Source organism: Heloderma suspectum, chromosome 6, assembly GCF_057233095.1.
Source record: "Heloderma suspectum isolate Gila_16-S chromosome 6, 16-S_ref, whole genome shotgun sequence".
Taxonomy (NCBI): domain Eukaryota; kingdom Metazoa; phylum Chordata; class Lepidosauria; order Squamata; family Helodermatidae; genus Heloderma; species Heloderma suspectum.
Window position 1 is genome coordinate 7,368,261 of NC_139463.1, and position 71,239 is coordinate 7,439,499.

Below are 71,239 nucleotides of genomic sequence, written 5' to 3' on the forward strand. Positions count from 1 at the left end.
GCGCTGGGTTTCAGCCAGAACCGGTCAGAACTCTAAAAGATCTATCCAAAATAGGTCCAGCACCTTGGATAGCTCCATTAGAGTTCTGACTGAAACCCAGAGCACATTCAAAGCCCCAGTGACACTGAAGCCACCAGCCTCCACTTTACAAAGGTGTCAGTGGCTTTGAGGATGGACTCAGGGTGAGGTTGAACAAAGGAATTAATAGTTTGACTCTGGAGAATGAAAGGAGGCGTAGTGGAAGTTCCTGGTTACTTGAGCTGTGTTAAAGCTACCTGAGTATTACAAAAGCCATGCATCTGGGGGCTAAAACAGACATTACTTTAAATCTATATCTAGTAGCCATGTCTTTGCCTCATTTTTATCTAGAGTAGGCAAAGGGAGCAGCTTATATTGGAACCCTAGAATGGGGGGTAGATTTTTTTTTTAAAGTTCTGATCAGGCCCTCTGTGCCTACTCTAGAGTAAAGAAAAAAGATGCAGCTGCTAGATATGGATTTAAAGTAATGTCTGCTTTGGCCCTGAGAGACATTTAGGTGGAGGTATACAGAACAAAAGGCATCACAAGGGTGGCTAGGTGGTACTTTAACCAGCTGTTCTATCTTGTGGTGTGGATGCTTCAGGATCAGGCCATGTTTCCCACCAAGGCTTTGGACTGGTAATTTTAAATGATAGCCTCGTGTGTAGCCTGACTGGGGTAGTGACTTGGAAGTCAGGTGAGCATTTGCTATGGGAGCAACTCCTTTTAATTTAATATGTGGAGGACACACAGAGACTGTTAGGTACTGACTACCTGCCCTCTGCTACCACCTGGGCCCTTACAGCTCCTGGCAGCCTTCAAGCCTCTGGTTTTTGCTGCCTTTTCTGGAACAAAATGGATCCTTAAGCCTGGGTGATGCCAATAAAAATAAGACACAAACTACGCACGTACAGAAAGCCACCACAGGTAAGCTTGCCTGTAACACCTCCCACAAAAAGGCTAAAATGGGCCACAAACAACGATTCCTAAGAGGTAGCCAGATACAAAGGAGGTTCGGTGTGGGAAGCTGGGCCTTCTAAGGTCAGAGTGTGACACTTATTTCGGAGTGTTCCTCCCACTGCAACATGCTCCAAAGACACTCCAGGCAGACTCCACAGGTTGGCTGGATTTCCACAAACTCTGGACGATGGAAAGAATGAGCCTCACAACTGACGTCATTTGGAAACTCTCGCCTCTGCCCACAACACAGCCTGAGGGCCACCTGCTCCTTCCTCGCACAGGCCATGTAGCAACCAACCATGCCTTGCCTTGCCTTACAGCAACTCCCAATTCCCTCAGCGTTAGCTCCATGCTCAACACAACACCCTCGAAAATGTGGGCTTCGGGGTTTTAAAAAAATGAAATAAAAATGTGAGCACAAGTGAGGAAAAAACTGGCAGGAAAAAAAGGAAGTTGTGATCAGTGTGCTTCAGGGTAGGGTATGAACTGTCTGTGTGATCTCTTGGAATCCTGTCCCTTAACCAATAACAGTCGGAGAGGTGTGAATGTGGAAGCTTGGTCTAGAGCAGCCTTCCCCAACCTGGTGCTCTCCAGATGTGTGGGACTACAACTCCCATAATCCCAGCCAGCTGATGGGGGTTGCAGTCCAACACATCTGGAGGGCACCAGGTTGGGGAAGTCTGCTCTAGATATACCAGGTAATCTGCTCCCTTTCTGTTCTGTCTGATGAAGCATTCTGCAAAACCTTAAATCTTGCTTATTCCCACAACCACCCATGCTGCTCCAAAATAATTTGTTTTTAAAAAGTGTGACCCACTTTGCATTGATTAACAACCTTGGCATTAAGTAAGTGGTGTGCTGGAAACCAAAAGGACATTGCAAGCATGATTTGGGGAAATCAACGCCTAACCCTCCCACCCTCTTGCCATGAAGTTTCTCAGGCTGGGAAGAAATCCCCTTTAAACTCGTAGAGTCGCTCAGAACCCACCTGGTCCTTTTTAAGCAACCCCACACACCTCCGTCTGGTTTGTACCCACCTGTGCACGGAACGACAGGCCTAAAGAGTAGTGGCATAAGGGCTGGTGCTCAGGATGCACGGAGGGGCTCAGTTAAGTCTCAGCAAGTTGCTTTTTCTATGGCAGAAGCAGGGAGAAGCGGGGTTGGGGGGGAGAAGGAAGGTAAATCATAAAAGTTCCAGAAGGTACTAACCTGTTTGTAAGACAGATATATATGTATATATATTAGGGTGGTTGGGAGGGGAAAGATCTACCGCAGCACAACTTCCCCAGCACAGAATGAACTCGAAGGCTGGAAGGAGCCCGATGGTGGTGTAATCCACAGCAGAAATTCACAGCTCAGGTTACCAGCCAGATAAATATAGTATCTTATCTGACCTCACAGGACAGCTAGAGCACTCTCACATTCCAGCACTGGGGAGACTTAAAGGGGAAGCATATGAGGGGCTTAGGTAGGCATTAACTCTGATAGAAAACAGGGTGGGTGGGTCGGAGCAGGACCAGCAACCCAAACTGGAACAAGAGGAGAAAGAAGGATGTTTTGAATGGGAACTAAGGAAGGTGCAATGGGAACAGGAGCTAAGGTGAACAGAAGGATATCCTGGAGAGAAACAGCTGAGGATTCTTTGAGTCTGAAGTCAAGCTAATTCATAAGGACTAGAAGACTTAGAAAAAAATTAAATCAGACCATCATAGGTTACTGAGCACTGCACCCAGGATCTATTTTTAGACTGGCTCTTGTTTTTTTATGTCATGTTTTACATTGTATTTCGCCTCATGTTTTTTTTAAAGGCACTTAAGAAATAAAAATAGCAATAATAATATTATTATACCAAATGCTACGCTCATGAAGAATGAGGAAATGAGAAATGCACTGCCTAGATTAACTCACATGATCCTGAGGCACAGATAATACCTCTCAGTCTGCCATCTGTAAAATGGGAACATTAGCAACCTGTCTGCCTCACCACACTGTTGTGATGACAAATGGAGAAAGGCAACCTCCCTCAACCTGATGCCCTGAAAATGTGTTGAACTACAACTCCCATCACTCAGTGGCCATGCTGGATGGGAATGATGGGGGTGTTCAGCACATCTGGTAGGCCTTGATTTGAGGAAGGCAGGCATCTAGAAACAGTGTTAGCTGCCCTGACTGATCTTCAGGGGCAAGGGTAAACCAGAAATCTAGGCCAAACACCCAAAAGTAATTCCCTTCAGTCTTTTATCCAGCAGCCAAAATGAGTCAGAGATGAAAGAAAGAGGGATAACTTTTCTTTTTAAAACAAGGGAGACAGAAATGAGATGGTTTTAACCCCTTCGGAACATTTCCAGAAGGGTTGCAAGGGTTCCCCATGGACATACACACCAGGAAGGCCTTTTTCCGAGAACACAAATAAGCACATAGCAACATAACAGAGAGTTGCACCATGGGGTGCTGAGGCATGGAAGGAGATCAGTTGCTTCTGTCGTCGTCTGCTGCAGGGCATATTCTCAGCAGTGACTCAGCCTGCAATAATAGGGGAGGATTCAACAATGCCTAGATCATCCTTCCCGGCTAACAACAGTTCCAACTTCTGATCACCAGCACAGCCAGGTTGCTTGTCTCCAGCTCAGAAACAGGGCCTGCTCACACATCAGAACAAGCCACTGTGGGTTAATTAACCTGTGGGGTGGGGTGGCATGTGCTGGCTGCCATTTTGTATATGCAAGCCATAGCGCACACTGTGGCTTATCGTGTTGTGTGAACCCTGGTGTTGTAGATTATGTGAGGGTTAAACAACCCTCAGATAACCTAGAACAACCCAGAGTTAGATCGCCCAGTCAGTCACAGGTTTTAGCGAATAGGTTTGGGCAAAACTGGTTTCTCTTTTCTTCCCCTGATCTGTAAAATGAGGATATAGAAAAAAAGAAAGAAAGAAAAGGGCTGCATAGGTTTGGCTTGATTTCTAATTTGTTTCAGTATCTTTCTGATTGGGTTTTTAAAAAGAAAAAAAATCTGTCCATACACTCAATATGATTATTTTAAAACTGTAGTAGATTAAGGGTGCAACCCTGTTCATGTTTAGACAGAAAAAAATCCTACAATTCGCACCATTCCCCAGCCAATTGTGCATAGGATTGTGCCATATATATATATATATATATATATATAAATAAATAAATATATATAATCTGAAAACTCTGAAAACTGTTTGGACAATACTTGAAAATGTGTGACAAAATCATAGAAATAAAATGCATGCGTGAGTGTGCTGGGGGGAGAACAGCACCCAATATTTACTTCTTTAAAAATTCATATAAGAAGCTGCTATTTTATTTATGTTTTGTTTCTAAAAACTCCTTCCAACAGAGGACAAGTCACATCCAAATCTAACATACATTCAACTGACTTGAAAAGCAGGCGAACTACTCTCTCTCTCTCTCTCTCTACAACACATGCTCCCCTATCTTGAAGAGACGGCCTGTGTCATCCGTTGCTTAATTTGTTCCAGGGCTCCCCCACAGCATTTGTTTTCACTGTCAACACGGAAGACCGGAACATATGATGAAAGGACTCCTGAGGGGGCACAGAGTGCACTTCTCTCACTACTAAGTATGGCTATGCACTTGGTGAAATATCGTCAAATAATGATTTATTTTTTTATTTTAAAATAAAGCATTGGCTTTACTAGGCCAACCCACAAAAGACAGCTTAAACATCAAAAGGTTAGAGACCTATGCTAATCACAGCTTCAGAACCCTGTCCCCCCCAGAATACTGCTACCCACCCTAGCACTATCCTCAGTGCTGTAATGATAGCCACATTACCAATGCAGCCAGCTTTTAAAAGACGTGAGGTGTACTTAGGATGCGTTCATCCTGAGAGAAAGGCTGGCCTCGGGGGCCAGTTCACATGAGCTGCAGTTTTCATGGAATGATGACCAATTGGTTATCCCACCTCCACCCGCCCCACCTGGGAGTTTGGAAGGTTAACTGGGTCTTGCGGAGGCTTACTTCCACAAGATGTTTGTTTGTTTGTTTGTTTATTGCATTTATATCCTTTTTATTTATATCCTATTTATATCCCTCTTGCAAGGAACCCAAGGCGGCTTACATTATCCTCCTCCTCTCCATTTTATCCTCACAACAACGCTGTGAGGCAGGTTGGGCTGAGAGTCTGTGACTGGCCCAAAGTCACCCAGGGAGCTTCCATGGACGAGTGGGGACTAGAACCCGGATCTCCCAGCTCCCAGTCCAGCACTCTCACCACCGAGATGTAGTGATGGCTATCAATTTGGGTGGCTTTAAAAGGGGATTGGACAAATTCCTGGAGGAGAAGGCAATCAGTGGCTTCTAGTCCTGATGGCTATGTGCTGCCTCCAGTATCAGAGGCAATATGCCTATGTACATCACGTGCTGGGGAACATGGGCAGGAGGGTGCTGTTGCACTTGTGTCCGGCTCGTGGATTTCCCATGGGCAGCTGGTTGTCCACTGTGTGAACAGAATGCTAGATTAGATGAACCCTTGGTCTGATCCAGCAGGGCTCTTCTTATGTTCTGTAATGCAGGGGAAGGTAACCTGTTTCTCCCCAGATATTTTGGACTACAACTCCCAAAAGCCCCAGCCAGGATGGCCGATGGTCAGACATTATGAGCAAAACATCTGGAGGGCACCGGGTTGTCTACACCTGCCCTAACATTCCAGACCCCGGGGGTGGGGGTGGTCAGGGGGGTGCGTCTACATCATGATAGGGTGTGTGTGTCTTTGTGTGTGGGGGGTCTTGTTTTCTTAAGGAAAGGATAACAAGCCCTATTTTTCTATCCCCAGAATCACTTCAGCATTTGTCAAAATGTGCGGGGACGCTTTGAGAGGCCATTTGGAAAAATAGCAAGGGGTATACATTCTCTACCCCCACGCACTTTTAATAACCTTCAAGTGTTCATGGAGAAATTCTTCACAATCCACAGGACGGTGTTTTTTGGGGAAAGAAAGAACCTGGGACGGGGGGGGGGGGGTTAAACCAGAGGTGTATGTAACTCCCCTCCCCTTCTCCTATAAATATGCTCCATTTGGCAGCACCCCGTACCAGATTTGGCTGTGCCCTTTTTTTAAGAACGGAGAGCGAGAAAAAAAAGAAAAGTAGTATTCTGTAATAAAGTACCACTGAGCACATGCAGAGTGCCTTTATGTCCCCCCTCCCTCCTGCAACTGCAGCCTGTCCCCAAACAGAATCAAGAAGCAGGATGATGGCAAAGACCCTCCTGTACATTTGAGCCCCGGCACTGCCCTTCTAGAGAAATTAAACACCTCCCTTGACAACAGAGAGCCAGTTATAATAATAATAATAGTAATAATAATAATAATAATAGTAATAATAATAATAGTAATAATAGTAGTAGTAGTAATAATAATAATAATAATAGTAGTAGTAATAATAATAGTAATAATAGTAATGATATAAAAAATGGAACCTCTTTGTGCCAGTTCTCCGCATTTAGTTACCCCGCTTGCTTTTACCACTCTGCATTTAACTCGCAAGTGTGCAGCCGCGTAGAGACCCCCGGGGTGAGGAGGAGGGGTAGTCGCTTGTGGAAGTGTGTGTGTGTGTGGGAGAGGGAGAGGGAGAGGGAGAGAGCGAGCGCGCCCCACTGCCCCCCGCGGCACAGCACAGATGCACACCCAGGCGCGAGAAACCGAGGGAAGCCTCGGGACTCCCCCGCGCCCAGGGGGAAGGAGGCGCTGACTCCGGAGCCGGCTCCCGCGGCGGGTGGGCGGCTCTACCCCGGGGAAAGGGGGGCGCCTCCCCGCCCCGCCTGCCCGTACTTCGGGGTGGGGATCGGGGCGCGCCCCGCACTCACCTGGCTCTCGCCGGGGGGGACGAGCCGAACCCGGCCGGCTCCATGGAGCCGCTTTGCCCGCCGCCGGCCCCTGATGTCACAATCCGGGCGCAGCTGACGCGGAGCAGGCGAGCGACCGCCCGGGATCGCGTGGCAAGGACGGCCCCGGCTGCGCGCGTGGAAGGCGAGGGCGGGGAGGCAGCCGCGGCGTGGTGGGGCGTGAAGATGGGGAGTGCGGGGGGGCAGGAAGAAGCGCTGCTGGGGCAAGGCTCAAGCCTTCTCCCCCCCCCGCGCCCCAGATATTCGAGAGCGGATGGGGGTCGCTCAGTGTGGGATAGCAATGCAGTCTGCACACGCCCAGGGGCACTCCTGTCATGATCATTTATTGTTCTTGTCCAGTCGGTTCGGCCGTGTCCGACCCATGGCGACGTAAAGCCTGGCCTGATCCTTGTAGTGGAGTATGTGGTGTGCCTTGAAAATGCAGTTGGCGCTGTCAGAAGGATCTTGAAGAAAAGCTCAAACTCAAAAGTTCAGGGTTACCTGGCACAGGGGGGTGGACTTTTCAAGTTGCCAGTGGGGTGGGGGTAGACTGAGCCAAACCCAAAGCTGTAGCGGGGCCCCCTGGGGCAGAGCAGTTTTGGGGCCCTCTTCCCAATGCGCTCAGAAAACACAGCATACTGATAGTATATCTTGACAGAATGGGATATAGACAGAATGGGTTGGTTCCGGATTTATTAGACATACTTCGAGTATACACACTGAAATCAACGGGACAGAGAATAGTGGATTGCAGGAAAAGAGACAAAGTTGCCTTGGAGGTAGAATTTAGGTCAAAAGATGACCTATAAATAATCTTATTTATTTATAAATGTATTATCCCTGGTTTGACCGAGTTGTTCTGGCCCCCTGAATTAGATTATACAGGCCCAACCACGCATTCAAGCTTCTGCTGCAAAAGTGATCCCCGTTCCGCTTCACTCACATGGCTTGCCTCTTAAAAGAGTCCAGATACAACAGGTGCAACCTTATTTGTCCACTAACCTTAGCACTGTGAACCAATACATGGGGTGGGGTGAGCACTGTGGGACTTGCCCACCCTTGCCCACAGTCTCTGCATCCACAGCAAAAGCTGGGAAAAGCTGGGTGTGGGCTTCCTAAAATGTTCAGAAAACCATAATGGTCCATACAGAGGCAAACATGACAAGACTCAATGGGGGAACCTCCCCCCACTTGCAAAACCTCCCCCCCCCCCAACCCTTGTTTTGAGCAGGAACAGAAGCCTGTAATCTTATGTACCCTAACCTGGCAGTAAATCAATTGAACGTAGTGGGACTTCCACCCTGACACAAACCTGCCTTCCAAAGTAATTTTCCCCCCTGTGTCCCTTGACGGACTAACACATTTTAATCAAGGTGGAAGTTTTGCTCAGACTTTTGCTTCAAAAGCAAAAGGAAACATATTCAAGTCAGAGGAGATGGAGATAGACCACTGCAAATCTCGTTTATTAGTCAAAATAATCCAAGAGCCATTTCTTGGGACCTCCAGCAACAGAGCTGTGGGGGCATACAGGGGACCCAAGGAGGCCTGTGTACAAAAGGGATAACTTGGAGTATGGTGACTTAGTGGCAGGGACACAACCAAGCCAGACAGTGGCAGAAGAATGAAGTACAGAAAGATTAAGAATTTAATACAGATACCATATCAAGGCACACAACAGTGGTTTTAATGTTCTGCATATTTTAAATTGTTTTATTGTGTGCTGTTTGGTTTTAATTTTTGTGAACCGCCCAGAGAGCTTCGGCTATTGGGCGGTATAGAAATGAAATAAACAAACAAACAAACAGACTGTTCTTCAGGGAGAGAATTACTTGGATTGAGATGCCTTCTGCTTTGATGTTGAAGCACTGTATACCAAGGTGATTAACGAAGGTGTGTGATCTACTTTGACAGAATACGTAAGACAGAATTATCACTCAGTTAATTATTATGGCTTCCTGACTGAGGACACTGATAGATTGATAGCTGCATATTTACAGGGCAATATTTTCTGCTGTAATGGTGAATACTTTTCACAGAATTGTGGCAATAGGAAATTGGCTGGTACCATTACTGGCCACTGGCTATATGTAAACTCTCTTGAAAGATGCTGTATTGATCGTGACATCATTTTGTACTGGTATATTGATAATATAATTATAACACATACAGCAATAGAAGCAGATAAAGAGTTTGATGCAATGAATTGGCTGAGCAGTATAAAGTTGACATGGGAGTAGCCAAATGTAGAAAGCCGCATTTCTTTTTGGGATGTTGAATTAAGGATCTGTAATGGGTTGTTCAAAACAAGGTGGTATAGGAAACCTATGAAAAGGGACAAGTGTAGCACGTATATATACTGTTTTAGCTGCTCAGATCTTTTAATGAATTACCATGAGCTTTCATGTGTTACAGCCCACTTCATCAGATGCTCTAAGTGGAACCAGAGGCTTTGAGGCTGAAAAGACAGTTAAACAGGTAGATCTGCAGAAAGCATTCCATTCTCTTAAAGCAACAGTTACAAACCACAAAGTGACTAAGGACGCAATCCTATGCATGTTTACACAGAAAAAAGTCCTACAACTCCCAGCACCCCCAGCCAGCCAGACTTTTGTCTGTCTAAACATGCATAGGATATCACCCTAGAAGTCTTTTATAATGTGCATAGAAATCATAGTCCATATTGAGTCCTTGATTAATACAATAAAATTTCTCTGTCTCTTGTTCTGCAATCTCACATTCCAGACAAGCCCCTGATTTCAATTTCTTTAGAACTGTTGCCCCAAGGTCCTTGATGTGATCCAGGTGTGACATTTGTTACCAAACCCAAAGTGTTCACTGACAGGCTTATTGATGTCCTCATACCTGATGTCTGATTTATGCCCCTTTCATCTTTGTCTTAAAGAAAGTCCTGTCTGGCTGATGTAAAGTCGCTTTTGGGTACTTGATGCAGGAGATCATTCGATGATGCACAGGTATACTTGCCCTGGATAGCCCCATTGGGTCCACTTACACTTTTTATGAAGAGGGACATGCCATTGAGTGGTAGTTCTGCACACTCTGTGCTGGTGAAAAGACAGGTGGTAAAGAATATGATTCAGAAACAGCAAAATGGTTAGCTAGTACCAAACAGCTGCACCGATATGAGAAATATTTGTCAGTTTCTATGAAAATGGAATATCCGAAAGCTTTTACATGTCTAAGATATGAACAAATGGATACTATGATGAAATGGGGGAGATTGCATGGTATACCAGTAGAAGATAGGTTGTATGTTTGTGGAGAACCAGTCCTTGAAGACTTGGGTCATTATGTACTTGACTGTCGATTATATAGAGACATAAGAGAAAGTTATTTAGTGCCTCTTTTTAAGAAAGTGTAAAGGGGTGTAAAGGAGAAATTGAGTTATTTATTACAATCACCCAATCCATATGTGATACAGAGGGTCACCATATTTGCGGTGAAAGCCACTAGATGTAGAGAAAAGTTTTTGGATGCCATCGGTGTGAACTGTTATAAAGATTCAGAGATATAACTGTAAGGTGATTGATATGATATTAAAGTTTCCTTTATGCTGTATTATTGTTGCATATCCACCCTGTTTTAAATTTCAGTAAAGACTTGATAAGTATTTTATAGTTCAGTTGTTTTAACTTATGTGTAAATTTTGACATTGTATAATAGCATTTTAAATTTCTATCTTTTGCAATGATTTTTGGATTGAGCAATAAAATTTTTACTTAATGAATATGATTCCAAAAACTGTTGGGGTAGCCACGAGTAATTACTCTGAGGAATCCAAACAAAAGGCAGTAAAACTGGCAGAGGTTAATGGTTATAGGTTACCAGTTCCAGCTGTTAGGAGTGTGCTGTATATCAAAGGTCAGCCTGTTTTGAAAATCCCATTTATGACCAGTAGATTAGTATGGGAAGCCCCTCCAAGCCCTTAATTATTGTCATATCAAGGCTAAAGTGGCTTGTAGTGGGTACTAAAAGTACTAAAGTGGCTTGTACTGCCCCGGTAACACTGAAACAATATCTTGTGAAGTCCCAGTTGTATGATAATACATGCTGGACCTGGGAATGTCTGATTTGTGTTGAAGGCAAGGGGGAGTGTGCAGTTAAGGGTGTTACATTCTTAACACACCATTTTATAGGTAACTCTTTTACACTGGTGAAACTGGAAGACCTCTCCTGAAAAGGTATAAGGAGCACCTGGCTGGTATTCAGCTTAATGAAACACAGATGCTCCTTATACCTTAGGTGTGTTACTCTGCACGCTGTGGATACAGTTAGTGAGCAAGAGGCGGCCCGTGGCAAACTGGTTTTGTGGGATTGGTTCCAGCTTCTTCCTTCTGATGAAGTGGACAAGATGCTTTCATCTGTAAGGCTGACCACCTGCTTACTTGATCCTTGCCCATCCTGGGTCATTATGAGCTGCAGAGAGAGACTGGGTGAGGGGATCAGGGCGGTGGTGAATGCCTCCCTTGAGGAGGGAGTGATGCCATCAGCCCTCAAGGAGGCAGTGATAAGACCGCTCTTAAAGAAGCCCTCCTTGGATCCTCAAGTTCTGAACAACTTTTGCCCAGTCTCAGATCTGCCATTTTTGGGCAAGGTGATTGAACGGGTGGTGGCGATGCAGTTGAAGGCACACTTGGAAGAAACTGATTATCTAGACCCATTTCAGTCGGGCTTCAGGCTTGGGCATGGGACAGAAATGGCCTTGGTCGCCTTGGTAGATGATATCAGGAGGGCTCTGGATAGGGGTGAATGCTCCTTCCTTGTTCTCCTTGACCTCTCAGCAGCTTTTGATACCGTTGACCACGGTATCCTCCTGGACCGCCTGGAGGGGTTGGGCATTGGAGACACTGTAGTGCGGTGGTTCCGGTCCTTCCTCTCCGGCAGGTACCAGAGGGTAGCACTGGGAGAGGAGGTTTCGGACCCGTGGCCACCCACTTGTGGGGTGCCACAGGGTTCCATCCTCTCCCCGATGCTATTTAATATCTATGTGAAGCCGCTGGGGGCTATCATCAGGAGGTTTGGGGTGCGGTGTCATCAATATGCGGATGACACGCAGCTCTACCTCTCGTTCAAATCTTCACCAAGGTTGGCCATAGAATCCCTGTCCAAATGTCTGGAGACGGTGAGTGGCTGGATGGGGAGGAATAAGCTGAAGCTGAACCCTGACAAGACCGAGGTACTTTTGGTGGGAGACAAGAGGAGGCTGGGGGATGTTGACCTGGTGTTGAATGGGGTATGGCTACCCTTGAAAGACCAGGTCCGCAGCCTGGGAGTCATTTTGGACTCCCAGCTGTCCATGGAGGCTCAGGTGTCAGCTGTGAGCCGGACAGCGCTGTATCAACTCCATCTGATACGGCGGCTGTGCCCCTTCCTTCCCGACCATCTGCTCCCATCGGTAGTACATGCCCTGGTCTCCTCTCGTTTAGACTACTGTAATGCGCTCTGCATGGGGTTACCCTTGAAGACGGTTCGGAAGCTGCAGCTGGTACAGAACGCAGCGGCTCGCCTGATTAAAGGCAGCTGCTGGCGAGATCACATCACTCCGGTGCTGAAGGAGTTGCACTGGTTACCAGTTGTTTTCCGGGCCAAATTCAAGGTGTTGGTTTTGACCTTTAAAACCCTATATGGTTCCGGCCCAGCCTATCTCAAGGAGCACCTCCAGCAACACCAGTCAGGCCACTCAACAAGATCAGCCTCGGATGGCCTTCTCTCTGCCCAACAGCCAGGACAGCTAGACTGGTGGGGACTAGGGAGAGGGCCTTCTCTGTGGTGGCCCCCACTCTGTGGAACTCCCTCCCTTGGGAACTCCGCCATGCCCCTCTTTAATGAGCTTCCATCATGCACTGAAAACTTGGTTATTCAGGCAGGCATTTGCAGTGGGCTAGGGTATTTTTAAATAATGTTTAATGTGTAATTTTACTGTTTTAAATTGTACTGTTGTACATTGCCCAGAGTGGCCGGGTGACCGGCCAGATGGGCGATTAAGAAATGTAATAAATCAATAAAATAAATAAATAAATTAATAAAATCTTAGAAGGATGAACTGTACTGTGCTGGGGTGGAAGGGAAGGACAGCGGATGTTCAAATGCAATTTGTAGACAGAGCGGTTCTGGAGCTCAGGGTGTGGCTGATAGTCTTTGTCCCCCATTTGATTTTTGGCTTAAAGAGAGCTCTTGAAATAAAAACTTGCCTAAACATTGCAAATGCCAATCATTACAGATTTTGTAGGGTTGCCAGCATTTTAACTGGACCTGCACCTCTGCCTTTAATGGCAGCCCAACATACAGAAATCAGTCAACTGAAGCTTTTCCCACACAGGAGGTAAAATGATGGGAGAAGAGTCACCTTCTTCATCCTGCCTTTCAGACAATTATTGCTTCTCAAAGCAGCTCACATCAATCAAAAAGAGAGCCAGGCCCTATCAATGGGCTTACAAACTAGAAATGGCCAGGCACATGGAGGAAGTGGAGCAGAGGGAAAAGGAAGAGGAGGGGGATCAGTTTTTCGAGGCCAGAACAAGGTGGCGAGCGACAAGCGGGCGCTGAGATGTGCATTGGGCCGGGCTGCTCTTCCCTCATGGGTGACCTTGCTAGGATGAGGCGCTTGCCCCTTTGCCCTGTGGCTGGGGCCAGGGTGCTCCTTCCCCATCCTTCTGCATGCCCAGCAAGGCCAGGGAAGCAGCGGGTGAAACTCCCAGGGGCCCCAGCTCCCCTGGCTGAGGGCAGAAGCCTACAGCTCTGTCAATTGCGCCAAAGGTAAGATAGTTTTTGTTTTTTTAACCCCTTTTAATATGGTGTTTTATTATTTTGATCTTCAATCGTTCACCACCCTGGAATCTGTTTAGATGTGGAGTGGTATATAAGCGTAAACAAATAAAGGGTGCAATTATGATTCTGATACGGTGCCAACTGACCAGGAACATCTTGGTTCATTCCAGTGCTTTTAACAGCAGTTTGTTCTGCAGATGTCAGCGGGTGAAACTTTACAGCTGGCTGTGGGAAGTGGTGCCCACTCCATCAGCTCTGGGAGACCAGCTCCAGTTTTGGGTCCCCTTCAACTGTTCCCATGCAAGCTGGTTTTAAGAAATTTGTAATTGCAAGAACTGGTGCCTTAACTTCCTTGTTTTCCTTCCCCTCACTCCCTACTCTTCCTTTTCTGTGTCTTTTAGATTGTATGCCAGAGGGCAGGGGGATGTCTTTTTTGTACACTGCTCTGTGAACTTTTTCAGTTGAAGATAAAGCATCATAAAAATGCAAGCTTTAAATAAATAAGATAAGCAGAATCATGTACTAACGCCTATGGACTGTGCTGCTGTTCCAGGCATAGGATGGCCTAGGAAAAAAGTTGGCCACCCAAGCTTCTGCCCACTTGAAGATAGCAGCAGCTCAACATCTGTGAAGTCAGGCTTCTTCTGAAAGACAAACATCTGGATCCAAATTATCTTCTCCAACTGGGTACCCTCCATGTAGGTAGATTACGACACCCATCATTCCCAGCCAGCATGGGTATTCTGGCTGGGAATGATGCAACACATTTGGAGAGGGCCCAGTTTGGGAAAGCTGATGTAAACCATCCAAGAAAGACAATTCAGAGGGGGATTTCAACAATTTAAAGATTTATTTTGTGCAGACATTTTTTTTTTTTTTTGGTCTTTTAACAGAATTTTCTTTGACCATAAGCTGTGGAAAACATTCTACAAATGTTCACAAAACAAGACTAGGACGAAGAGCAGCGTTTGGCTCTGCCCCCCCCGCCCCCCCCCCCCGGGTCAGCTGGTGAATTTGCAGTAAAATCAAGTTGGGCTGGGCAAGAGATGGACGTTGAGAGGTTAGCAATACCTGAGCAGTAAAAACTGGGAGACAGTAAAATATGCAAAAGGCATTGTCTCAGAAGGAACAGCAAAGGCGCTACAGCGGGCTTATGCTGCGTATCTATCGACACAATTGTGGTGTTGACCTAGAGAGCTCAGCGAGGCAGGAAAGGCGCAGGGAAGAGGGAGCGCCCAAAGCATTCTTGAGGGAAACTTGTTTCTGCTTGCTGGTGCCATTTTTTCCCTTTGACCTGGTGCCTATTTGTCAACAGACCATCCTGTTCTTCTACTGTGGTACTGCGAGGTCCCACGAGTCCTTTCCTTATCCCCAAATGAGATCCTTTGACATGCCAGCTGCCTATCATCAAGAGGATCCACCCGTGGAATCTGTTTTTGTGGAGAACCCCCTGGCAATCCTAACTTCTCACGAAGAAAACACAAGCTGCCGCAGTCTCCATCAGCATCTGTGGCTGGCGGCCTGTGGATCTTTCATGATGGGTCTATTCACAGGTGCAAGTTTTTAAATTCTCCAGGATCTTTTGCCCTTTTCTTCTCCTGCCTACACCTACAACATAAAACGTGCTGCTTATACGTCTCCCTGCTCTCCGTTTGTATCCCTCACACACTCTTGACAAAGCCTGGTAAGAATGGCATTTCCCCAACTTTATTTCCATCATTTGCAATCTTAAAGAAAAACAACTTTTTTCTGCCTTCCTTCAGCTGCCACAGATGACCAGGAAGAGGGGCCCTTTATAAACCAGTGCTCCAGGAATCCAGGCTGCAATTTCTTTTAGAAAAGCGCAAAGCGGACACTTTCTCTTTAAGGAGCTTTTGCTGGGATGACAGAAGGAAATGCAGTGAATCTGCTAGGCCAAGCTACAACACAGCAACGGAGAGTGAAGATCAACTGTGCATTACCCAGTGATGGCGCCACTTGCAAGACAAGCCTTGATTTCTGGAGGACATGAGTAAAAGCTCACACTACCTGCTGTTTGGAAAGACTCTGCATCTAATCTGTCCAAATCTTTGCTGATTGAACTGTTTTAGTTATTGTCGCCCACCCTGGAAATGTTTTAATTGAAGGGTAGTAGAGAAGTTTTTAAAATGAAAGAAGCCATGAAGCACCCTGTGGTAGAGCTTGCTCATCAGTGTGGGGCAGAAGGATTCTGCACTCTTGTGTCTTGGCAAATTAGGGACAAACCTAGTGTAGTATAGTGGCTAGAGTGTTGGACTAGAACTCGGGAGATCTGGGTTCTAGTCCCCACTTGGCCATGAAGCTCACTGGGTGATTTTGGGCCAGTCACGGACTCCCAGCGAAACCTACCTCACCGGGTTGTTGCGAGGATAAAATGGAGAGGATTACGTACACCGCCTTGGGTTTCTTAAAGAGGAAAAACGTGGGATATAAATGTAATAATACAGTGGTGAGAAAGTTTGTGAACCCTAATGCCAATTATGGAAATTCCATAGTTTTCCCATGATAGCCTTTGTGAATCAAAACCAGTCCTTTTCTAAATATCCAGTAGGGTTTATATCAACCAATTCTGTGTCTTGTGAAATAAAACAATGTATAAATTGGGCAAACAATGACTACTTAAGAGTCAGGGTATGTGCAAAAGTAGGTGAACCCCTGGTTGCATCAGCTCAATTAAAGGGAATAATTAGAATCAGGTGTTTAAGTAGTTAGGTAGATCTTCAGGGGTGAGTTTGAGTTTGGTCTTCACCATACAGTTGTGTGGAAACATGTCGTGCCATGCTCAAAAGACATCTCTGGGCACCTCAGAAAAATTCTTTTCTGCTATTGCTGCTTATCAGTCTAGAAAGGGTTACAAAGCCATTTATAAGGATTTGGGGCTCCACCAATCCACCATCAGACAGACAGTCTACAAACGGAGGAGGTTCAAGACCACAGTCACTCTACACAAGAGCAGTCGTCCTACCAAAATGTCTCCAAGAACAAACCGGTGCATCAGCCAGGAGGTCAAAAAGAACCCCAGGATCCAAGGATCTGCAGGCTACTCTCACCTTGGCTAATGTGAGTCTTCGTGACTCAATGATCAGAAAAAGACTGAACAAGAATGGTGTTCATGGGAGGATAGCCAGGAGGAAATCACTGCTCTCTAAAAAGAACACTGCTGCTTGTCTGAAGTTCAGTAAAGATCACACAGGTGATCCCCAAGGTTTCTAGAACAATGTTCTCTGGACAGATGAGTCAAAAGTAGAACCTTTTGGCCTCAACGAGAAACACTGTTTGGCGAAAAACAAACACTGAATTTGAACAGTCCCAACCATCAAGTATGGTGGTGGGAATGTGATGGTTTGAGCTTGCTTTGCTGCCTCAAGATCTGGACGGCTTGCCATCATGGACACAACCACGAATTCTGCAGTGTATCAGAAGATTCTAGAGGAGAAAGTCAGGCCATCCGTCTGTGAACTGAAAATGGGTCATGTAACAAGACGATGATCCTAACCATACAAGCAGATCTACAAAAGAATGGCTGCGGAAGAAGGAATTCCATGATTTAGAATGGCCTAGTCAAAGTCCGGACCTAAACCCCATTGAAATATTGTGGCAGGACCTGAAGCAAAATATTGTGGCCGGACCCATTTATGCAAGGAAGCTCTTGAGTGTTACGATGTTGAAGCAGTTCTATGCAAGCCAAAATTCCTCAAAACTGATGCGAGAGACTGATCAATAGTTACAGGAAACACTTACTTGAAGTCATTGCTGCTCAAGGGGGTGCCACCAGGTACTAAATCTAAAGGTTCACATGCATTTTCACACATGGATCTTGAATGCTGAATCAGTTGTGGATAAATAAGTGTTGAAAAGGGATCATGTCTGTCATTTGATTAATCGGGTTATCTGTTGTTGTTTATCTAGGATTATGGGGTTACATTAAGATCTAATAATATGTGACAGTCCTAAGGGGTTCACAAGCTTTTTCTTGCCACCGTACATAAATAATCTTTGTGCCAAGCCCTTTTCTCTCCAGCCTGTTTCACTTCAGCTGTGGGCTGGCCGAAAACTGTTGGGAGTGAAAAAATAAGGGGTGGAGAAGCTCTTTCAGTTCAAGGGTCAAACTGAATTTTGGAGAAGCTCTCAGGGGACCACATTCCAGCATATTTTAGCTTAAAGCTCTTCCTTCCTCCCAGTAACTAAGCCTTAGGAGAGGAATTTCGACCTTTTCCAGTGGGGAAAAAAACTGGCGCAGAAGCTGGGAAACCACTAAAATGCTTGAGATGCATGGGGGAAAGGGAGCACAGCCAGAGGGAGGGTATGTGGCCACTTGGGGAATGTTGGATGGCCGGACTGGGATCCAGTCCGCAGGTGTAAATGCACAGGGCTGCCCCATCGCGTCTAGCTTCACGCCTTCAGTTCCAATAGTGTTGAGCCCAGGGTGGCCTCCTCACTCAAGACCATGCCAAAGCCAGGGTGCAGCAGGGACTGGAGTCACATGTGAGTAGTGAATGGGTCATCGTGCTCTTACAGCACAATCCAGTGCATCTTTACTCAGATGCAAGTCCCACTGGGTTCAGTGGGGTTTACTCCCAGTGCTTTTGCAGCTCACGTAAGAACTGCACTATAGGAGAAATGTATAAAGCTGCCTTCTTTTTCCTTAGGAATTTATTTCATCTATTACATTTCATACGCACTCAGATCACTGGCCCATCTAGCCTACTGCTGTCTGCTGTGAGGACTTGCAGCAGCTGTCAAGGCTTTTCCCCTGTCCTGCTCAAGGAGGTCTTTTAAACTGGAGATGGCAGGGAGTGGCCCCAGGCCCCCTTGCCTGCAAAACCTGTGTTATCTCCTGATGAGCTATACCCCCTTTCTAATTACATTGGGTGAACAAAGCTCTGTGCTCCGAAATAGAAGCATTCTGACAGGATATTGCGTTTAATCTTCCTCTCCAGCTGAGCACCACCAACTGAACACAAGGCCTGCAGCCAGAAATGTTGCCCCTGGGGGAGGCCTAAGAGTACATCGGTGGTGGTGGGAGAGAACGCAGGTATCAGAAGTCAACGTGAAACAGCAGCAGCCTACATGCAAGTTAGGAAAATCAGAAGCTGCCTTGTACTGAGTCAGACCCTGGGTCCATCTAGCCCAGTATTGTCACTGACTGGCGCAGCTCTCCAGGGTTGCAGGAAGGATTCTTTCGTAGCCCTACCTGGAGATGCTACTGGGGATTGAACCTGGGACCTTCTGCATGCAAGACAGGGGTTTTACCACTGAGCTACAGGACTAGCATTCATCTAATACCTTTAGATGCATTTACTGGGTTAAATTCCAACTTTGATTTTGAAAAAAAAAACACACCCCACCTTGCTTGTCAAGTCATCCCAATGCCTTGGCGTTATTTGGCCAGAATATTGGGAGCAGAATACTGCGCTGAGCATTTGGGTGAATACTGCCTGCCTGGGGTTCCCTCCTTCCTTTTCTTATATCTCTATAAAGAAAAGAAAAAAGCTAAAGAGATACGGAGGAGGAGGAGGAGGAGAAGAAACTTGAATGTTTAAGGAAGGGCTTGGGATTTCCCTGTGTGGGCTGAGTCACAACAGGGTCCCTTCTTGCCTCTATGGCTGTAGCACACCAGAGAACGTTCATTTCATCATGGATCTCCTTGGCAAGAAACTGGCTTCTTTCAGAAATGAAGATATTCCAGAGTGGTTTAGCCACCTGCCCATCATCCTACATTTGACATTTGTGGCTGAAACTGAAAGAGAAAAAGAACCAGCTTAAAATGAAGCTTTCCAGCCTGGCTGCTTAGAAGCAATACTTCCTGGCCACCAGCGACTGGCGACTTACCAGCCTGCACGAGGAGAAGGCACCCTTCTCTCTGCCTGGGGGATGCGGAAAGGAGAGGGTTGGCCCCTTTTCACGCTCTGTGTGTCGTGCGGTGAGTTGTTCAGCTGCACTCAAAGATGATTCAGAGAAAGCACTGCTGGCTCTTTTGCAGGCACACTGAGAAATAGGTCACCTCTGGACTGAGTGAGATTATCTGGAACACTTTGGCTGGAGAGTTGCTCCATACTGAGAATGTACCTTCTAAAAAAATATTAGTTTTTGTGCTTTTATGAAATCCAGGAGTGACCTTCCCCCCCGCCCTTCTTATTCAGATCCTGGCTGACCCCAAGGTTCTACCATTCCATGTGCAAACTGGATGATGGGCAAAACCCTAGTCTCCCTCATCCATCAGAAGCATCCCAATTCACACGCGGACCAACCAAAGGCCTTTGAGAAGCCCACAAGCAGGACATGAAGGCAAGAGCTCTCTCTGGCACTGGTGCTCCCAGCAAAGTGCACTGAGTGGGCATATTCAGATGCAAAGGGCTGAACCCGGGACCTTCTGCATGCAAAAGCATTTATCCTGTCACCCCTCGCAATAAACCTGCAAGCCAGTTCGATTTCCTTCTGTAATCCTCCTGGCTTGAAAACGATTTCTCAACCCCATGCAGAGGATGTGCAGCAGATGGAGAAGGCTGCACTAAAGCTAAAGGCCACCATGGATTCCACCAGACCTGTCTTCTTGTAAACCAATAAAGCAGGATAGGGCATTAAGGGAGCAGCTGAGACCGTAGGCCAGGGGTGCTGAACCTCTTTTAGGCTGAATTCAGTCCGAGAGAAACTCTCTGGGCTTCCAGTTGTGGGTGGTCCTGAAGGCAAAAGGGGCAGGGCCAAATGCAAAAGGGGTGGGGCCACAATGAAAAAATACCAGCGAATTTTAGATTAAAGCTCTTACTGCCGGGGAACTAAGCCTTAGGAGAGGCAGTTCAACTTTTCAGAATGGTGAAAGACACATAAACAAAACCCAGGGAACTACCAAGTGACTGGCAGTCAGGGGAAAGGGGGTGGGGCCAGTTGAAGGGGCTGTGGCCTTCTGGGGAACCCCAGGGGGTCAGAATGGAACCCCGAGAAGGGCAGATTGGGCCCGCAGGCTTGAGGTTCAACATCCCTGCTGTAGGCCAAACCAGCCACTTCCTCCACTGGTAAAAGACTCCTTTTTTATCCAGGTGGGACTGAACTTCTTTCCCTCCATCTCTGTGCTGTCACTTTGGCCAATGCCTTTTTGGTTGAAATAAACAATTAGAACAAAAGCAGCAGCAGCACACCAAAAGTCTTCTGAATCATTTCCCTCCCTGGAGTCTCTATTCCAGCAACTCATCTAATTTGGAAGACAAAACTGGACAAGACACACGATGCCCTGCAAAAAAGCTTCCTCCACCCTGGTTTGGGGGAGGCAGGGTGGGGCGGGGGAATGGATAAAAGGGACAAAGTGGGTCAGCATGGAGAAAAGCGGCGCCACGGGAAATGCTGTCATGCTTGCATCAGATTTCCTGTCTTGGTGCCCAGGGTCCCCCCCCTACGAACACCCCCCCCCATGATGTGTTGCTTGCATGTGACGGTGTGATGGCTGCTGTTAGCGCAAATCAGTCACTTCCATGAGCTATGAGGCTATATAGATATAGATATATATATAGAGAAAGAGATAATATTGAGAGATACAATCTGGATTTGCTGTCAAATTGTCATCCTTCTTGGCTGCCTCCCCCCCCCCCCCCCCCGCAAAGGGGGCCCACGTTCCTGTGGTGGATTTAGGTTCACTTGCTAGTCGGCACTTTCTCCCTCCCCGTCTCCTCTTCCCTGGTTTCTTTTCTTTCTCTTGTTCTTCACAGGGACACGAAATCCACAGCTTGCAGGAGAGGCAGGGAGAGGAGGAGGAGGAGGAGCCAGGAGGTGTTTTGGATCAAGAGGCTGATGCCAGCACATTTCTCCAGCCGGTCTGTAAGAAACAAGGGGAGGGGAGAGGACAGGGCTGCTCGTCAGACCCAAAGGCCTCTCTCGCCCAGCATTCCGCTCCCACGGCGGCCAACCAGACGCCCCAGGCGGGGCGCCTGCAAGCGGGACACGAATGCAGGAGCACCGTCCTGCTCTTATTCCCCAGCAAGTGGTGTAAAGATGCCTCTGATGCTGGAGGAAATGCATAGTCAGGGCTGGTGTGAAGAATAGGCCTGGTCGGGCACCTGCCGAGGGCCCACGCCCCAGCAGGGGCCCACCGACAAGAGCCCCCTGGCCTTGCTCCTCCCCTTCGCCATCGCAGCCTGCTTGTTCCCCTGCCTCTCGCTCTGGCCCAGACAGCAGACCTGGTGAGAAGGAGATGCCGCTGCCGGCTGGCTCCCTGGCTCTCTGCCTGACAGGCAAGCAAGTAGCAGCAGTGACAAGAGAGAGGCGGAGGAGCAAGGCAGCTGGTGACCGTGCTGGCGAAAAGGTAAGGCTCACGGAGGGGGCGGGGGATCCACTGAGGGTGTGTTGCCCAAGGACCTTCCGAAATCTGGTAGCGCCGTCACCATTATTAGCCACTGGTAGCCTTGTCCTCCATGAATCTGCCCCATCCCCTTTTAAAGCCCCCCCCAAATTGGCACCCATCACTTCATCTTGTGATAACAAATTCCCTAGTTTTACCTATGTGTTGTGTGAAGTCCTTGCATATATCTGCCCTGACTCTCCCACCTTGCGGCTTTGTGGGATGACCTCGTTGGGTTTTAATATTAGGAGAGAAGATGAAACTGCTCTCCTAATCCACTTCCTCCACACACTGCATACTTTTGTACACCTCTATCCTGTCCAGCCCCCTAACCCCTGTCCTCATTTGCCATTTTTCTGAGCTAAACCACCCCAAACATTGTAACCTTTCCACATATGGGAGTTGCTCCAGACCCTTGATCATTTTGGTAGCCTTTTTCTGCACTGTTTCCAGCTTGAGGATGTTCTTTTTGAAACAGAAGAGAACAGATGTGCTAAGGCTGCAGAGAAGAAGAAAAGTATTTATTTAATTCATTTCTATACTGCCCAATAGCTGAAGCTTTCTGGGTGGTTTATACTGGCTGGGGCATGCTGGGAGTTGTAGTCCAACACACCTGCAGGGCCCCAGACTGGGGAAACCTGCTGTAATGGAAAGGGAATGGGATGGGGTTCTCGCCATAACGTTTCCTGAAGTTGCTCACATTTTAGAACAAGGGTTCCACACCTCTCCCCGAAATATGACAGACGTTCCTAAAAACCATTAACAATCTGAAGAGGGAAGAACAGAAAAAGGAGGAACTATTCAGTTTTCCCTTTCAACACTGCTAGTCCAGCCCTGGTAATTTCCATGACCCAGCAAGCCCTGTCCCCCACAACTGCTGGTGCAGCCAGTTTGTAGAGGTGTTTTGGTTACCTGAAATAGGGGAGGGAATGGGGCGGGAAGAGTTGGAAGCCGAAATGCTCTGGAGCGCTTACCATTGTGGTTGCGATGGCTTCCTCTCTTTCCCCCACTCTTATTTATTTAACCCTTTAATAAAAGGAAAAAGAGGGCAGGGGAGAGAACAAAATGGGGGAAGCCATTGTCAAGCCCTCTTCCCCTGAAGCAGTTTGGGTGTCCCAAAATCATGCCTGCAAATTGGGGTGGTGAGTTTGGGGGTGGCACTTTAAGATCAAGAAAACAGAAGGAGGTGAGCATCCAAAGTAGATCACAAAAAAGAGAAACAGGTTCTCAGGATGCAAGATAAATTTATTGTAAGAAACCCAATGCGTTTTGACCTTTTTTCTTATTTTAGGCCTTCTTCAGGGGGTAAAGAAAAAAGTCTGCAAAATTTTGCAGCAAAAGATTGTTTCCTGTGTCAATCTACTGGCAACTTTAAGATCAGCAAGAGAGGCCCTTCTCATCTGACCACCTGTGAAGGCAGTTAGGTGGGTGACTACACGAGAGAGGGCCTTTTCCGCAGTGGCCCCACACCTCTGGAATAAGTTCCCATTGGGGCTCCACTAGGCCCCATCACTGAAGTCTTTTATGAAGTCCTTGAAACCTCACTATTTTATTCTGGCCTTCCTCTGATTAGGTTTTATCAGACTGGGTTGTAACTCCAGGTTTCTGTTGTAAGGTTTATTTTATGCTGGTGTTTGCTGTTTTTTAGAATGTTTGCTGCCGTTGCTGTTTTTGCTGTGTTTTTACAGTGCTTTGACTGACCTTTTGCTGTTTTTACTACTGTATCCGTTTTTATTTTGTGTTTTATTGTTGTACGCCACCTTGGGAGGGCTCCTGCCCTGAAAGGCATCCAAGCAATATTTAATAATAACAACAACAACAACAACAACAACAATTTTGCTTCAGCCTTAAATTGACCTAAGAATCTCCTTGCCCCTATTCACAAGGACAAGGGCATGGCTTAGCAGCCTGCCCTTCCCTCATGCTCTTGGCTCAGCCCATGGTGAGGATCCTTGCTCACCTTTGATAACGGAGATGTTCCTGGACTGAGGGCCTTCATAATCGTCGGTGATCTTCAGCTTGCACACGTAAACACCCTCGTCGGCAGTGGTGAAGCCGTTGAGGTGGAGGCATACCAGGTTATTGTTGAAGGTGGCGTTGGTGCGGGCCTTGTAGATGGTATTGGCGACCTTGAAGTTGCCGGCAACAATAACGCCCTCTCCATGGTCCTTGCTCAGGCGGAATTCATAGGTCAGGGGGTGATCGGTCTTCCTGTCATAGTAACAGTCCAAGCGTAGGCTTTGTCCGCTCAAGCAAGCTTTCAGGTCTCTGATCCTCTGGCACCAGGCAACTTGGAGCACTGAGGGAAGGCAAAGAGTTTCATAAAGACAGGAGGAAGAGCTGTTGATCTGTCAAGCTGAACAGCAAGGCCTATGAAGGCTGCAATGCTTAACTGACTTCTCAGCTGGATTAATCAACTCTCATTGGTTGGATTAATTGGTTAAAATACCTTTTCAAAACCATATTTAAAAACCTAGAGGCATCCCTGATTAAATCAATTCATGAGAAAGCTAGAAGCGCAAAAGCAGGAGAGCATCCAAAATAGACCCACGAATGGAAGAGAAGCATCTCAAGATGCTAAAATACAAATAAAATCTCTGTTTCAGTGCCTTGAGACATTTCTCTTCCATTCGTGGGCTGGATTAAGCCAGGCAACACATTTTAAAAAAAGTTGTATTAAAAACTATTAAGCGCTCACGCAGACAGCAGAGAGATAGTGGGCGCTACCTTTGAAGAGGCATTTCCCCTTCCGCTCACACAGGGAAGGCCACTTCTGAGGTTAGGCCTGCTACAGCATAGACAGGTACCACCTAAAAGCAATCTAAGCATCCCCCCCACTCTTCAGAACTCTTGTTTCAGTCATACACAAGATTTAACTGATCAATCAATGGATCTTCATGAATTGACTTAACCTCTGTTCAACCCAGGCATAGAGAACCTGTTTCCGCCAAGGGCCAATTTCCATTTTGGAGAAGTTCTGAGGAGCCGCATTCCAGTGGCGGACAGGGAAAAATACTTAAAATGCTAGCATATTTTACCTTAAAACTCTTCCTGCCAGTCAGTAAGCCATAGGGGAGGCATTTCACCCTTTTAGAATGGGGGGAAAAACTGCACAATAGCCAGGAAAACACCAAACAATTGGCAGTCAGGGTGGGTGGGAGGGAGTGGAGCTAGGAGGAGGTGCATGGCCCTCTGGGGAACCCCAGGGTCAGGGCTCCAACCCTGATTTAACCAGACAGCACCCCTCATTCCTCTCAATGGGTCAACGTTTACAGGCCTTTGCAACACAAATGTAAATCTGAGACTTAACCTAGGCAGCTCCCTTAGTTCAGTGAGCCTTTTTCAAGCCCCAAAGGAAACTGGGTACACACAACAGGACCCCAGCTCAGGGGCTGAGCACTGGCTTTGCATGTGGAAGGGCCCAGGCGCAAGCCCTGCCATCTTCACCCAAAAGGAGCAGGCAGCAGGTGATGGGAAACCCCCTTCTCTGCCTGAGACTCTGGTAAGCCATTACTGGTCTAAGTGCTGGGCAAAATGGGCAAATAGCTAGACCTGGTCCTCTATGATGCCTTCCTAATATCAGTCCGGGTAACTGGAATACAGTAGGATGCCTCTGGATTGGCCTGAAAAACAGACAGAGTTGCTATCTCAAGTTTTGGCTTCTTTATTTTTGGTAATGGCTCTTAACAGCCTCGTGCATGGAAATCTAGCAGGCAACGTTTCCCCCATGCAGTCCAGGAATAGCGTCAGCTGATAAATTTTTGCGTAGCAGGCTGCTGTTAAATGCTTGGAGGCAGTGACAGAGAAAGCAAGCAAGCTTAGTGAGAGATGTTTACTTTATAGCAAACACTTATAGCAAACAGTTCGGAAGTACGGATGCTAAATCCTCTTTAACCGCATCAGGGTTAAAGCATCTTTCAAGGCACCTTTTGCATGAACACAGGCCCAGAGATATCAGCCACAAAAGTCACTTTGTGATACCCTGTACAGTTCTGGTTTGGTCCAGGGAGTTGCCTCCTCGGACCACTAGATGGCAGCACAGGGCTTCTTGCAGGGTTGTTTTACCTGTCACAAGCATTGCTATGCCTATGGTAGACTTCATCTTCCCGTTGGAGTCTCTCCCCTGGAACACAGCGCAGGCGAGGAAAAAATCTAGGGGTAGAAAAGACATCTGGTTAGCAGAGAGAGGCTGAAGGTGAAAGGGGAATGGTGCATCTAAAGCATGCACCCTTGCAGTTGCTAGGGGTACATCTGCAAGCACCATGCACTTGCAAACAAGGCCAAGATGCATGGGATTTCTCGCACGTAAGTTAATGCAGGCACACCTATACAGGCCCATGTGGGCTCTCTCTCTCTCCCCCTCTCGTGTTCACAGCCCACACCTAGTCAACGGCTACATGACTATCAAACAGGCACACGGCAGAGTTGCAACAGATCAAAATGCCCCCCAGCCTGGTGTGTTCCTGCATCTTTGAGAGTGACTTGATCTGCAAAAATCAGCAGGGGAAGCTTTCCATGGCCTTTCAATGTGCAGGGCCTGGACAGGGCATGAAAATGAAGTGCCAGAGCTTGATTACGAAGGCAGACCTAAATGGTTGGAAGAGGACACCGGAGGGGAACGGGACAGAGGTTTACAAAACTGTTAGCAATCTGTAAAGGGAGGGAGAAAGGAGGGGAGAATTAATTATTCCATTTTTTCAAAATACAAACACTCAGCATTGTCCAACTGCAATGTAACTGGAGTCTCCGCATAGTACCAGGGAGCAGGTGTAAGCCAGAGAAGCCCGTGTTGGTAGACAGTCACATACCTGTGGCTCTGTGAAGCATGTGTGCACAAAAGATTTCTTTTCACAACGCACAACTGTCAAAGTCATTGCCACTAGAACTAGTCATGCTGGGGCGGGGGGCTCTCAAAGGGCCTTTTCAGAATTCTCCCTGGATAATCTTATTAGGATGCAATCCTATGCATGTTTGGACAGAAAAAGCCCTACAGCTCCCACCATTCATAGCTGGCTGGGGAATGCTGGGGGTCATGGGACTTCTTTCTGTCTAAACATGCATAGGACCGCACCTTTAGTGGCTTTGATCCATGAGTCAGAAATACCTCCGCTTTGCTCGGGGACACGGAATACGGTCTGTGTCTTGGGTGCAGGATACTGGGGAATTCCAGTCAGGGGAATGTCCAGGAAGTTGCTCACAGAACTGTGTCAGGGAGCTGAACAAAAACATCCCAGTTTTCTGAGGCAGTGCAAATGGCAAATCCCAGGTTAGGAATGAATGAGAAACAAAACTGCCAGTAGTACAATGCTGTAAAACCAATCTGTGGTGCAACCCCATTTGGAAGTCTGCATACAGGCCTGGTTGCTCCATTTCAAAAAGGATATTGCAGAACTGGAAAAGGGCAACCAAAATGATCAAAGGGTGAGAGCACCTTCCGTACAAGAAAAAGGGGAAGGCATTTGGAGGTTTTTAGTGGCAAAGAGCCCCTTCATGGATCACTGCCTTGTTGTGGTGAAGGGGCTTGCGTAACTCAATGAAACCATAAGCTATGCCGTGCAGGGCCACCCAAGACGGACAGGTCATGATGGAGAGTTCTGACAAAATGTGGTCCACTGGAGAAGGAAATGGCAACCCACTCCAGTATTCTTGCCAAGAAAACCCCACGGAACGTATCACAAGGCTAAAAGATATGACGCTGGAAGATGAGCCCCTCAGGTCAGAAGGTGTCCAATATACTACTGGGGAAGAGCAGAGGGTATTTCCAAGTAGCGCCAGAAAGAGTGAAGCGGCTGGGCCAAAGCCGAAAGGACACTCAGCTGTGGATGTGTCTGGTGGTGAAAAGAAAGTCCGATGCTGTAAAGAACAATATTGTTTAGGAACCTGGAATGAAAGATCAATGAATCAAGGTGAACTGGAGGTGGTCAAACATGAGATGGCAAGATTGAACATCGACATCTTGGGAATCAGCGAACTAAAATGGACAGGCATGGGTGAATTTAATTCAGGTGACCATCATATCTACTACTGTGGGCAAGAATCCCTTAGAAGAAATGGAACTCATGGCACTCATAGTCAACAAAAGGGTGGGAAAAGCAGTACTGGGGTACAATCTCAAAAACAACAGAATGATCTCAGTACGAATCCAAGGCAAACCATTCAACATCACAGTAATCCAAGTCTACGCCCCAACCACTGAGGCCCAAGAAGCTGAAGTTGATCGGTTTATGAAGACCTACAACACCTTCTAGAACTAACACCAAAAAAAGATGTCCTCTTCATTTCATCATAAGGGATTGGAATGCTAAAGTAGGAAGTCAAGAAATAACTGGGATAACAGGCAAGCATGGCCTTGGTGTACAAAATGAAGCAGGACAAAGGCTAATAGAGTTTTGCCAAGAGAACACGCTGATCATAGCAAACACTCTTTTCCAACAGCACAAGAGGCGACTGTACACATGGACATCACCAGATGGTCAATATCAAAATCAGGTTGATTATGTCCTTTGCAGCCAAAGATGGAGAAGCTCTATACAGTCAGTCAAAACAAGACCTGGAGCTGACTGTGGCTCAGATCATGAGCTGCTTCTTGCAAAATTTTGGCTGAAATTGAAGAACGTAGGGAAAACCACTAAACCATTCAGGTATGACCTAAATCATATCCCTTATAAATATACAGTGGAGGTGACAAATAGATTTAAGGGATTAGACCTGACAGACAGAGTGCCTGAGGAACTATGGATGGAGGTTCGTAACATTGTTCAGGAGGCAGCAACGAAATCCATCCCAAAGAAAAAGAAATGCAAGAAAGCAAAGTGGCTGTCTGATGAGGCTTTACAAGTAGCTGAGGAAAGAAGGGAAGCGAAAAGCAAGGGAGAAAGGGGAAGATATATCCAACTGAATGCAGAGTTCCAGAGAATAGCAAGGAGAGACAAGAAGGCCTTCTTAAATGAACAATGCAAAGAAATCGAGGAAAACAATAGAATGGGAAAGACTAGAGATCTTTTCAAGAAAATTGGAGATCTCAAGGGAACGTTTTGTGCAAAGACAGGCATGATCAAGGACAAAGAAGGCAGGGACCTAACAGAAGCAGATGAGATTAAGAAAAGGTGGAAAGAATACATAGAAGAACTATACAGGAAAGATCTGAATGTCCCTGATAACCATGATAGTGCGGTCACGGAACTTGAGCTGGACATCCTCGAGAGTGAAGTCAAGTGGGCCTTAGGAAGCATTAGTAACAACAAAGCTAGCGGAGATGACAGTCTTCCAGCTGAGCTATTTAAAATCCTAAAAGATGATGCTGTTAAAGTGCTGCACTCAATATGCCAACACATTTGGAACACTCAACAGTGGCCACAAGACAGGAAAAGGTCAGTTTACATTCCAATTCCAAAGAAGGGCAACGCCAAAGAGTGTTCAAACTACTGTACAATTGCGCTCATTTTACATGCCAGAAAGGTTATGCTCAAAATCCTACAAGCTAGGCTTCAGCAGTATGTGAACCGAGAACTACCGGAAGTACAAGCTGGGTTTCGAAGAGGCAGAGGAACTAGAGATCAAATCGCCAACAATCGCTGGATCATGGAGAAAGCAAGAGAATTCCAGAAAAACATCTATTTCTTCTTCATTGACTACGCTAAAGCCTTTGATTGTGTGGATCACAACAAACCGTGGCAAATTCTGAAAGAGATGGGAGTACCAGACCACCTTACCTGTCTCCTGAGAAACCTGTACGAGGGACAAGAAGCAACAGTAAGAACCGGACATGGAACAACCGTTGGTTCAAAATTGGGAAAGGAGTACGACAAGGCTGCATATTGTCGCCCTGCTTATTTAATTTATATGCAGAGTAGATCATGAGAAATGCCGGGTTGGATGAATCACAGGTTGGAATTAAGATTGTCGGGAGAATTATCAACAACCTCAGATACACAGACGATACCACCCTAATGGCAGAAAGCGAAGAGGATCTCAAGAGCTTCTTGTTGAGGGTGAAAGTGGAGAGTGCAAAAGCTGGTTTGAAAGTCAACATTAAAAAAACGAAGATCATGGCATCTGGCCCCATCACTTCCTGGCATATAGAAGGGGAAGAAATGGAAGCAGTGACAGATGTTGTTTTCTTGGGCTCCAAGATCATCGCAGACGGTGACTGTAGCCATGAAATTAAAAGACGCTTGCTCCTTGGGAGGAAAGCTATGGCAAACCTAGACAGCATAGTAAGAAGCAGAGACATCACCTTGCCGACAAAGGTCCGTCTAATCAAAGCTATGGTTTTCCCAGTAGTAATGTATGGCTGTGAGAGCTGGACTATAAGGAAGGCTGAGCGCCGAAGAATTGATGCTTTCGAACTGTGGTGCTGGAGAAGACTCTTACGAGTCCCCTGGACTGCAAGGAGGTCCAATCAGTCAATCCTAAAGGAAATCAACCCTGAGTGCTCATTGGAAGGACAGATACTGAAGCTGAAGCTCAAATATTTTGGCCACCTAATGCGAAAACTCTCTGGAAAAGACCCTGATGCTGGGAAAGACTGAAGGCAAAAGGAGAAGGGGACGGCAGAGGATGAGATGGCTTGATAGCATCACCGATGCAATGAACATGAACCTCAGCACGCTCCGGGAGAGAGCGCAGGACAGGAAGGCCTGGCGTGCTATGGTCCATGGGGTCACGAAGAGTTGGACACGACTGAACGACTGAACAACAACAACGTTGCACAATGCATAATTAAGGGGAAAAATGAGAGCTAGAATTGGAGAGCAAGTCTGTAGTCTCTTGTCTTTTCACTCAGATAAAACCTGTTCCCCTGAGCCTCCCACCCATTGGCCATCATCATCAATCATCAATCCCCCCCTTTTCTTCTTCTAAGAAACCCAAGGCAGCTCACGTGTTCCTCCCCTTCTCCATTTTATCCCCACAACAGCCCAGCGAGGTAGGTTAGGCTCAAAGTCAGTGACTGCCAAAGTCACCCTGTGGGGTTCATAGCCAAGTGGGGATTAGAACCCAGATCTCCCGAGTCCAGCACTTTAACCACTACACCATACTAGCTCCCTTGTTTTTACTGCTTTACTGCTCTACTTATTCCCTTGCTCTCTGCAGCAGATAGGACGACTCAGTGCAGAGTGAGCTAAACAGCTGATGATTCATCCTGGCAATACTGCAGTAGGGAAAGAGGCCAAAGACAGAGGAGGAGGAGGAGGCGAGCGAGACAGATAGATTGTGTGCATTTTGGGCAAAAGGGGGAGATACATATTTTCAAGACTTCTGAAGACATCTCTGGGATGGGGCGGGGTGGTGGTGGAATAGCCCTATAAAACCTGACAGAAGTCTCCCCACCTTTTCTCCCCATCTCTCAACCTAAGGTACAGAGGGGAACATGTTGCCTTGGCAGTTGCACAGCCCCCCAAAATGATTAAGCCACATGGGAAGAACAGCAGTGCAGTCTTACACCTACCTGGGTAAAGATGGGTAAGTCCCACGGTGGTCAATGGGGCTCACTCCCAGAGAAGTGTACATAGGATCACAGCCTAAGTCTCACACCCTTAGGATAGAAATGCTAACCGGGACCACAGGTGCCCCATAGGAAGGTGCCCGCTGAGCAAATAGTTCCACATGACTCGAGGAAGTGAGTCAAGGCGCAACCCCATACGGACAGTGGGGAACAGGAATGGCTGCTCTCTCCCAGTAGTCCTTGGTCCATTCCACTTAACCCTTCTAGCCCAATTCATATCCTTCCCCTTTCAGACTTTTTCATAGGGCTTCCCCCCCCCCCCAAGTCTCTGATAGAAAAAAAAATACAGAACCCAGCTTTGGACAGAAAAATCCCCAAATCTGATAGCTCCAGACCTGCATCTTGTCCAAGGAGGACAAGGCTGAGCAAACACGTAGCATAACCATACCCTTTAAAATGCTCCCCATAGGTTTCTCCTTCCTTAAAATTCCAGCTCAAGCACAACACCCCTTGAAAGATGCTTAAGCCCAGCTATTGGCGAGTCTCCAGGAGAAGGCCGTAGATGTGGGACAGCCACCCAAAATACCTCTCGGCGTGACATTTATTATTACTTATATTACATTTATATCCTGGCTTTTTTCATCTTGCAAGGAACACAAGGTGGCTTATGTAGTCCTCCTCTCCATTTTACCCTCACAACAACCCTGTGAGGTAGGTTAGGCTGAGAGTCAGTGACCGGCCCAAAGTCACCCAGTGAGCTTCATGGCCAAGTGGGGACTAGAACCCGGATCTCCTGAGTCCCTGACCAGCTCTCTAACCACTACACCATGCTGGCTCTCCCATAGTCCCAATTGCCTAGGTGGGTATGTTGATTTTGGAGACCATGATGGGAGAAAAGAGAAGGAGGAATGTGTGAATGCAGGTATTTCTTTTTCTTCTCCCCCACAACCAATTAAATTATAATCTGATTTGTTGGTTAGATTTACACCTCTTTAAAACTCTGGGAAGGTTACACCAGTATTGATAGATCTGTTAAGGAGTTTGCCGCAGCTGTCAGTTGGCCTGCTCTCTTGGTGATGGGAGGGCTTTCAACTCAAGCCTACCCCCCTTTTCCTACTACCTGGACAAAGACCCACTGCTCCACCTGGATCCAACTACTCCAGGGCTTTGTTCATCCAGAACAGGATTCTGAGATTTACACCAATTTAGGAAGTCGTTTGGGGACAGATCGTTCTTCATATTTCAGAGCAGTGGAGGCTGGTGGCTCCAATATCAGTGGGGCAGAGGATCTGCTGCAGGTTTTGGTCAGAACTCCGAAGGAGCTGCCTGCACCTTGGATAGCTCCTCGAAGAGTTCTGACCAGTTCTAACTGAAGCCTGGAGTGGATGCACTGCCCCACTGACGTCAGAGCCACCAGCTCCCACTGTTCCAGATATATGAGGGCTGGAGCTACTCAAGTGAGCAAGGAGAGGATCTATGAACATGCACAATGGCTCTGACCCCCCGGCACTGCAAGATTTTTTTCTCACCAGGGAGCGTCGCTGTAGCCCCAACCCAGCACCCTTCCAGATGGGAGTTGTAGTCCACCACATCCAGAGGGTGCTGGGCTGAGGAAGGCTGCTTTCACCCCTTGTAAGAGCAAGGAGGTACAATGGGCAGCCATTGAGCTGAATGCAGCTGCTTCGCCTGGTGTGGGAGCCCACTGGGGATGCAATAAAGCCTCCTGTTTTGGCTGCCTGCCTGCCCAAGACTGCAAAAACAGTGGCGTTGTCATCAGGCACCTGGCAGGCTGGCATACATGGCTGGTGAGCTGCGTTTGGCTTGGAAAGTCAACATTTGTGCAGAGGGGCAGAAGAGAAAGGAAGCAGAGACCAGGCACAGATGTTTGGGTCCACATCTGGGTTACTAGAACATCTGAATGCCTTTTAATTATTAGGCATTGTTTATATCATGCCGTTCATTTGCACAGGTGCTTTTCAAGGATCAGGTTTGATAGGTCCCTGCCCCATGGGCCTTACAATTTACAAAGTGGACCCAGGGAATCAGCAGAAGAAAGGGCAGGCAATGAAGGTAGGGCTAAGAAGGGGAAAAATATGCCATCAATTTCAATTACAAGAGGGAAGTATTCCAGCTTTCCCCAACCTGAGAATTTGGGCTCCAATTCTTGGCCTTCCTGACCTTTGGCCATGCTGGCCAGGGCTGAATAGGGAGCTGTAGCCAAAATATCTGGTGGGCATCAGGTTGGGGAAAGCTGGAATACAGTATTAGCTTTCAGCCTCCTTATATTCTTCTCCTGTGCTGCAAGGAGGAGGAGGAGAGATCGTTGCTTGGCGGTAGAACACACGTTTTGCATTCAAAAGGTCCTGGGTCCAATGACCGGCATGCAGAGAGCTGGGCACAGGGAGGAGCTTTCTTTCACAGAAACCCTGGAGCATCACTCCCAGTCGGAACAGACAACAGTTGGCTGGGTCAAGAAAATAATGTGACCAGGGACCAAGTGGTTTCCTATGTTATTCCCCCTCCCTTTCCTGCCTGTATGTAGTTCAGCTTAGGGATGGTGGCCTCTTTTTGCTCTACAGTCTACATCAGCCTTCTCCAGCCAGATGTTTTGGACTCCAACTCCCACCAGCCCCAGCCAGCAAGGCCAGTGATTCTGGGAGTTGTAGTCCAAAATGTTTGGAGGGCACCAGGGTATTATCTGCAGGGCAGATTGAAATGACCAAGTATCAGCCATCACTACACCCAATGCCAGGATGTGGACAGGGTGAAGTGGAGCATGGCTGGGGAGCCAATCAGCTGGCAGACCTCAGATATGCACACTAGCGAGCCTATGTGCTGGCATTTTTGTGTTTTTGGCTCCACCCACCACTGGAATGTGGCCCCCAAGAGCTTTTCCAAAATGGGTTTTGGCCCTCTGGCGGAAGACTCTACACCCCTGCTATAGCCATTACAAGAGGGTAGCTTTGGATTTATAGCCCTTGTCATGTATTCAAATTACACTTGACATTAAATGCCTGTATGACCATTCTGACCTAGAAAGTCAGAGGCTTCTAGTTTATCAACAGAATAGCCATACAGGATGCTGAATTTGAGGTTCTGTCAAGCAAACATGCAGGAAGTCTTTTGTGAAGCTAATGGGTCTTAATTGCCCATCCAAATCCAAATAATCTCAGCACTTGGCATTATAACAGGAAACTGTATCATGCTGCTGGGCAAATCCCCCCCCCCCACTGTGAGGATTGCAGCTAAGGGAATAGGGCAATATGGGAGCGGTGCATCCCTGCTAATAGAAAAAAGTCCTGGCAGGGTCTCCCTGCAAACCCTGGGGCCGCTGCACCCCTACAGATGACATCAGGGTAGGGAGCAGAAGTGCCAGCTGGAACTTCAACTGGGGACTGAATGACATCGGGGTCATGGCCATGCCCCCGATGTCATCCAACCTGGCCAGGGAGAGCCTGCACACAGGGAAGCCCCCCCAACTGAGCCGGTGGCTGGAGGGGCGCCCCGGCCTCCTCCTCAGTTGGGGCTCCTTCGTCCCACCTTGTGTCCTCCCCAAGGGCACCACCATCTGATGGCATAACAAGAGGTTCTCAATGAGACAAGCAAAGCAAGGGCATCGTTTCGTAAATGCAGATTTCCCCCCTCTTGCCACTCAGCAGGTCTTCTAAACTGCTGCTTTGTATAAACAGGGGGGAAATCCAGAAGGGATTGCAAAACTACATGTAATGTTCCACTGCCACTCTCCCAGCCCCGCTCCCCACAACCAATCCATTCCACATGTTGGATCTGAGCAGTCAAATGCTGGCCAAGGGAAGACCTTTTCCCTGTGTTACTGTGGTGACAACCACAAGGGCTGGTTGCAGAAATTCGACACAGCTGTGAGAAAATTTAGAAAAATGCAGCCAGATTCCAGGCTGGCTGGCTCATAATCCTGAGTTCAACAAGGAACAGAAGGAAAACTGAAAAGACTCCCATTAGGGGCAAGGGGAAGTCACAGAACCTCATTCCCACTACTCCTTATTTTCTAAAAGGAAGGAGTCCCAGGAAGTTTGCCTTCTGACCTGTAATTCTGCATGTGTGCAGGGATATTCTGCACTGAGAGAAAGGCACCCTGCACATGCTTAGTGGCTCTGTATTATTACCACCATCTTGTAGATCTGTAGGCCTACTGAAGTTGTTGGACTGCAGCCTTCATCATCCCTGATCACCGAACATTTGGAGGCCTGCAAGTTCCTCACCTCTGTTCTAGAGCCATGCTTTGCCATTGTTCAACATCCGAGGGCTGACCAGCCCAGTAAAGATAATTTCAGATTCAGGGAAGGGCTGTAGCCCAGTGGAAGCAGGTTCTGGGTTCAATCTCCCAGGCAGGGCTGGGAAAGAATCCTGCCTAAAACCCTGGAAAGCTGTTGTCAGTCAGCGCAGACAAACCGAAGCTAGATAGACCACTTGTCTGACTCCATATAGGGCAGATTTGTAGGTTCCAACAAACTGAAACCTATATTATGTTTCTGTGTCTCACCATTTCATACTGTCCAATGTTTAACTGCTTTCCCACTTAGAATACTCCATGCATACAAAACTAGCGGTGTTACTCTATGCCTACAAAACCAGCATGTCAGATAAAAGCAGGGTTGCTAGACCCTGACCAGAAAAAAAATGCCCTGCTCTGCTCTTGTGCCTTTATGAGCAGCTTGAGCTACAGAAATCACAGGGTGGACAAGGATAATCAGGGCATGGAGACAGGCCTTGTTGCAAGTGCAGATGTTAAAGGTGGAGGAACAGAGGCTGATAAAAAGATGGCAACTCTAGATAAAATGTAGTGGTTTTGTATTTTTTGGGATGTTATGCATCTGGACTGGCAGGCATAGTATTTTATTTTATTTATTACATTTATATCCCGGCTTTTTACTGCAACTTCTTGACTGCAACATTTGGTTTTGCATTGATCCAAAGGGACTTGCCTGCTTGCGTGGTGCTCCTGCCTTCTCTATGGCAATTCCGTCTCTCCTCCCCCCTGAAATTCTCCCTTCTGTGATTCCTGACAGTGCAGTTCAAAGCTCCATGTTGGCTTTTGTGTTTCTGCCTCTGAAGTGGGGATAACTATGAGTCATAGGCCCATAGCGGATGCGAGGCACAAAGTCTATGATTATGATTCACCACATTTTTTTTTTAAACACTAATTATCAGCCCCAGGCAAAAGATCTGGAAAGTGGTGAGATGGGAGAGTGTGTTAAACCCTTTTCCTAGTGTAAACCAGCCCCCCCCCCCGCTGCTATTAGTTCTGCAGGGAAAAGAGACTGGTATGGATGGGGGGGGGGAATTGCATCTGGAAAAGTCAGGCGAGCTAAGGTTTAAAACACCCCCTCCCTCAGGTGACTGTCCCCAGTTTCCAAAGCTGAGCCTGTTGTTGTTCAGTCATGTCCGACTCTTCGTGACCCCATGGACCATAGCACGCCAGGCCTTCCTGTCCTCTGCTCTCTCCTGGAGTGTGCTCAAGTTCATAAAGCTGAGCCTATTGGGTTGCTAATTGTAGAGTTAAAACCAATGGAAGGAGAGGAAGGTTGGGGAAGGTTGGGGCGGGAGTTAGAGATGGGTGGGCCATGTAAGATGAGAGTTTGGAGGAGGTGGGCATGGATTGTGAACTGCCCCCACCACTGACCACCCTCCCTTTGGATTCTCCCCTTAACTATCTTGCCTCAATGTGATGCTCCATTTTCCCTTGTCCTGCTCCCCCCCCCATTGCTCCCTCTAGTAGCAAACTCAGGTGGGGAGTGCAGACAGAACTGGAGCCAAAATGGGGCCGCTGAGAAACAAGGAGATTAGCATCCTCAGCATTACCCCAAGGTTTGCAAAAGCACAAACCCATAAAGGAGCAACCCCTCTCAAAAAACCGAACGGAACAGCCGGATAAGGATTGAGCGTACCCAGGAGCCACAGAATGTTAAGGGTGCATTGGAAAAGAAAAATGGAAAAGGGGCAGGCGGGGCACAGGTGGAACGGCGTATGCTGGCGGAGGTAAGGACACACTGGAACATTTTGTTACACAGGTTCACTTGCGTCTGCACCATTGGCACAAATCTATGCGTTTTCACAGGACATTACTCCTGCACGACCCAGGTGAGGCAATAAGATGGTTTACGGCCAGGCTTTGGCCCCGACCTTTCTCTTGAAATGCGATCCGCTGTTTGGATGTAGGGAGGGTGGGGACACGCTGCGGTGCCCCAGCTGCCAGAGGAGGTCCTGCCATGCCCCCAAAGAGGCAGCCTGCATCCCTTTCTCCCCATACTTGCCTGACAGCAGCAGCTACATCCCCCCCCCAACTTTGCTGCTCCCGCTCCGCTCAGCCTTCCCTGGTTCTTCTCCCCTGCCCCCCACACTGCTCCCACAGCATAGCGAACGCCCCCCCGCCATGCCCGGTCCGGACTGCTCTGCCACGCAGCCTGCCATGATGCTACTGCAGGAGCGGAGCGGAGCGGCGGCTGCGGAAGGTGCTGCCCTTGCAGAGCGACCGGGAAAAACGGCGTCGCCGGAGAGAGGCGCAGCGTCGCCGCATTCCTGCGGGGTTCCCAAGCTGCACCTGCAGTTTCGGTCGCCAGACCTTGGCATGTTGATGACTGCGGCATTCCCAAGTGAGCCCCCGCCCCGCCCCGCCCTCCGGGCACCCAGGAGAAGGCCCACAGGCCTGCCCCCCGAAGGGATCCAGTTACCGGTTTCACAGCGCCAATTTCTCCCCGTGATGTCACTGCGGCAGTTCCTCAGGACACGTTGTGCTGGCACAGCAGTGTGCCGGGGGGCGACGGTGTCTCGCCGCCGAAGCCCCGTGCCCCGGTGACGCAGCGGACAAGGGAGGCGCTGGATCCGATCACTACCGCCCCTCCTATACGTCCCCAGCCTTTTGCATTGGCCCCTGCAGCTCGCCTTCCCGAGCCCCTTCGTTTTCAGCCCGCGTGTTCGCGCGCATGTGCGTGCGCACAGGGAAGGCGGATGAAGCGGGCGAAACGGGGAAAACTGCGCCAAGGTGGTGGTGTAGCAGCCCTCCCCCGGGGAGTCCCTCAGGCGCAGTTTTCACATCCGAAAAATTTAGGGCAAGGGGAAAGATGACACCTTGCTCGAGGAGGCTGCGTAAGGCAGGACCCACGCGGGTCAGTAAGGCAGAGAAACGGACCTGCCTTTTATCCTTTGCGGAGGGAGAAAGCTGGACGTCCCCTCGGAACAGAAGCATCAACCACCACCGATCTCCCCCCGCCCCCAATCCTCGGTTCTGTTAATCGCTCCTCTTCTAGCCACGCTTTCCCCAACCCTCTCCTCTGTCTCCATGCTAGATTACTGCCTTCTAGGCTCGGGCCGCTTTCCTTCACCAGCCCCTTATTCCCCGCTTTCTGCCCCTCTCTTCCTTCTCCTCCTCCTCGGTCTTATCACCCTCCGCTTTTACTACAATCCTATACACAGTCGCTCACATGTAAGCCCCGCTGTGTTCAAACGTGGCTACGTATTGCGCGCAAGACGGCACTCTCTCCCTTTCTTGTCCTCTCCAGCAATTCACCCATCCTCTCTCCAGTCTCCCTCCCTATTTTTCTCCCACTCACCATGCCTCTTTCTCTCCCCCCGTCCCCCTCCCCAACCCTTCCCCTCCACAGTCTCCCGTTGCTGCATTTCAGCTGCCCCGTCTCTCTCCAGCCTCCTCCCCGCCTTCGCCCCCTTTCCCCTTGCATCCCGCCCCACTTGCAGCGGCAGCAGCACCCCCGTTACCTGCGTCTCGGCTTGCGGCTCAGCGCGGCTTCTGCTCCTGCAGGCTGGGGCAGGCAGAGACTACTGCACGAGGCGACTCCGCGCAGGGGCGGGGCTCGGGAGGAGCCCCGCCCCCTCGGCCAGGCAGCCCCACCCCCTGCGGTACAAAGAGACGTCTCTGCAGGGCTTGTACCAGCTGGGGGGGGCGGGGGTCTGGCATCCTCTGACGCCCACCCTCGCCCTGTGGTGGGGAGGGGAGTATAAAAGGTGCATTTCGGTTTTCTCCAGGGCACCTTCGGGGAGGGGGGAGCGCTTAAGATCTTGCAATAAGGCGCACGGAAGGGGCATAACGTCTTTTAGGTTAGGGGGCAGCTTTGTGAAGAGGCAAACGTTGGAGGGGTTTCACATTTTTCTAAGGATGGTGGGGCCCTTTTCGCGTCTCATTCCTGCATTGGCTGGATTGCACGCAAGGAGGGGGCGAGGAGCGGGCCCACTTTCTATCCTGCACTAACAACATTCGCACACTGGTTATAGCCAGTGGAGGCTGGTGGCGTCGGTTTCAGTGGGGCTATTAATACGTTCTGGGTTTGTCAGAACCAGCTAGAGCTCTAAAGGAGCTATCGAAAGTGCCGAATTCCATCTCCCCCAAATGGGCTCAGCACCTTGGATAGCTCCTTTAGAGTTCTGGCTGGTTCTGACTGAATCCCAGAGTGGAATCACAGCCCCACCGAAATCAGAGCCATCAGCCTCCATTGCTTCTAATCCGTGGGTTAAAGATCTGCTGATTCTGGGTGTTTGCCCACGTGCAGAGGTTGCTCAAAAAGAGTCCCCAAAATGCTTTTTAGTGCCGTGCCTGTGCCTGCAAGTGAGGAAGGATCGAGTCCGCACATGCTGGGCTTCCCAACTGGCCAAGCCCAGCCAGCTGGGGAAAAAAGGCCAATGGAGAAGTCCAGAGAGAAGACGACGGTGCTGCTGGAGACAAGAGGTTGTGGTGAGGGTTTTTGCTGAGGAGACATGGCTGTGTTCATTGTATGGCTGCAAAGGGAGAAGCAATGTGCTTTGGGGACAGGCTGAATTAAAGCTTCTTAGCTCATCAGCATGTTGGATGGTGATTTTTATTTTTTTATTAATGGAGCGGGAGAACGGATGGGGAAATGAGGGCTGGAGAGGAAGGACGAGCACTGTGGTCTTGGGCTGATAAATGGGTTGAGCTCGAGATGACGAGGCATCCTAGCGGAAACATTGGAGCATTGCATGGAGATGTGGCAGGCCTTGCGCCAGCGCTTGGCAGACTGGGGCATTTGCCAGGGGAAGCCGTGCACTCCTGCAAGGCTAGCTGGGGCATTCCCGAGGCCTGGCAGTAGTTGGGCCTCCACCGGTGGCACAGCTGTGAGCCCCCTCATGCATTTGTGAGCATGCATTTGCCTGTCAGGCAAACCTGCTTACAAGGAGGAAGCTGGCAGTGGCCTGCACATCGCTGTGCTCAGCTGTAGGGTTGCTCACCTGTCAGGCTCTTGCACCATTACAACACTGCCACCACTGGCTAAACCTGTGAGCGAGCACATGAGGGGGGGGAGGCTGGCAGCTGTAGCAGTGCTGCCACTGGGGGCCTGGCTGGCACAGAGGGAGACCCACTGAGGCCAGCTTTCATAGGACCCCCCCAATCTGGAGTTAACCCAGATATGTGGGAAGGGGCAGAGGACAAAGGTTCAGGGGTAGAGAGGTAGGGCCGGGTGCCTTCAGCGTACAGGCGGTTCTGCAAGCCATGAGATGTGACAAAGCTCCCCAGGGGCAAGGCATATACATAGGAAATAGCAGAGATCCCAAAGGGACCGAAACAGACAGAAGAAAAGAATGTCAGAAGAGCCCTGCTGGATCAGAGCAGGGGTCCTCTAGTCCAGCATTCTGTTCACACAGGGGCCAACCAGCTGTTGACTGGGAACCCACAAGCAGGGCAGGAGTGCAACAGCACCCTCCCACCCATGTTCCCCAGCAGATGGTATACTAAAGGAACCAGCCCTCTCGTGGAAACTGTCCTGCTTTGGACTCAGCCTTGGGACAAACTAGGGGAAAAAATCAATTTAACAAAGTCAGTAGGCAAGCAAAAGATCTAAGTCCAAGTAAAAATGGGGAGTCCAAAAGCAGGGTCTTACCAGGAGTCAGCAGCACATCAGGCCAAGAATCAAGGTTTCATGGTATTGGGAGCTGAACTAAAGGTGTTGCTCTAATAAGTGGCAGCTCTCAACCCAGAGCTTATAAATTGGAGCTTTGAGAGCCCCACCCAGGACTCAGCTGAAGCTCATCAGAGGCTTCTGGAAGGAGTCCTTTACTATGAGGAGCCTTACTTTGCAGACAGACACTCCCTTTTACAGGGGTTGTTCTGGCCTGCCCCTTGAGCTGCTGTTCTTGGGGGCTAGGAGTTGCTTAGTCTCTTCTCAGAAGTTGAACTGCCCCATCTCTTGTGGGTTTGTTGGGGGAAAGTAATGGGTTGGGGGGCAGTAGTGGGTTGGTTGGGGGAAAGAGACCACAAAGACAGAAACCAGCCCCCATTGTAACCCACAGGATCTCTATAATGAAGCTGTGAAGTACTTTCTTCCTAAGGCCATTCATTGGGGCCTCGTAATCCCGCTTGGTCACTTAATTGCACTTAAGGAATCTAGGGCGACTGTCTGTAAATTCTGATGCGGGCATTCAAAGGCAAGCTTCATCTACTGCAATGGGAGTTACTTCTGAGGAGACACTAATGGGTTTCTTGTGGGAAAGAGATGGAAACCTGCACCCATTTTAACACACAGGATCTCTGCATGGAAGCTGTGAAGGAGTTACATCCTAAGGCAATGGACCAGAGCCTCGAGACTGTGCTTAATCACATTTAAGGAATTGAAGGCTTTGATATATACCATGTCAATTGAGGGGCTTCTCTGTTGTTTCTGTGGTCATTGAGAGGGCAAGCCTCATTCAGCACAATGGGAGAAAACACCCCTTGGCATGGGCTGTGTTCAGGTGCTTATTTTCAATGTTTTAAAAGTTGGTCCCATGGCATCCTGCTCCAAAATGGTGTTGAACTTCCGGAAAACAGGGAGGGAAAGGGTTGGGTCACTGAGGTCAGAGTGACACACCCACAAAGACCAGGCTTTGTGTCCTATGGGCAGGACTATCAAGCTCAGTGCAGTTGTGGGAACAGGTCAGTAATGGAGCTGAAGTAAGCTGGAAAAGTTGGACTATAAGCAGTCTCAGAAGAAGCGGTTTTTCCACATTAAAATGCAGGGCTGGTGCTGAATGACCTCACCATGTGGCCAGGTTGGAGTAAATCACTGGTGGAAACACAGCCCTGGCATAGGCTGCACCTTGATGTTGTTTGTCTCTGGGAGCTCTGAAGAGGATTCTTCCCACGGGACATGACAGAAACATTGAAAGATTAGACAAGAAGAGAACCATTTCTGGACAGAATCATGAGAGACCTGGGGCCACCTTCCCAAATTGGTGCCCTCCAGATGTTTTCTACTTCAACCTCTGAATCAGCTTGATCTACAGAAATCAACCTGAAGGATTGTCACATAGAAGAGGACTGCAACCTGTTCTCTGTCATCCAGGACTGTAGGACATGAAATAACAGGATGAAGTTACAGGAATGATGCAGACCATGCTTAGGGAGGTGGTGGGCTCTCCGGTCGCTAGAGGTCTTCAGGCAAAGACTAGACAGCCATCTGTCAAGGATGCTTGAAAGTGGATTCGTGCACTGAGCAGGGGCTTGGCCTCAGTGGCCAAAATGGCCCCTTCCAACTCTAGGATTCTATAAGTGGCCCAATCCAGGAGTTTGGGGGTAAACAGTACAAGAGAAATTGGGTGGTAGGCAGCTGGAAAAGGAAGATTGGTCAAGGGATTTATGTTTTATGAGAACGGGGCAAACACTGGCTTGTTCGAATGCTGAAGGAAAGGAGCCAGGAAGGTTGATAATGTGGTGGGAAGAGGATGGATAACAGCAGGCGAGGTCAGCAGGGGACAGGTTCACGGGGGCATGTGGAGGGGTTAGATGAGGCTGGGAGGGAGTCATCTCTCAAGTGGAGACAAAAGAAAGGGTCCAACGATGTTCCAAAGGAGGGAGAGCTGGAAGAGGAAGACAGTTTAAGCGACTGGAGTCAATCTTAGCATTGAAGGAGGAAGCAAACTATGAAGCGGAGAGCAAGGAGGGGGCAGAGGTCGAAGAAGAGGCGACGGGATCCCTCGAGTTGGTGTGGATCAGAGAAGTTGTTTAGCTGATGCCAGAGGAGAAGGAGCAGAGGATGAATTTAGAGTGGAGCAAATAAGCAAACTCCTTTCTTCTCCTTCAGGGGCGTTCAGCTGCATGAGAACAGGAACGAATCTGTCAAATGGAGTGAGCGAGCCAGGGCCGGGGCTGGGAAGGGCGCATCGCTCGCTGGGAGTGTGGGCCCGATGCGCCAAGAGCTGAGGACAGGGACGGGGGGACGGGGCAAACTGCTGAGTGTAAAGGAGAGGAAGAAGCCACCGAGAGGGCAACGCCAACTGATCGACGGACTGGAGGTCACGGGAGGAGCAGGATGCGAACTGCGGGGCAGCGGGGGAGCGAGCAACGCCGAGGGACTGCAGCTGGTCCCCAGGCAGAAGGGATTCCCCAGCGGAGGGGTCAGAGACCCAGCAGGGCTCGGGGAGGCCGGGGCAAAGGCTTCCCCAAGACAGGGCGGGCGGTGGACCCTGTCCAAAGCCGGAGATGGACGGAAGGGAGGGGAGAGGATGCAGCGGGGCCGGGCGGGATGCTCACCGCACACGCTGAAGGCGCCAAGGACCACAGCGGGGAGCCGTCGGAGGGGGGAAACGGAGCCGAGCACCGCGGGCTGCGAGGCCGCCGAAGAGCGGGGCCGGAGGGCGGGCGGCGCTGTGCGCGCAACGCAGAGCGGCGGGACGGAGCAGCAGAGGGGGCAGAGTGCAAGCCCGGGGAGAGCGAGGGGAGAGAAGCGGTGGGATGGCGGGTGGGCCGAGGCGGGGTCTGGGAAGCAGAAGGCTGAGGCCGCCACGACCTTCAGGCCGAGTCGAGCGGTGGCGGGGATGAGACGCCCCTGGCGGAGGGGGCAGAACCGGGGGCGGAATCAGGGGCAGGTTTCAGCGGGCGGCGGCTGCTTTCTGGACGAGGGAGCAGCAATTCCAGAGGGAGAAGGAGAAGGGAGCTGCGGGGGGGGGGGCATCCCATCCGCGGAGGCTTGTTGTTGTTCAGTCGTTCAGTCGTGTCCGACTCTTCGTGACCCCATGGACCACAGCACGCCAGGCCTTCCTGTCCTCCGCTCTCTCCCCGAGTGTGCTCAAATTCATATTCGTTGCATCGGTGATGCTATCTAGCCATCTCATCCTCTGCCGTCCCCTTCTCCTTTTGCCTTCAACCCTTCCCAGCATCAGGGTCTTTTCCAGTGACTTTTCTCTTCGCAGTAGGTGGCCAAAATATTTGAGCTTCAGCTTCAGTATCTGTCCTTCCAATGAGCAGTCAGGGTTGATTTCCTTTAGAATGGACTGATTTGACCTCCTTGCAGTCCAGGGGACTCGTAAGAGTCTTCTCCAGCACCACAGTTCGAAAGCATTGATTCTTCGGTGCTCGGCCTTCCTTATAGTCCAGCTCTCACAACTATATGTTGCTACTGGGAAAACCATAGCTTTGATTAGACGGACCTTTGTCAGCAAGGTGATGTCTCTGCTTCTTACTATGCTGTCTAGGTGTGCCATAGCTTTCCTCCCAAGGAGCAAGTGTCTTTTAATTTCATGGCTACAGTCACCGTCTGCGGTGATCTTGGAGCCCAAGAAAACAACATCTGTCACTGCTTCCATTTCTTCCCCTTCTATATGCCAGGAAGTGATGGGGCCAGATGCATTGATCTTAGTTTTTTTAATGTTGAGTTTCAAACCAGCTTTTGCACTCTCCACTTTCACCCTCAACAAGAGGCTCTTTAGATCCTCTTCACTTTCTGCCATTAGGGTGGTATCATCTACGTATCTGAGGTTGTTGATAATTCTCCCGGCAATCTTAATTCCGACCTGTGATTCATCCAACCCGGCGTTTCTCATGATGTACTCTGCATATAAGTTAAATAAGCAGGGCGACAATATGCAGCCTTGTCATACTCCTTTCCCAGTTTTGAACCAACGGTTGTTCCATGTCCGGTTCTTACTGTTGCTTCTTGACCCTCGTACAGGTTTCTCAGGAGACAGGTAAGGTGGTCTGGTACCCCCATCTCTTTCAGAATTTGCCAGAGTTTGTTGTGATCCACACAATCAAAGGCTTTAGCGTAGTCAATGAAGCAGAAATAGACATTTTTCTGGAATTCTCTTGCTTTCTCCATGATGCAGCGAATGTTGGCGATTTGATCTCTAGTTCCTCTGCCTCTTCGAAACCCAGCTTGTACTTCCGGTAGTTCTCGGTTCACATACTGCTGAAGCCTAGCTTGTAGGATTTGGAGCATCACCTTGCTGGCATGTGAAATGAGCGCAATTGTGCGGTAGTTTGAACACTCTTTGGCATTGCCCTTCTTTGGAATTGGAATGTAAACTGACCTTGTCCAGTCTTGTGGCCACTGTTGAGTGTTCCAAATGTGTTGGCATATTGAGTGCAGCAGTTTAACAGCATCATCTTTTAGGATTTTACACAGCTCAGCTGGAAGACTGTCATCTCCGCTAGCTTTGTTGTTAGTCATTAGGCCCACTTGACTTCACTCTCGAGGATGTCTGGCTCAAGCTCAGTGACCACACTATCATGACTATCAGGGACATTCAGATCTTTCCTGTATAGTTCTTCTGTGTATTCTTGCCCCACGGAGGCTGCAGGCTCTGATTTCGGTGGGGCTGCGTTTCAGCCAGAGTGCTAAGGGAGCTATCCAAGGTGCTGAACCTGTTTTGGGGACAGGGCTCAGCACCCCCAGGCTCACCCCAAGGAACCTTATCACCTGTGCAGGGCACCTGCTTAGGGATTTTACTAAATTTCGCCAATGGAAGCTGGCGGCTCCAATTTCAGTGGGGCAGTGAATCCACTCTGGGTTTAAATCAGAACCAGCCAAAATGCTGAGGGAGCTATCCAAGGCGCCAAACCCATTTGGGGGCTTGGGTTCAGCACCTGGATAGCTCCCTTAGAGTTTTGGCTGGGTCTGAATGAAACCCAGGATGGATGTGCAGCCCTACCGAAATCAGAGCCACTGGCCTCCACTGCATCACATAGGGATGAGGTTTCAAGGGGGTGGGGGTGGGGGTGGGTGGTGGAAGCTGTAGTGTTGGAAACAGGCACTCTAGGCTGCTGCAAAGGTTCCAGCCGGCCTCCTATCCCAGGCAAGTGCCCGCTCTTTGGAGGCCCGGGCAGTGACTGGAATAATTCAAGGCAGGAGGGGCTGCCTGGGTTTGCTGCACTTCTCCTGATTCATCTCTTCATGCTGGATTCCCATCACCACTGCCTGAGACCCTTGGTGAAAACAGATAGTTCCTTTTGGAGTGGCGGCAGCGGGGGTGGAGGATTGGGCTTTGGCGATGACGCATTCCCCGTGTTTGACAAAGGATCCCTGAAGCTCACCCTTGAAAATATCCTGGAAGTGCGGGTGGGGAAGATTTGTCCTTTCAGTTCAACCCCATTTTACTCATGACATTTTCACAAGTTCCAAACGACAGATCTTTCTTTGTGCGTGGTGGATTCCTTGCCAACGTCTTGTCCCTTCCTGATTCATCTTTCTGTCCTAGATTTAACATCCCCTGAGATGCTTGGCAAAAACAGGCATTTCCTTCTGGAACGGAGAAGCAGCAGACACATCCCCATGGAAGCAGCGGTCTTTGCCGAAAGGTCACAGGCTGTGGTATGCCTTATGGGAAGCAAGGGAGGGGGGTATTTGCAGCCCCCCTTAAAGGACGGGCTGCAGAGGGGAAGGCTGATCTTGTATCTGTCACCTGTACCCTTTGCCTGGGGCCAGCTTCATGTACAAGGTTTGATGTGGCAAGGTCAGGTTGAAATTCACCCTGCCAGTGCCAGATCCAGCTTTTGGAGGGCCACTGGGCGAGAGCCCCTTCCCTCAGTGAGTCCACCTTCTCACCGCCATTGTCACCAGCTGCTCTGGCTCTTCCTTCCCTCTCATCATTGCTGCCACTTGCTGGCTTAACAGGCAGAGAGCCAGGGAGCAAGGAGGCTGTGGCATCTGCTGCTGCTCTTTCTCACCACCAGTGTTGCCTGGCCCAGAGCAAGAGTGGGGGAACAAGAAGGTTGCAGTGGTGAAGAGGGGCAACTCTAGGGGGGTCTTGACAGTAGGCCTCCTGAGGTGCGGGCCCTTGGCAGGTGCACAAGCATGCCTACCCTTGACACCAGCTCTGTCCCCTGTAGTCCTGCATTCTGTTTAGTGACCAGAGCAGAAGGCTTCTGGGAAGCCCATATGCAGGCCCAGAAAGCAACTGTAGTATTTGGGTGAATCTCCTAAAATACAGGGCCCTCCTTATTCTGTGCTAATGAGGAAGTCCCCATAACAGCCGCTTCATTGGTTTCTTTGCTGTGCTGGCCGCACTCAAGAATAATGCTTCCTGCCTAGCAGACCATGCGAAAGGAAGGGCGTGATGAATAACAATATTAGTGATATTGAGATCAGATCTGTGGGATTTTCCCTTAGGGATGCTGGCTTGCAACACATGCTTTGATCTGTGTCAGTATTGGTCTGCTTTGTAAATGAGTGAGTTCAGGTAACCTATAAAATGAGTTAAATGCTGCATCAGAAAGCTGCAAACAAGTCTCTGAGCCTTGGCTTCCGGGGGTGGAGAAATGTGTTTCAGCTTCAGGTGGGTGCTTGCCCTCACACATGACAGCCAAAAATGGTGGCAGACCTCCCTTGAACACTGGTTGTGCTAGACTAAGAGTACGGATGGCCTCATTACTGAATGCAACAGCACACCACTCCCTGGTCAAAGGCCAGTCAGAATATATCAACATTTGTGGCCTGGATGGGCAAAATCTGACTCAGCCTGGTAAACAATTGCTTATCACTTGGGCCACTTTGGGTTACGGGGGGGGGGGAGGGAGGTCAGTCTAGGGAAAAAGGGTACAAAAGGCCCCATAATGGCCTATGGGCTTGGCCCATCCTGAGCTGGCCTCTTATCAGCAGGCCAAGAGGATTCTAAAGGCCACACTCAAAGCTTTTCAATGCCCGAGGCATGGTGTTGAACTTCTTTCAGCTGGAGGGCCAAATTCCATTCCGAGAAGGTCTTGGGGGCCACATTCCAGTGGTGGGTGGGGCCAGAGACAAAAAGGGCAGGGCCAAAAATACCTGCATATATTAGCGTAAAGCTCTGAAAGCTTTTCTACTGGGGGCATTTATTGTGCACTCGTGATTCCTTATGTATGTTTATGGCTTCTTTAGATGACATCATGATCCTCCAGTTTTGCTTCTGTTTTTTTAAGAGCACTCTTTAAGATCACTTAAGAGGTTTTTTTAGAGCAGGGAAAATGGGGTATTATTTCTGAAAGCGAAAGAAAAGCTAGCTTCAGTTCAGTTCAGTTTATTGCTTATTAACCAATCAGACTATACTCAAAAAGGTAGTTTCCTAGAGGTGTATTTGAGCTATTCCACTATAGCACACCGCCACCTAGAGGTTATGTAATGGATAATTTATTGATTGATTACATTTCTATACTGCCCAATATCTGATGCTCTCTGGGAAGTTCACAAAAATTAAAACCAAAAAGTACAGGGTAAAACAATATAAAATATAAAAGCATTAAAACCACAATATAACAATACTAGCAGGAAAGGAAGAGCTTTTTGCATAGAGCTTGGATCTCAATTCTGCAATGAAACTGATAGTAGATAACAGCCTCATATAGAAAATCCCTTTCTGCTAGTAAGTAGCCTTAGGAGAGGCATTTTAGCTTTTCAGAATGGGGAAAAAAACCATGCACAAAAGCCGAGAAACCACCAAATGATCAGCAGTCAAGGGAATGGGAATGTGACCTTCTGGGGAACACCAGAGGACCAGATGGGGCCCTGGGAGGGCAGGATTTGGCCCACAGTCCTGAGGTTCAGCATCCCTGCCCTAAGGAATCTGGGCTCTCTCTGTTTTGGGTTTGGTCACCACAAAAGTTGTGGTGATCAAACCCAAAGCCAGGCACTTTGGAGAGGTGGCATCATATTTGTTTGCCTGTTAAGGCCAGGTTTGTTCTTTTAGTAGGGGTTGGACTATGTGTGCAGTGCTTTTGACTGTGTGCATCAATAATGCTCTAAACGGCATCTTGAGTCTGTGTTTCATTGAGGGAGCCGTGTCCTCCATCCTCATGCTTGGGCTGGTGAAAAGAACTAAGAGGTGTTTGCAAGGGAAAGAGTCTCCACCAATGAGGAGTGATTACCTGACGCAACCATCTACCTGTAAGGACAGGTAGCTTTTAATGGAACAGATTAAACTAGTGCTTAAAAGGGAAGGGACTCTGTCAGTTAGAAGTGATTCCCTGGGGTTACTTCCAAGTGACAGGCAATCTGTTAAGGGTGGCAACAGCAGCCCTCTCTTTTACACCCTCAGCCCCATCTCTGCCAGTCAGTCCTTAACCTCCACTCCCCTATGAAGAACGGTTGAAAGAGTTTTGTGGGGAGAGGAGAAAATTAAGGGGAGACATGATAATGACCTTGAAATATCTGAAAGGCTGATGATGCAGATGATGGAGATGCAGATGATGGAGCAGACTGTTGCTCCCAAGGGCGGGACTAGAACCAGTGGCTGCAAATGGGAAAGATGCTTATTCTTGAACCTTGATGTTTGGGAAGCAGCTTTTCATAGCCAGTGAGACTGCTTCAAGGGCTTTCATTGAAAAAACTGCAGATCTTGTTGAAAATTGGTCTGAAAAAACATATATATATTGCATATGCCCTCTGAATGACATTCACATGGTAAGATTCAGTTTCTGCAGTCTCATAAACAGGAATTTTGCTAGATTTACAATTTCCCTCCTGCCAGCTGCTTTAGCCAGGTGGGGCTTGAATACTTTTGCAGATTACTTCAGCCCTTAAGTAAAAAGAGGAGATGGAAACATTATTAAGACTGAGATAAAATTACTCGGGTTTTTTGGTGAACATTTTCAGCAGTGTTGAAAAATGGCTTCCTTTTTGGTTATTTGTTTTGTTTCCACTTTCTATCTTTCATGTGTGTGTGAATTATTTTGAAAAACGTAAGTACTTATACAAACTAGATGGTAGGCACCATCTTAGAAAAGGTCTTCGCTTCTGTGTGAGAATGAAGGGAGAATGTGGGCTTCCCAGAAGCATCTGGTTGGTCACTGGAGAGGCCTTTGGTCTGCTTCAGTATGGCTCTTCTTCTGTTCTTATCTCTCTTTCAAGATGGTGCTTCCTGCAGCATTCATAGAATCATAGAATAGTAGGGTTGGAAGGGACCTATAAGACCATCGAGTCCAACCCCCTGCTCAATGCAGGAATCCAAGTCAAAGCATCCCTGACAGGCAGCTGGCCAAATTCCTCTTGAATGTCTCCTGTGTGGGAGAGCCCCCCCCCCCAGTTACTGGCTCCATTGTTGTATTGCTCTAACAGTCAGGAAGTTTTTCCAGCCAGAATCTGGCTTCCTGTAACTTGAGCCCATGATTCCGTGTCCTGCACTCTGGGATGATCGAGAAGAGATCCTGGCCTTCCTCTCTGGGACAACCTTTTAAGTCCTTGAAGAGTGCTATCCTATCTCCCCTCAGTCTTCTCTTCTCAAGGCTAAACATGCCCAGTTCTTTCAGTCTCTCTTCATAGGGCTTTGTTTTCAGTCCCCTGATCATCTTTGTTGCCCTCCTCTGAACCCTCTCCAGCTTGTCTGTATCCTTCTTAAAGTGTGGTGCCCAGAACTGGACACAGTACTCAAGATGAGGCCTAACTAGTGCTGGATAGAGGGGAACTAGTACTTCCTGGGATTTGGAAGCTATACTTCTATTAATTCATACACACCTGATGGAAAGTATGCTTTCCCCCCACTTCAAAAATGGTTGTTTTAGTGCATGCAAGGTACATGCAAAGTAATGCAGATTTAATTAGTTGACTAATCAAATGAGTTTTAATCAATTAAGAATTCTTTAATTAGATGGCATCCTTACTACATAGCTATTCACTCTGTGATCCCTCAGTAGGTGGCATCACTGTCCTCAGTTTCAATTGCCTTCATTTGCCTTCACTGATGTCATCATGTAGCATAATCAGACTGGCTGCATTATGTTATGATGTCATCACATTCACCACATGATTCCTGATTGGCTGGGATCACTCAAATGACTGATCCAAGAAGGGTGGGGGGAACAGCAGCAGATGGGGCTGGGGTGGGAATGTCACCAAAGCATCTGAAATGGCCAGAGGAAACAATAGCATTGAATAGGATTAGAGGAAAAATAGTGAATATTTGCACAAAGTGTGTTTTGAGAAACATTTCTTCCCCACTAAAATGGCTACTTTCAACCTCAGGATTGTAACCTGAGAATATTTGGTGCATCCATATTAATAAAACTACTGCTTAAGAAGTGGAGTACAGCCAACAGATACACAAATTCAAACTGAATTATAAATTGAACAATTGCATTGTAGATGCAACCATAATTCCTCAGAATGAAGGCTCATTTGGCTTGTTAACAGCCAGGATGTGGCACCTTCCAGGAGCAGATGAAGGATTCTAAGAAATGCGATGGATTTCTGGCTTTCTTCCCATCTTCGTTTTGATTTTTTGAGAGCTGACAAACAGGATAGGCAGTGATCAAGCGAAGAGGATGGCTCGCGCTGTTCACGCTTGAGCAGGGACTGGCAGAAGGTGGGCTTTCTCCGAGGTATGGTAAACAAGTTATTTTTATAACAGCCCCATAATTCAGACAGCTCTGCTTTGCGGGATGATGCTTCTTCAGACATTGTTGTTGTTGTTGTTCAGTCGTTCAGTCGTGTCTGACTCTTCGTGACCCCATGGACCATAGCATGCCAGGCCTTCCTGTCATGCGCTCTCTCCCGGAGTGTGCTCAGGTTCATCTTCATTGCATCCGTGATGCTATCTAGCCATCTCATCCTCTGCCGTCCCCTTCTCCTTTTGCCTTCAATCCTTCCCAGCATCAGGGTCTTTTCCAGGGAGTTTTCTCTTTGCATTAGGTGGCCAAAATATTTGAGCTTCAGCTTCAGTCTCTGTCCTTCCAATGAGCAGTCAGGGTTGATTTCCTTTAGGATGGACTGATTGGACCTCCTTGCAGTCCAGGGGACTCGTAAGAGTCTTCTCCAGCACCACAGTTCGAAAGCATCAATTCTTCGGCGCTCAGCCTTCCTTATAGTCCAGTGAGTTTAGTTACCAGCAGCCAAACCCCCAAAGGTGCTATCCAAGGTGCTAAAACTTCGCTCCCAAATGGGCTCAGCACCTTGGATAGCACCTTTGGGGTTTGGGTGGTTGTAACTAAAACCTTGAATGGAATCACTGCCCCACTGGAACTGGAATCACTAGCTGCCACTGTCCTCTTGTCTGTATGAAGTCAAATACAGTTCAAAACTTCTCTTGCCACTACCCTTCTTTCTCAAGAATTCCCCAAAGATGGAATAAAGCAGAGAAAGGAACACCAGGACATGGGAGGAAAGAAAAGAAAAAGAAGAATGGTGATTAGAAATGTGTGTGTGTGGAGAGAACCCCCCAATCCAAGTAGCTCCTTTCAGGAGGGGAGCGCTTCAGAGGAATTTAGGAGGGTGTGAAGGGTATGTGAGGGTTGCACACAGTCAAATTAACATTATAAGGTGAAAGGCTGAGGTTTTTTTTCTTGCTTTTTTAAAACTGTAAAACCTATTTAAAAGCCTCAGCACTTCTTGGATCATGATGTCACATAGCCCTAACCCTCCTTTTGGTATAATCTGCTGCCTGCAGCTATATGGGAGAAATTAAAGTGGAGAGGGAGAAAGAAGTTTGTGGAGACTGATTAAACCCATTGCTGTGCTGAAGCTACTGAAGTTCTGCAGAAGGCAAAGATTCCAGTTTGGGGCAGTAAAGCAGATGCTGTGTGAAACACCAGTATTTCACAGGGAACTTTTCCTGCCCTTCCTCCTGTCTCTTCAAAATTTCATAGCAAGCAAACTCCCAGCAGTGGGCATATAGGAGTAGAAAAGTCATCATCATGGCGATCACTTGTGACCGAGTACTTGTGCTTTTTCAAAGTCCATAGCACCTTTAATGTAGGCTGACCTCCAGTTGGAACGCTCATGGGTTAGAGCTTCCCAGTTCTCAATACTTATGTTACATTTTTTTAGATTAGCTTTGAGAACATCTTTAAATCTCTTTTGCTGTCCACCAATATTCCACTCCCCATTCATAAGCTGGGAATAAAGTAGCTGCTTTGGAAGACGATGATCAGGCATTCAAACAACATGGCCGGTCCAGCAAAGTTGATGTTGGAGAATCATTGTTTCAATGCTGGTGGTCTTTGCTTCTTCCAATACGCTGACATTAGTCCGTCTGTCTTCCCAAGTAATTTGCAGAATTTTTTGGAGGCAGCATTGATGAAATCTTTCGAGAAGTTGGAGGTGGCGTTTATAGGTGTCCATGTTTCACAGGCATACAGTAAGGTTGGTAGTACAGTGGCTTTGTAAGCCAGCATTTTGGTCTCCCTGCAAATGTTCCGATCCTCGAACACTCTACGCTTCATTCGAGAGAATGCGACACTTGCAGAGCTCAGGCGATGCTGAATTTCAGCGTCTATGTCAGCTTTTGTGGAGAGATGGCTGCCAAGATAAGAAAAGTGATCGACATTTTCCAGTGTCAGGGTGGAAACTGAGCCAATAGAGCCCCAGAGCAGTTCTGATTCTGAGGAGGAACAGCAATCCGTGGGAGAGGAGCTCGCTCATCTCTCACAAGCACAGCAGCTGGCAGAGATTCCTCCTGCCAGCATTCCTGGGATAGATAGTGACCCTGGCAGTGAGAGAGCACTGGAGGGGGCCTTGCTGGACACTCAGCGCAGATGCAGGGAGCAACAACAGATGGAGGACGCAGAAAGGAGGCATAGCGCTCATTTGGCATGCAAACAACGGTCGTGTCCCGAGGATCCAAGGGAAAGAGGGAGGATCTCTCCCTAGCCCATAAGTTCAGGGTCTTCCCGTGATTCTCCTTCAAATGGGGACCAACTGCCTTACCTGGAGCTTAGGCTACTCTGCTATCTTTCCCCAGTGCTGTTCCTTGCTTTGTTGCTAGTGATTAGTATTCTGAAAGAGTCATAAAGTAATAAAGGAATAAAGTCTCGGAAAGAATTCCTCATCGTCTGTGTCCTGAATTGGCTATTGGTGGGGACTGCAAGAGGCAGCTAGGGCACTCCTGACATCCAGCATCACACCATTAAGCTGGATTGATGGCACTACAGAGTGGTTGGTTTTGGTTTGTGCTTCCTGGTAAAGCACTTCATTTTTTTTTTTTTCATGTTAAGCGAGAGGCCGAGCTTTCAATATGCTTCTGCGAAGATGTCTAGGATAGTTTGGAGATCTTTCTCTGTATGTGCGCAGATTACATTATCATCAGCATATTGAAGTTCTATGACAGAGGTTGTAATTACTTTACTTTTTGCTTTCAGCCTACTGAGATTAAAAAGTTTTCCATCTGTTTGATATATGATTTCTGCACCATTGGGAAGTTTCCCTTCAACAAGGTGTAGAATCATAGCGATGAAGATAGAGAATAAAATTGGAGCAATAACGCATCCCTGTTTAATGCCTGATCCCACTTTAAATAGATCACTTTGAGAGCCATTGTTATCCAAGAGTGTTGTCGTCATGGAGGAGCCACAAGATGTTCACAAATTTATTAGGGCATCCAGTTTTCAGAAGGATTGTCCAGAGAGCAGTTCGGTTTAGTGTTGAAGGCCTTAGTCAGATCAATGCCATGTACAGAGGTTGGTTTTGCTCCCTGCATTTTTCTTGGAGCTGTCGTGCGGTGAAGATCATATCCACTGTCCCCATGGAGGGGCGGAAGCCATTTTGGGATTCAGGGAGGATGTCTTCTGAGATAGGTAAAAGGCAGTTTGTGAGGATCCTCGCCAGGATTTTGCCTGCTGTAGCTAGAAGGGAGATGCCTCGATAGTTTCCACAATCTGTTCTATCACCCTTTTTGAAGAGAGTGTTAATTATGGCATCCCTGAAGTCTGCTGGGATCTTCTCCCTCATCCACATTTTTTCGATGAGCTTGTGAAGCTGTTGTGTAGCTTCAGGCCCACCTTCTTTAAAGTCTTCAACAGGGATCCCATTGGGTCTGCTAGCTTTGTTATTTTTCATTTGGTTGATGGCTTTACTGACTTCCTCCAAACTAGGGAATACCGCAAGCTCATCTCTGGTTTGTTTTTGTGGGATTTGCAAGAAGACCTCATCAGCCACAATAGAGTTACGGTTAAGGAGATTGTGGTAATGCTCTTTCCAATGCAGTGCAATAGACCCTTTGTCCTTTAGGAGTTTGGCACCATCTATTGAGCATAGGGAGTTTGTACCATGATTTGTTGGTCCGTAGATGGCCTTTGTGGCATTAAAAAAGCCCCGTGCATCATGGGCATCTGCAAAATGCTGGATTTCTTGAGCTTTCTTTATCCACTAGGTGTTCTTAAGTTCTCTAGTTCTTCTTTGGACCTCAGCCTTTGCACTGGCGTTGATTTTTTTTCTTAGCGGCACAGTTGATGTCTTTTTGCCATATTTGGAAGGCTTTCCTTTTCTTATCAATAATATGTTCAGTCTCCCTATCATTCTCATCGGACCAATCCTGATGTTTCTTAGTTTGGTATCTGATAGTTTTTTCACAGGCTGCGATAATGGAGGTCTTCAGTTTATTCCAGTGTTCCTCGACATTTTCAGGGGTTTCCATAGATAGATGTTCCTTGAGAGTTGTTTGAAAGCAGGCTCGCTTAATAGGATCTTGAAGGGCTTGGGTGTTGATTTTATGTCTTAGTTTTCTTCCTTGGAGCCTACGTTGAGGGACAATCTTAATGGCCATCGTGGAATGAATTAATTGGTGGTCTGTCCAGCAGTTGTCAGCACTTGTCATGGCTCTGGTGAGGAGTACATCGCAGCCATCTCTGGCATGGACAATTACATAATCTAGGAGATGCCAGTGCTTTGACTGAGGGTGCTTCCATGATGTTTTAAATTTATTTTTCTGGCAAAAGAGTGTGTTGGTAATAACAAGATTATGCTCTGCACATTTAGTTAGAAGTAGAATTCCATTCTGGTTGCTATTGCTGACTCCTTCTTTCCCAATGGTCCCCGGCCACAAATCAAAATCACGCCCAACTCTTGCATAGAAATCACCCAGGCTAATTTTGTCCTCCTTAGGTATCTCTGATAAGATGGTATCCAGCTGGGAGTAAAAATTTTATTTGATGTCTTCATCAGCATCTAATGTTGGTGCATAAGCACTTAAAATAGTTGCCTGCTGGTTTTTGGTGAGTTTTATTCGAAAGGTTGAGAGTCGTTCGTTAATGCCAGTAGGAACTTCTGACAAGAGCTTCGTAAGATCATTTTTAATAGCAAAGCCTGCTCCATGTATTCATCATTCTTGTTCAGGCAGTCCTTTCCAGAAGAAGGTATAACCTCCCTTTTCTTCCTTTAGTTGTCCCTCTCCTGCTCTTCGGGGTTCTTGGAGTGCTGCTATGTCAATGTTAAAGTGTCTCAGCTCCCTTGCAATGATGGCAGTCCTGCGTTCAGGGTGTTCATTATCTGTATTGTCCAGCAGTGTCCGTATATTCCATGTTCCAAAATTCATTTGTTTGTGACCGCTAAATGGTGACCCCACTGGATGTGGTAATCCAGTCAGGGAAGAGGTGAGGCAGACTATGTTTAGGGCACCTTTTCTACCCCCCTCCCCATATGGGGTGAGCAGAGTGGATCCTAAATAGGACTGCTCAGTCGTGGATACAGTGATACTCAACTGCCTCGGTCCTTGAGTCAGGACGACTGAATCTGTATCCACCACCCATGTGCCGGTCCATGACTAGGGGCTTCCGGATTTCACAGTCCTGCCCCCATTACCATTCGCCGATCGCCATGGGACTTTTGGTTGTTTGGGGTTTGGATTGGAAGACGCCTGTGCGTGAATTTGTTTTATGTGTGGAGATCAGTGCACAATGATCAACACACAGTCTTCACAGAAAAAGGCTCTAATCCAATGGCATGAATAACATGATGATTGGTAGTCCTTTATCTGCTGCAGCCTTCATCCACCTTCACAGCTGTTGTAATATACACCTTGTTATCTTCTGCCTGTTCTGCCATTGAGGACTTTCTTGGATCATTCTTTGTCTGGTTCCTCCCCCTTGACCTTACCGCCATGGCTGGCCCTGCTGGGACTACATGACTCCCAACAGCTTCGCTCACAGGGTTCATTGGAACACACAAGCCCACTCACCACAGCAAGGTGACGATCCAATGAGCGAGAGTAGAAAAGTAGGGAGAGAGAGAATGATGAGCAGATTGTGGAAGGAAAGGTGGCAGTTTCCCCTCTAGTTTAAAAGGCTGGTGCCTTCCTGCTACACTTGCTATTGGTCTGCTGAGGGAGTGACCTGGTTCACACGATCGCAGGGTGGCTTGTTAACCATGGCAACCCTACAACAGCCCATGGATCCTGGGTGGCTTGTTACCCATGGCAACAAGCCACCCTGGCTGGGTTTGCATGACCTGACAAGCTGTGCTGCCAACGGTAATTATGCTAATCCCCCCAGCATTTGACTGATACATACGGCAGGGGGAAATAAGCCACTGGGGTTTATTTCCCAGCCATGATTATGCAAACCAGGTGACTGAGTCCTAAGGAATCCTAGTAATGAGCTCAGAGGGAAGAAGCAACCTTGCATTAAGGCAGATGACAACAATTGGGGCAGCTCAGAAGATCTGGGGCACAGTTCAGAAGATGCCAGGCACATGCTCTGATGTGCCCTCGAAAAATGATGCCCATGCATGGAAAGTCCCCTTTATGGGAAAATAGACCAGACAGAGGTTAAGACTGGAGTGAGGTGCGGTATTCAGCTGCAAGGCCTGAGTGGAAGAGAAGGAGCTGGAAGCTTAGCTGAGATGAAGTACTAACTCAGTCTTCCTGAACCTGGTGACCTCCAGGTGTGTTGGACTACCAAACACATCTGGAGGGTACCAGGTTAGGGAAGAATAGCTGGCTGCGGGATTATGGGAGTTGTAGTCTGACACATCTGGAGGGAATCATCAATAGCTGCCTGGGGATTATGTGAGCCCAACACATCTGGAGGGCACCCCAATATATGCCTGGGGATGATGTGAGTTGTAGTCCAACACATCTGGGGGCACCTTTGATAGCTGGCTGGCTGTTTATGGGAGTTGTAGTCCAATACATGAAGGGCACCAGGTTAGGGAAGGACAGCTGGCAATGGGATTATGGGAGTTGTAGTCCCAAATGACTGCAGGCTACCATGTTGGGGAAGGGTGTACTAACTGTAGCATCAAAATACAGGGAAATGTTTGCTGTCAGCTTGCAACCATTTCCAGTGCTGCTTTTTAAATCAAGGAACAAATGATGGAAGTTCCTCGACACAACATAAGGGCCCCATCGAGACCCCTTGTTTCACATGCTCTGGCTGGTCCACAGCCATCACAAGATGGGCTTCCATGCTAGGCACCAGCTGAAACTGCAGGATAATAATGTGTGGCACCTGACATGTTTTGGATGGTCTAATCCTGAGCTTACCAAGGTATGATGCATGACCTCCAGGATCTCTTGATGTTTGGTGGTGCAGCTGGCCAGGTGGCCATATCGTTATGCCTGTCAGGAGTCAGAGAGAATGTGGCTCCTAATTTTGATGGAGGACCACATGGTCAAGTGATAAAAGCTTTCTCCTGGCCCATGCAATCGGTGTGCGCTAGATGGATCTTTTCTCCCTGAGATGCTAGTTTTTTACATTCAGAGAGCAGTACTTTGTGGGTAACTCTGAGACCAGAGTTGGAAATTCCTGCTCAGCTATCAAAGCTATTCCAGAGCTATTTGGAGGAAGGGCGGGATAAAAACAGGCTTTGTAAATGGCTGTCTGTTTGTGTTCTTTGCTATCTGATGTTGATGTGGTCTTAGAGGGCATTTGGATAGGGCAGTGCCAAAGGGGGAGCAGGGGGTGCGTTCTCCTTCACGGTCGTTCACAAACGGAATGCCTTTTCTGTCCTGTTTTTGAAGAAACTGGCAAATGATAAGTGCCTATCCAAAATGAACTGAACAAAATTCTCACCCAGCTGCACCGGCCAAATTCAATAGGTACAGCTGTCCCCTGCACGGAGAGGGCCATGTTGTGTCTGGCTGGCCGGCTGTGATTAAAGGTGAGGGCCCACTGGACAAAAAAGCAGTGACAACCCAATTCACCACTACAAACATGGTTGAATACACAGGGATTCAAAACCAGACTTTTAAGAGCTAAGTATTCGGAGTCTTCTGCCTGGATAGACAAGTCCGCCATTTCCCCATTCGCTTGCATTCATTCTTTAAAAATCTTCCATTTTAAAAAAGTTCCCTTTGTGCAGTTTGTGAAGAAATTTGAGAGTTCTGCTAAGTTCTCACCCATCACTACTTGTAAGTGCATTAGGGCGCAATCCTATGCATGTTTAAACAGAAAAAAAGTTCTACAATTCCCAGCATTCCCCAGCCAGCCATCCTATCCTAGAGAGCAATCCTATGACCCCTAGACATAGTCTGGAGGGGGGCATAGGATAGTTCAGATTCCTGGATCTGAGGCTGGAGACAGTGGTCCACCCTTGGCCCCAGGAGTCTGAGCTCCCCTCCCCCTCCCAGCCAGCGTGGAGAGAACCATGCTGGCTGCTTCTCTGAGGGTGCAAAGGTGGCTTCAGAGAGAAGGGAAAGTGTATGTGTGCCAGTGGGCAGTATCCCCAGGTGGGTTGTATCCCTTTTGCTGTATTCCCAGCCTCCCTAGCCTCCTTTCCTCCCCCTTAGCTAGATAGGCAAAAATGGCCATCTAGCAAAACTACAGAGCAGGAGGAGCACAAAGGCAAAGATCACCTCCGCTGTGCCTCCCACTCTGCTTTGGACAGCTGCAAGCCTCCGATTTCAGAGCCTTACAGCCATCCCCATAGGATTGCACCCTTAGACTCTGTGTGCACAAAACTAATCCATCTTTCCCCAAGTTTTGAAGATGGGGACAACCATTGCCTGTCTCCAGTCTTCTAGCACCTCACCTGCCCTCCTGGAATTCTCAAAGATTACAGACAGCAGTTCTGAAATAATGCCTGCAAGCTCCTTTAGCATCCTGGGATGTTATTTCTCTGGCCCTTGAGGTCTGAACTCATTTAAAATAGCTAGGTGTTCTCAAACCACCTTCTTATCTATCCTGGGCTGAAAGTTCCTCCTTATATAGTTTGCTCTACTTTTCCCAGGTCCATTGAACACGATTCACCTCGCAGGAGAAGACAGAGGCAAAATACCTCCTCTGTGTCAACCATTAATGCTTCACTGTCTTCCCTAAGCAGCAGACCCACTCCTTTCTTTCTTTTTTTTTATCTTCTTGATTAGAACATAGACAAAGAAGCTGCCTTGGCTAGAAGTGGGAGAAAGAGGGATGGGGTGGGGAAGTGGGAAAGAATGAGTTCAGATTAGGCCACATTGAATTCATGCCAATGGAAAAAAATGGGATGTGTTGGGGTCTTCCTAAAAAGTGGGATAGCACCCTACTCTTCTTTGAGTAATGGGTGGGTAGAGAAAATAATTAGACTCAGCCCAACACCCCCTCTTGTGTTGTTCAGATAAATGGAGGAGGTCCCTGTGCCAAGGTAGGCAACAGGCCTTTTACATTGTCTAACCTAGCTTTCCCCAGCCTGGTGCCCTCCAGATTTATTGGATGACAACTCTGATCTCTCCCAGCATCATTCCCATGAGCTGTGCTGGCTGGGAATGATAGGAGTTGTAGTCCAATATATCAGGAGGGCACCAGGCTGGGGAAGGCTGACCTACAGACAGGACCAGAGATTACGTGTTGAAAACCCATGTAAACCCCAGCAAGGTAGACCTAAAATGGGTACCCAAAGGTCAGGAATTGTGTTAAGAACAGAACAGGAGAGATCATTAGTGGTGCAAGTCTGGCATCTAGTGGCCAGATTTTGGAATAGTATGATCATTCTTTTTCTTCAGTAATAATATTTAGGGCACAACCTTTATGCGGGCTTAGAGCATCTCTTGTTGTTGTTGTTCAGTCGTTCAGTCGTGTCTGACTCTTCGTGACCCCATGGACCATAGTACGCCAGGCCTTCCTGTCCTGCGCTCTCTCCCGGAGCATGCTCAAGTTCATATTCATTGCATCCGTGATGCTATCTAGCCATCTCATCCTCTGCCGTCCCCTTCTCCTTTTGCCTTCAATCCTTCCCAGCATCAGGGTCTTTTCCAGGGAGTTTTCTCTTCGCATTAGGTGGCCAAAATATTGGAGCTTCAGCTTCATTATCTGTCCTTCCAATGAGCACTCAGGGTTGATTTCCTTTAGGATGGACTGATTGGACCTCCTTGCAGTCCAGGGGACTCGTAAGAGTCTTCTCCAGCACCACAGTTTGAAAGCATCAATTCTTCGGCACTCAGCCTTCCTTATAGTCCAGCTCTCACAGCCATACATTACTACTGGGAAAACCATAGCTTTGATTAGACGGACCTCTGTCGGCAAGGTGATGTCTCTGCTTCTTACTATGCTGTCTAGGTTGGCCATAGCTTTCCTCCCCAGGAGCAAGCGTCTTTTAATTTCATGGCTACAGTCACCGTCTGCAGTGATCTTGGAGCCCAAGAAAGTAAAATCTGTCACTGCTTCCATTTCTTCCCCTTCTATATGCCAGGAAGTGATGGGGCCAGATGCCATGATCTTCGTTTTTGTAATGTTGAGTTTCAAACCAGCTTTTGCACTCTCCTCTTTCACCCTCAACAAGAGGCTCTTCAGATCCTCTTCGTTTTCTGCCATTAGGGTGGTATCGTCTGCATATCGGAGGTTGTTGATAATTCTCCCAGCAATCTTAATTCCGACCTCTGATTCATCCAACCCAGCATTTCTCATGATGTACTCTGCATATAAGTTAAATAAGCAGGGTGACAATATGCAGCCTTGTCATACTCCTTTCCCAATTTTGAACCAATCGGTTGTTCCATGTCTGGTTCTTACTGTTGCTTCTTGACCCTCGTACAGGTTTCTCAGGAGACAGGTAAGGTGGTCTGGTACTCCCATCACTTTAAGAATTTGCCACAGTTTGTTGTGATCCACACAATCAAAGGCTTTAGCATAGTCAATGAAGCAGAAATAGACGTTTTTCTGGAATTCTCTTGCTTTCTCCATGATGCAGCGAATGTTGGCGATTTGATCTCTAGTTCCTCTGCCTCTTCTAAACCCAGCTTGTACTTCTGGTAGTTCTCGGTTCGCATACTGCTGAAGCCTAGCTTGTAGGATTTTGAGCATCACCTTGCTGGCATGTGAAATGAGCGCAATGGTGCGGTAGTTTGAACACTCTTTGGCGTTGCCCTTCTTTGGAATTGGAATGTAAACTGACCTTTTCCAGTCTTGTGGCCACTGTTGAGTGTTCCAGATTTGTTGGCATATTGAATGCAGCACTTTAACAGCATCATCTTTTAGGATTTTAAATAGCTCGGCTGAAATACTGTCATCTCCGCTAGCTTTGTTGTTACTAATGCTTCCTAAGGCCCACTTGACTTCACTCTCTAGGATGTCCGGCTCAAGTTCAGTGACCGCACTATCATGGCTATCAGGGACATTCAGATCTTTCCTGTATAGTTCTTCTGTGTATTCTTGCCACCTCTTCTTAATCTCATCTGCTTCTGTTAGGTCCCTGCCTTCTTTGTCCTATATCATGCCCGTCTTTGCACAAAACGTTCCCTTGAGATCTCCAATTTTCTTGAAGAGATCTCTAGTCTTTCCCATTCTGTTGTTTTCCTCGATTTCTTTGCATTGTTCATTTAAGAAGGCCTTCTTGTCTCTCCTTGCTATTCTCTGGAACTCTGCATTCAGTTGGGTATATCTTCCCCTTTCTCCCTTGCTTTTCGCTTCCCCTCTTCCGTGAGCTACTTGTAAAGCCTCATCAGACAGCCACTTGGCTTTCTTGCATTTCTTTTTCTTTGGGACGGATTTCGTTGCTGCCTCCTGAACAATGTTACGGACCCCCGTCCATAGTTCCTCAGGCACTCTGTCTATCAGGTCTAATCCCTGAAATCTATTCCTCACCTCCACTGTATATTCATCAGGGATATGATTTAGGTCATACCTGAACGGTTTAGTGGTTTTCCCGACGTTCTTCAATTTAAGCCGAAATTTTGCAAGAAGCAGCTCATGATCTGAGCCACAGTCAGCTCCAGGTCTTGTTTTTACTGACTGTATGGAGCTTCTCCATCTTTGGCTGCAAAGGACATAATCAATCTGATTTCGATATTGACCATCTGGTGACGTCCATGTGTAGAGTCGCCTCTTGTGCTGTTGGAAAAGAGTGTTTGCTATGATCAGCATGTTCTCTTGGCAAAAATCTATTAGCTTTTGTCCTGCTTCATTTTGTACACCAAGGCCATGCCTGCCTGTTATCCCAGTTATTTCTTGACTTCCTACTTTAGCATTCCAATCCCCTATGATGAAGAGGACATCTTTTTTTGGTGTTAGTTCTCGAAGGTGTTGTAGGTCTTCATAGAACCGATCAACCTCAGCTTCTTCAGCCTCAGTGGTTGGGGCATAGACTTGAATTACTGTGATGTTGAATGGTTTGCCTTGGATTCGTACTGAGATCATTCTATCATTTTTAAGATTGTACCCCAGTACTGCTTTTCCCACCCTTTTGTTGACTATGAGTGCTACTCCATTTCTTCTAAGGGATTCTTGCCCACGATAGTAGATATGATGGTCACCTGAATTAAATTCACCCATGCCTGTCCATTTTAGTTCGCTGATTCCCAAGATGTCGATGTTCAATCTTGCCATCTCATGTTTGACCACCTCCAGCTTACCTTGATTCATTGATCTGACATTCCAGGTTCCTAAACAATATTGTTCTTTACAGCATTGGATTTTCTTTTCACCACCAGACACATCCACAGCTGAGTGTCCTTTTGGCTTTGGCCCAGCCGCTTCACTCTTTCTGGCGCTACTTGGAAATACCCTCTGCTCTTCCCCAGTAGCATATTGGACACCTTCTGACCTGAGGGGCTCATCTTCCGGCATCATATCATTTAGCCTTGTGATACGTTCCATGGGATTTTCTTGGCAAGAATACTGGAGTGGGTTGCCATTTCCTTCTCCAGTGGACCACATTTTGTCAGAACTCTCTGCCATGACCTGTCCGTCTTGGGTGGCCCTGCACGGCATAGCTTATGGTTTCACTGAGTTACGCAAGCCCCTTCGCCACAACAAGGCAGTGATCCATGATAGAGCATCTCTACACCAGCCTAAAATCTGCATTTAAAATGGGTCTTTCTGCTTCCATTTTAAATGCGGGATCACAGTGGACTCCCTTTACATGTGCTTCCTTTCCCCCTCCCCTTTCCTCCTCCTTCTCCCCCTTCTCTGAGTCTTCTGTGTGTTTCATTGGTCTAGCTCCTCTTCTTGCCACTTTTCCTTTTTCATCGAGGGAACTCAAGCGCAACACAAGTGAGGTAATTTGATGCCTCATTATCTCTGATCTAAAAATTTAAAAATAGAATATAGGTCATTTAGTGCGGGAGACACCCTGGAGGTTCACAATGTCATCTAAAGGGAACACAAATGTCCGTGAGTGTGTGATTTCAACAGCAGGATAAAAGCTCCGTTTGAAGGAGCCCTTAGACAGAAAAAAGCCCTACAATACCCTGCCTAGATTGCCTTGATTAAATGTGTAAGTCATTCCACATTTCCTTCAACATCTCAAAAAGCACCTATATTGAGGTTTAACTGGTTGATTAATCAACTGAAAGGCACATGATTAAGCAAGCAAAGGTTCTTTAACTGGTTGAGGTTATTTTCTGCCAGTATAAAAGGCATTTCCCAGTATTCTGTCATGCTCTAACGTGGGGTTATGCAGGCCAGATGCGGCCATGAAAGAGGCTCGGCTATGTAGCATGAACATAAGAACATCAGAAGAGCCCTACTGGATCAGACCAAAGGACCACCTAGTCCAGCATTCTGTTCACACAGTGGCCAACCAGCTGTTGAACAGGAACCCACAAGCAGGGCATGAGCGCAACAGCACCCTCCCACCCATGTTCCCCAGCAACTCGTGTACATAGGCTCACTGCCTCTGGTACTGGAGGTAGCACATGTCCATCAAGACTAGTAGCCACTGATAGTCTTCTCCTCCAGGAATTTGTCCAACCCCCTTTTAAAGCCATCCAAATTGGTGGCCATCACGACATCCCGTGGTAGCGAGTTCCATAGTTTAACTCTGCGCTGTGTGAAGATGTCCTTCCTTTTATCTGTCCTGCATCTCCCACCAATCAGCTTCCTAGGACGACCCCGGGTTCTAGTATTTTGAGAGAGGGAGAAAAATGCCTTGTTATCCACATCCTCCACACCATGAATAATTCTGTACACCTCTATCATGTCTCCTCTTACCCTCCTTTTTTCCAAGCTAAACAATCCCAGCTGTTGGAACCTTCCCTCATAGGGAAGATGCTCCAGCCCCTTGATCATTTTAGTTGCCTCTTTCAGCACTTTTTCCAGCTCTACAATATCTTTTTTTAGATGTGGTGACCAGAACTGTACACAGTATTCCAAGTGTGGTCGCACCATAGATTTGTACAGGGGCAGTATGATATTGGCAGTTTTATTCTCAGTTCCTTTTCTAATTATGCCTAACATGGAGTCTGCCTTTTTTACAGTGGCCACACACTGGGTTGACATTTTCTTTGAGCTGTCCACCACAACCCCAAGATCTCTTTCCTCATCGGTCACCACTAGCTAAGATCCCATCAGGCTATACTTAAAGTTGGGATTTTTTTTGCCCCAGCGTGCATCACTTTACACTTGCTTACATTGAACTTCATTTGCTATTTAGATACCATTCTCCCAGTTTGGAGAGATCCTCTTGGAGCTCTTCACAACCCCTTTTTGTTTTAACCACCCTAAATATTTTGGTGTCATTGGCAAACTTGGCCACTTCACTGCTCACTCCTAATTCCAGATAATTTATGAACAGGTTGAAAAGCATTGGTCCTAATACAGATCCCTGTGGGACCCCACTCTTTACATCCTTCCATTGGGAGAATTTACCATTTATTCCTTCTCTCTGCTTTCTGTTCTTTAACCAATTACTGATCCATAAGAGGACCTGTCCTTTTACTGCATGACTGCTAAGTTTGCTCAGGAGTCTTTGGTGAGGGACTTTGTCAAAAGCCTTTTGGAAGTCCAAGTAAACAATGTCTACCAAATCACCCCTCTCTGCATGTTTACTGACACTCTCAAAGAACTCTAAAAGGTTAGTGAGCCAGGACTTACCTTTGCGGAAACCGTGTTGATTCTTTTTCAGCAGGGCTTGTCCTTCTATATGCTTACTTATTTTATCGCTAATAATGCCTTCAACCAATTTACCTGGAACAGATGTTAAGCTAACCAGCCTGTAATTTCCCGGATCCCCCCAGATCCCTTTTTGAAAATTGGTGTTACATTGGCCATCTTCCAGTCCTCTGGTATAGAGGCTGATCTTAAGGACATGATGCATATTTTGGTTAGAAGATTAGCAATTTCATATTTGAGTTCTTTGAGAACTCTAGGATGGATACCATCTGGGCCTGCTGGTTTATTTGCTTTCAATTTATCAACTTCATCCTTTGTCACCATTATTTGTCTGAGTTCCTTGGACTCCCTTCCTGAAAACATCAGTTCAGGCACGCTGCACAGGTATGTTTTGCAGGGAAGACGGATGAAAAGAAGCTTCTCTGCAATCTCTTTGTCCTCTTTCATTACTCCTTTAACTCCATTGTCCTCTAATGGTCCAACTGCCTCCCTAGCTGGTTTTCTGCTTCTGATATATTTAAAGAATCCTTTATTGTTGACCTTGATGTTGTTAGTGATATGCTCTTCAAAGTGCTTTTTTGAAGATTAGGAGTGTTACTCCGTGCACTGTAGATACAGTTAGTGAGCAAGAGGCGGCCTGTGGCAAACCGGTTTTGTGGGATGGGTTCCAGCTTCTTCCTTCTGATGAAGTGGACAAGGTGCTTTCATCTGTAAGGCCGACCACCTGCTTACTTGATCCTTGCCCATCTTGGCTCATTATGAGCTGCAGAGAGAGACTGGGTGAGGGGATCAGGGAAGTGGTGAATGTCTCCCTTGAGGAAGGAGTGATGCCATCAGCCCTCAAGGAGGCAGTGATAACACCACTCTTAAAGAAGCCCTCCTTGGATCCCCAAGTTTTGAACAACTTTCGCCCAGTCTCGAATCTGCCATTTTGGGGCAAGGTGATTGAGCGGGTGGTGGCGATGCAGTTGAAGGCACACTTGGAAGAAGCCGATTATTTAGACCCATTTCAGTCAGGCTTCAGGCCTGGACATGGGACAGAAACGGCCTTGGTCGCCTTGGTGGATGATATGAAGAGGGCTTTGGATAGGGGTGAATGCTCCTTCCTTGTTCTCCTTGACCTCTCATCAGTTGACCACAGTATCCTCCTGGACCGCCTGGAGGGGTTGGGCATTGGAGATACCATATTGCAGTGGTTCCGGTCCTTCCTATCCAGCAGGTACCAGAGGGTAGCACTGGGAGAGGAGGTGTTGGACCCGTGGCTGCTCACTTGTGGGGTGCCACAGGGTTCCATCCTCTCCCCGATGCTATTTAACATCTATGTGAAGCCACTGGGGGCTATCATCAGGAGGTTTGGGGTGTGGTGGCATCAATATGCGGATGACACACAGCTCTACCTCTCGTTCAAATCTTCACCAAGGTTGGCCGTAGAATCCCTGTCCAAATGTCTGGAGACGGTGAGTGGCTGGATGGGGAGGAATAAGCTGAAGCTGAACCCTGACAAGACTGAGGTACTTTTGGTGGGAGACAAGAGGAGGCTGGGGGATGTTAACCTGGTGTTGAATGGGGTATGGCTACCCTTGAAAGACCAGGTCCTCAGCCTGGGGGTCATTTTGGACTCCCAGCTGTCCATGGAAGCTCAGGTGTCAGCTGTGAGCCGGACAGCGCTGTACCAACTCCATCTGATACGGCAGCTGCGCCCCTTCCTTCCTGACCATCTGCTCCCATCGGTAGTACGTGCCCTGGTCTCCTCTCATTTAGACTACTGTAATGCACTCTACATGGGGTTACCCTTGAAGACGGTTCGGAAGCTGCAGCTTGTACAGAACGCAGTGGCTCGCCTGATTAAAGGCAGCTGCTGGTGAGATCACATCACTCCGGTGCTGAAGGAGTTGCACTGGTTACCAATTGTTTTCCAGGCCAAATTCAAGGTGTTGGTTTTGACCTTTAAAACCCTATATGGTTCCGGCCCGGCCTATCTTAAGGAGCGCCTCCAGCAACACCAGACAGGCCGCTTAACAACATCAGCCTCGGATGGCCTTCTCTCTGTCCCATCAGCCAGGACAGCTAGACTGGTGGGGATGAGGGAGAGGGCCTTTTCTGTGGTGACCCCCACTCTGTGGAACTCCTTCCCTGGGGAACTCCGCCATGCCCCCTCTTTAATGAGCTTTGGCCATGCATTAAAAACGTGGTTGTTCAGGCAGGCATTTGGGGTGGGTTAGGGTATTTTAGAAAATGTTTTTACTGTAGAATTTTATTGCTTTAAACTGTTTTATTATATACTTTGTACATCGCCCAGAGTGGCTGGGTGACCAGCCAGATGGGCAATTAATAAATTTAATAAACAAACAAACAAACAAACAAATAAATTTTGTATCTCTTATTGTCTGCTTGCACTGCCTTTGTGCAAGCTTGTGCTCCCTTTCCCCCCCCCTCCACTTGGCAAGACTTCCATTTTCTGAAGCTCTTTCTCTAAGAGCTCTCTTAACACTGCTGGTTAACCATGCTGGTGACCTCTTGGACTTGGTGGTGCCAGCTTTCCTAACCTGTGGTATGCATTTTAGCTGGGCTTCTATTATTGTGGTTTTGAGTAATCTCCAAGCATTTTGAAGGGATTTAATCTTCTTGACTCCCCCTCTTAACTTCCTTCTCACCAGTTCCCTCGTTTTAGAGAAGTTTCCTCTTTTGAAGTCAATTGTGACTGTGTTGGACTTCCCGGGCAGTTTTCCAGTTAAATATATATTGAATCTGATAGCACCGTGGTCACTGTTTCCAACTGGTTCAATAACAATCTTGTACTTGCATGGTTGATGTATTATAACATTTAAGGTTTTGGTAGGTAGGTGGGAGGGGGTAATTGGAATGTTCAGAATTTAAATAGTCTCCTTTTACTGTTGGGAGAGGGGAGAATAACAGGAGCTGGGTTTGTCTTGAATGGTCAGATAGGGTTTGGTGGCTTGAGGGTTGGGAAGGACTCTGGGCTCTAGCTTTGTGGGTGGATAGATTCTCTGGGAGGGGGAGGGAGGTTTAATTATTATTTTAGGGCACAATCCTATGCATGTTTAGACAGAGAAAAGACCTACAACACCCTGTAGGCTGGGGCATGCTGGCAGTTGCCTTTTCTCTATCTAAACATGCATAGGATTGTGCCTTTAAAGACTATTATTGGATGGGGTAGAGTAGGCAAGGATTTAAGAAAAATGTGAAACAACCATTTTTTTAACCACATGTTACACCAGCTAACTTGAAACACCCTTTGTAAATAAAGTAGAATTTTTGTTTTGTTTATACAAACAACGCCATAATAACGTTCTCCTTATGAACAGGGAAAAGGTTAAATGAAAATAAGAATGTAATAAGCTAGAGTCAAAATATCTACACACGCACACACAAACACACAGAGAGACAGAAACTGAAGGTTCTCTCATAGCCAAGAGGAGAGTGGTGGCAATGATAGTTTTAAAGGTTTGGGGAAAAAGAGAGGTTTTATCAGCAGTGGGAGAAGAACACCACTGTAGTGGATTTTGAGGTTGTCATGGTTGTATCCCTTCCTCACACAGTTGCTCTCTGTTTTTCCCTAAAGGAAGAGGTTGAGGGAATAGAAAGGTATTAAAATTTTAGAGTTAGAATTTGTACCTGGTGCTGTGGAGATTTTCATGAGGAGTGGTGATGAGATAATAATCACAAATGGGGAAATTCAACCTGTTCTGGAGGGGGTTGCACTCCCCCTAAAGGATCACGTTTGTAGTTTGGGGGTGCTCTTGGATCCAGAACTGTCACTTGAGGCACAGCTGAACTTAGTGGCACTGAGGACTTCTTAATTTAGAGATAATTACTATAATTTAAAGAGAAACACAATACATCTCACCATAGTGCAGAAGAAGGCGACCAGGTGAGCTGCGTACCTTTTCAGTCTACTGACCAGGTGCTAACTGTTAATGGGCATCTTCAAGCCCCCTCTTTCCCCTTCTACAGTCGCTTATGGTTCTTTATCTTTACACTGGGCTTGGCCTGGAGAGCTCTTCAAATAGAGAACACCTTCAAAGAGAGGGCTGTCCTCTGGCAGAACTTCAAAGAAAGGACACTCCTCTGTAAAGTAGGACACCTGAAGTAGGATTTTGAAATTAATCCTCATACTAATACATAGACCTGTGGCTAAGAGCTGCTTTTGTCTTTGAGTGCAGGCCAAGTGCAAAAGAACGAGGTATGTTTGGGGGGTGGTGGGGCAGTCATGAAAGATCTGTGGGTCTCAAGTACCAAAGGCACTCTTAAACTTTCTGTGGATTATTCCTGTTGTGAAAATTGAGGATGTTGCCAGCCCAACGATCCCATTCAAAGTGCTAGTTTTGACCTTTCAAGCCTTAAACAGTTTGGGTCTAGGTTATGCGAAGGTGTCAGGATTCCACTTCTGACCTGGACCCCCTGAGCAACTCCTTAAGGATCTCTTGCCTCCTTAAGAGTCCCACCTTCCTTCTTTTAAATTTCCCCTTCCCAGTGTCCTGGCCCAACAATCAAAGACACTTTCAGGTACAACACTAGTAATGTGGGGTTTAGGCTGTAGAAGTGGGGTGACTGGCACTCCAGACACAGGGTTTAACCACAACAGTTTACTAGTAGCTTTAAAGCAAGCAAATCACAACTAA

At 47.7% G+C, this 71,239-nt stretch overlaps 1 protein-coding gene across 2 annotated transcripts; it reads right to left on the minus strand.

The window, feature by feature from the left end:
• Positions 1-14,471: 14,471 nt before the first annotated feature.
• On the minus strand, positions 14,472-39,224 carry THY1 (Thy-1 cell surface antigen). Of its 2 annotated transcripts, XR_014783696.1 has the most exons (5): positions 39,179-39,224; positions 26,050-26,136; positions 23,945-24,283; positions 20,590-21,462; positions 14,472-15,087 (listed from the first exon to the last, which is right to left on the minus strand). XR_014783696.1 is itself a non-coding variant. In XM_084803579.1 (4 exons), exons 2-4 carry the CDS (start codon positions 26,084-26,086, stop codon positions 21,350-21,352), a joined length of 489 nt encoding a protein of 162 aa, XP_084659705.1. In that variant the 5' UTR covers positions 26,087-26,136; positions 38,137-38,376; the 3' UTR covers positions 20,590-21,349. The 2 variants fall into 2 exon arrangements, 1 of the variants encoding a protein (XP_084659705.1); XM_084803579.1 differs by lacking the exons at positions 14,472-15,087; positions 39,179-39,224 and adding an exon at positions 38,137-38,376.
• Positions 39,225-71,239: the final 32,015 nt, after the last annotated feature.

Bases quoted from the DNA above. Each gene is read 5' to 3' on its own strand.
- THY1 (XM_084803579.1), bottom strand. From the start codon at position 26,086: ATGAAGTCTACCATAGGCATAGCAATGCTTGTGACAG. The intron at 24,284-26,049 runs GTAAAACAACCC...GCCTTCCCTCAG, and splicing joins CATAGCAATGCTTGTGACAG to TGCTCCAAGTTGCCTGGTGC. The intron at 21,463-23,944 runs GTGAGCAAGGAT...TGTTTCTTACAG, and splicing joins GAACATCTCCGTTATCAAAG to ACCGGCTGGAGAAATGTGCT.